Source organism: Martes martes (assembly GCF_963455335.1).
Source record: "Martes martes genome assembly, chromosome: 9".
NCBI classification, from domain to species: Eukaryota; Metazoa; Chordata; class Mammalia; order Carnivora; family Mustelidae; genus Martes; species Martes martes.
The window spans coordinates 41,757,265-41,828,899 of NC_137896.1; the positions used below are offsets into that span (position 1 = coordinate 41,757,265).

Sequence of the window (71,635 nt, forward strand, 5' to 3'; positions counted from 1 at the left end):
ACACACACACGGATATTATTCTGCCATGGAAAAGAAGGAAATCCATTTGCAACAACGTGGATGAACCTAAAGGGTATCACGCTAAGTGAAATAAGCCAGAGACAGAAAGACAAATACAGCATGATCTCACTTATACGTGGAACCTAAGAAAGTTGAAGTCAGGGGCGCCTGGGTGGCTCAGTGGGTGAAGCCTCTGCCTTCGGCTCAGGTCATGATCTCAGGGTCCTAGGATCAAGTCCCGCATCGGGCTCTCTGCTCCGCGGGGAGCCTGCTTCCTCCTCTCTCTCTCTCTCTGCCTGCCTCTCTGCCTACTAGTGATCTCTGTCAAACAAATAAATAAAATCTTTGGAAAAAAAAAAAGAAAGTCAAAGTCACAGAAGCAGAGAGTAGAATAGTGGGAGCTGGGGGTGGAGGACATGGAGAGAGGATAGTAAAGGGATAAAAAGCTTTGAAATGCATGCAGCTTGTTAACGTGCTAAGTGCTAATATTATGAAGTGATTTTTTTTTTAAAGATTTTATTTATTTATTTGTCAGAGAGAGTGAGCACAGGCAGACAGAGAGGCAGGCAGAGGCAGAGGGAGAAGCAGGCTCCCCGCCTAGCAAGGAACCCGATGCGGGACTCGATCCCAGGACGCTGGGATCATGACCTGAGCGGAAGGCAGCCGCCTAACCAACTGAGCCACCCAGGCGTCCCATGAAGTGATTTTTTTAACTCTCTCGTGGATGGGTGGGTCTCAGTTTTTTTTTTTTAAGTTTTTTTTTTAATTTTTAAAATTTTTAAATAAACATATAATGTATTTTTATCCCCAAGGGTACAGGTCTGTGAATCGCCAGGTTTACACATTTCACAGCGCTCATCATAGCACATACCCTCCCCAATGTCCATATCCCCACCACCCTCTCCCGTCCCCCCTCCCCCCAGCAACCCTCAGTCTGTTTTTTGAGATTGGGTCTTTTATGGTTTGTCTCCCTCCCAATCCCATCTTCTTTCATTTTTTCTTTTCCTATCCCCAACCCCCCCACATTGCATCTCCACTTCCTCATATCAGGGAGATCATATGATAGTTGTCTTTCTCCGATTGACTTATTTCGCTAAGCATAATACCCTCTAGTTCCATCCACGTCGTCGCAAATGGCAAGATTTCATTTCTTTTGATGGCTGCATAGTATTCCATTGTGTATATATACCACTTCTTCTTTATCCATTCATCTGTTGATGGACATCTAGGTTCTTTCCATAGTTTGGCTATTGTGGACATTGCTGCTATAAACATTAGGGTGCACGTGCCCCTTCGGAGCACCATGTTTGTATCTTTAGGATATATACCCAGTAGTGCAATCGCTGGGTCATAGGGTAGCTCTATTTTCAGTTTGTTTTTTTTTTTTTTAAATTTATTTATTTGACAGACACAAGTAGGCAGAGAGGGAGGGAGGAAGCAGGCTCCCTGCCGAGCAGAGAGCCCGATGCGGGGCTCGATCCCAGGACCCTGAGATCACGACCCGAGCCAAAGGCAGAGGCTTCAACCCACTGAGCCACGCAGGCGCCCCTATTTTCAGTTTTTTGAGGAACCTCCACACTGTTTTCCAGAGTGGTTGCACCAGCTTGCATTCGGGTGGGTCTCAGTTTTATGCCTTCTACTTTGTAGTAGGAGCTCTGCCTCTACTTACCTCTTGCGATTATTTCAGGAGCACCTCTAACTGAGATTCTGCAATGGTTAGGCAAGACTTTTCCATGGTTAGCTAGGACTTTTAGCTGGCATAAGTGATGATTTACCACTGAGAAAAAGAGAGTGAAGAATTCAAGACCAATCAGCGTCTGGCTCCTGGAGGAGAGTTGCTGGAAGGTTCTGAGAGAGAACTGGGTCTTGAATCTTTGCTATCAGGTGATACTGACTCTGGAGCAGGAATCCACACCCATGCTTAACTTTGGGGAACAGTTCATTGCTGTCTTAGCTTGGGCTGCTATAACAAAAATACCAAAGACTGCATGGCTTAAACAACAGAAATTTGTCAGTAATAGAGCCCGGGAACTCTGAGACAGGATGCCAGCCCTGGTTGGGTTCCAGTGAGGGTCCTTCCTGGTCTGGAGATGGCCGTCTTCTTGCTATGTCCTCACACGGTAGAGAGCAAGCTCTAGACTCTTGCTCCTCTTATAAGGACACTAATCCATCCTGGGGGCGGGGGGGGGGGGTCTACCCTCATGACCTTATCTAAACCTAACTACCTCCCAAAGGCCCCATCTCCTATACCACCCCACTAAGGGGTTAGGATTTCAACATAAGAGTTTCAGGAGGACACAAATATGCAGTCCATAACAACTGCCATTTGTCAATTGTCTTCCTGTCTCTTTTCTTGTGATCATTGGATATAGGAGTCTACAGTCATTCTCTCACATTTCAGTCATTTATGTGGCAGTAATTACACAAAATGCCCTGCCGAGGATCATAAATACTTAAACAGATAATCCACTTTTTCATCTGATACAGTTAACACATAAAGGATTTTTAAAAGTAGAATAAAATTACATTTAAAGAAGACAAATTGATGGGGCGCCTGGGTGGCTCAGTGGGTTAAAACCTCTGCCTTCGGCTCAGGTCATGATCCCAGGGTCCTGGGATTGAGCCCCAAATCAGGCTCTCTGCTCAGCAGGGAGCCTGCTTCCTCCTCTCTCTCTGCCTGCTTCTCTGCCTACTTGTGATCTCTGTCTGTCAAATAAATAAATAAAATCTTAAAAAAAAAACAAAAAATGAAGCTGATTTAAAAAAAATAAAGAAGACGAATTGAAAAAATAGTCACAATAGGATGGAAGGCGATCTGACTCTAACAAAATTCTAAGGTCATGTAACTCTGCTGAAGGCTCAATGACTCACAGAGAAAAATATCTAGAGTCCACAACAGGTAAAAAGCAGTCTAATACAGCTTTTTTTTAAATTAGAAAAGTATACAAATATACCTTGAATTAAAGTTCTTCTAACTTTACAGTCTATTAAGGCAGGAACCCAGTTTTCCAATTCAATAGTACATTCTCCTTTGGCTGAGAAAATTACTGTGGACAAAATGTGATTTGAAAAGAGTAATAAATTTTTTTAAAATTTTATTACATTTTTTAAAAAAGATTTTATTTATTCATTTGACAGAGATCACAAGTAGGCAGAGAGGCAGGCAGAGAGAGAGAGGAAGGGAAGCAGGCTCCCTGCTGAGCAGAGAGCCGATGCTGGGCTGGATCCTAGGACCCTGAGACCATGAGACCATGAGACCATGACCCGAGCCAAAGGCAGAGGCTTTAACCCACTGAGCTACCCAGGCGCCCCAAATTTTATTACGTTTCTTAAGAGCAATAATCACCTCATGCCATTTACTGTGAAATAACAGAAACCGGACTAGCAAAGCTCCACAGAAATGAATGCTGGAGAAGCCCTTGGGTGATGCTAACCAAGAACTGGCCCTAATCAACATTGTCCACAGCTGTTTCCACGGGAAGAACTTGCTCCCTGTGAACTCCAGCTGGAAAGAATGACTTAATGGGAATCCTCTTCATTGTGTGCTCTACCAGATACTTTACAGTTTCTGCAAGCCAATCTTCTTTCTACCATAAGGAAAGGTGAAAATGATGTCTTGCGCAATGCCTGACTCATTCTAGCATGCATGCATTCATTCAAGCATTCATTCATTCTTTCATTTTCCTAATAATGTGGGAATCAGGAATCCTATCTTCCTTGTGCGCGAACTGAAATTCCAAACGTATGAAGGTGATCTCTTAAAGATTACAGGGGAAACAAGTCGACCAGCGCTTTTCTTATCTGGAGGCAACGAGCCGTCGCTGCTCAGTTAGCATGTTCTTTAGCCAGAAGGCTTTCTGTTTTAAGAAAAATCAGAGCCTGACCCGCCAGCACACAGCACCAAGATGTCTACAACATTTAATTATGAATTTTCAAGCAAGAGCTCCATCTTTAATTATGAATCTTCAAGCAAGAACTCCATCTTCTGGAGGTATCTGCCCCGCCAAAGGGGCAATGAGGCTGAGTTTGGTGAAGCTGGTATGGAGCAAAGGACCCGGGTCACCATCGCGCTCAGAGGGGACAGGTGTGTGTGTGTGTGTGTGTGTGTGTGCGCGCGCGCGCGCGTGCCGGGGGGGGGGGGATGATTGGGAAGAGGCACTCCTGTCCCAGGTGTGTGTGTGTGTGTGTGTGTGTGTGTGTGTGTGTGTGTCGGGAGGATTGGGAAGAGGCACTCCTGTCCCAGGACCTCACCCGCAGACACGGGGGGGGGGGGGTGGGGTGGGTGGGTGGGTGGGTGTGTGTGTGTGTGTGTGTGTGTGTGTGTGTGTGTGTGTGTGTGTGTGTGTGTGTGTGTCGGGAGGATTGGGAAGAGGCACTCCTGTCCCAGGACCTCACCCGCAGACACGTTCTCCGCGGAGCAGAGAACGCCGCTCGACTCTCGATTGCTCGCGCCTAGCGCGGCGGGCGGCGCACCCGGCGGCCGGGGCTCTGCGCTCGAGCGGTCGAGCCTGACCCGCACCCGCAGAGAATCGTTCGGCGACTGCCCGGGCCTCGGGCGGGTAGGAGGAGGCCGCAGTGGCCGGCGCGGGGATGTCGAGGAGCTCGAAGGCGGTGCTAGGCCTCTCGGTGGTGCTGACGGCGGCCACCGTGGCCGGCGTGCATCTGAAGCAACGGCAGGACCGGCAGGTCGGTGTCACGTGACCGCCTCTTCCGGGGCCCGCGCGGTGGCCGCGGCGACGGCGACCTCTGGCCCCCTGATCTGTCTCCGCGTGGTTCTCCGCTGCTCCTAGTCTTTCCGTCTTTCGTGGGCTCAGCGGCGGCGCGACCCGGCTCCCCCGCGCTCTCGCGATTGCGCCCCGGCTGCCGCCCGCCGGGTCCTGGGCGCCGCAGTCCCCGAGGCCGCGTGCACCGGGAGGCATCGGGCGACCCCGGGCGTCCCCGACGCCTCGGCGCCGCAGCCGCCTGGCTCCCGCTAAGACTCGCCCGCGGCGTGGTCGGCGGTCCTGTTCCCAAGTCACCACCAGCCTGCGTGACACGGACTTTTTCAGCGTCTCACCTGGGCCGCTGCAAACTCGAGTCGGGGAAGGGGTTTACGTGGGGTGCACTCAGCAAGTTGTTGGCTTGTCCCCAAACCCAGGCCCAAGGTTGAGGCTCAATCCTCATGTGTTTCAGTGCTAGTGAGATTTTGATCCCAGGGTTAAGGAGGCTTCCCGGCATTCATTTTCCGTGCCTTTGGCTAAGGTAATTTGGTGGATGCTTTTTTTTTTTTTTTTTGGTCTTTTGTCTTTAACGGAGCAGTTTGTTATGGAAACCAGATTCCGGGAACTATTTTCTTTTTTTAAGGTACTTTTATTTCTGGAAGTAACTGTGACTTCCTGATGGGTAGATAAGCCGTCCATTCTGTGTCTCTCAGTTCCTATTTTCTTTACTCTAGTTGGCGCATTTTTAATGACCGATCTCACCATGTTTAAGGACCTAGTGTCAGGCTCCACACTAGGCACGTTGGGAATCAAAGATAAGGAGGGATAGGCGTTCCTGAGTCTGTAATGATTCACAGCAGTGCTGAACGTTGAATGTGACCACGGGCAACTAGGTCAGCACGTGTGTTAGGGTTGAGCCTAGTTTGCTAAGGATGGAAGTAATGAACTGGGTGAACTAGTAAGCAGTCTTTCCTGCATTGGGCTGAGCAGTGTGCTTGATATACAGAGATGAAGCAGATGAGGTCTTGGTCCTCGTTCACAGTCCGGAAATCAGAGAAAGGTGTGATGGTGTAAGAATTTGGAGGAGGGGGCATTGAGATGAGCCATGGCAGGGCGTGAAAGAGGTTAGAGATTGGGGAAAAGTATGGCTACTTAGGGAGGTAGCTTTTGGAACAGAGGCAGGAGAGTGTCTATTCTAAGAAGTGAAAGGAAATGAGATAAAAAAAAATTTGAGATGAAGTAGAGGGCAGTGTGTCCTAATTAGCTTGGAGGTCACTGAGGGCAGGGATTTTCAAAGAGTATGGAATACGGTGGGTAAGAACTTGGTTCTGAACTAGCTACACATCTCATGTTCCTTAGAAGTTTTTACAACATAACCTACTCCAGACCTCTTAAATCAGAATCTCTTGGAGATGAGGGATCTGGCTTAGGTATCTTTTAAAAGCTACCCAGGGAATTCTAACATGCAGGCCTGCTTGAGTATCACTGTGCTAGAGGGGAAGAACAGAAAGATATAGATATTTGGAAGTTAGGTGAAGCAAAGATTGGCCAGAATAACCTGTGTTTATTTTACATCCGGTCACCATGGACTTTCTTTCCAGCCTGGGAAGGAGCAAAACAAATGATTGGCAGGGTGGGTGTGTTGGAAGGTTCAAGGAAGCAAGAAATAACATAATGACTATAGTTTTCTCTCATTTTTTGACTGTCTACCCCATACCAGCCACTGACACTCATCCTTACAGGAAACCAGCAAAAAGAGTAATGCTACGTAAGTAATGGTGAAGCGGTGTTGGTGGTTAGGAAGGTAGTTAAGTGGAAGTCACAGGCAATCAGCAAATATTGAAACTTGGAGTTGGAGGAACATAGCAAATGGTGGCAGGAGAGCAAGCTCCTAAGCCATATTCTGAAGTCTGAGAAAGGAAGGGTGGGATCTCAGAGGTAGGTTTGGGAAGAATGTTTCCAGCCCGTGGTGTGTGCCTTGGGAGGCAGGGAGGGCGTGTGGGTGGATATGTCATGGTATAAGGAGCACAGGACGGGGCAACTGGAGAGGGAGGAGTCAAATGTCACTGAAGATCTGGCCAAGGAACAGTATTCCAAAAAGTTGGTTTTCAGTTGTGTTGTCTATTCCAAGACTCTTAAATTCCCCAACTCCACTGTAAGAGGGAATGAAACTCTAGGCCTGGAGGAGGTCCAGCAAGTAGGTACTTCATGAGTTTTTAAAATAGACTTGATAATTTAAAACAAAAAAAAAACAAAAAACCTCAGGCCTGGACCCCTCACAAGAGAGGCCTCTACCTCACAAGGCCCCTGTTAAAAAAAATTATTTTGTGACCTAAAAACTATAAAATGGTAATTATTAGTAATGACTGGATTTTTGCTTTAAAAAGTCTTACCTTGGGTGCTAGGTCTGTGTTCTGGAATTTTCTACCTATCTTTACTGCTTATCAAAATAATTACCACTGATGGGCCTTTATTTTTTCCTCTGGTGGTGGCATTGTATTTTTCCCATCTCTTTCAGTTGTGTAATTGGCTAGTAATTCTGTATAATTTTTACTTCTCTTTACACACAAGAAAAAATCAAGTTCTTGCATCCTGACTATTTAAATTTCAGTAACCTTTTTTTTTTTCTTTCTTTGATGTTTATTGAGCAAGGATAATTGCCAACAGGAAAGTAGTTCATAGAGTTACTATAGTAAATCTCACCAAGTCTTTTAAAGCATTGAATATAAAACTTAAAGTTCAACACAGGAGCAGTTTTTTCTTTTTAAATTAATGTTATTTCCCATTAAGTTTCTATACTAAATGTTGAGAAATTTCTTAAAATATGGTAAGATGTCATTTGAGTAATAACACTGGTAGAGTACACCACCAAATTAATCTGATGGTTTATTACATTTTACATTTATGGAGAAAGTTGAAATAGTAATTGCGTATTTGGAGTCTCAAAAGTTTTCAGTGTATTTTAGTAGCACTGTTACTCGGATTGAATGGCATGAGGATGGAAACCACCTGTTCAAGGAGTTACTGAAACCTGTTTCTTACATTTTTAGAGGCTTCATGATGGAGTGATCAAAGACATTGAGAGACAAAATCGGAAAAAAGAAAACATTCGTCTTTTGGGAGAACAGATTATTTTGACTGAGCAACTTGAAGCAGAAAGAGAGAAGATGTTATTGGCAAAAGGATCTCAAAAAACATGACCCAAAATCGTTGTCAAGTATTGATAGGACAGTGTCAAGTGTGAGTGTGCGAGTGTGGATGGAGGATAGCTTAGTGTGGACTTTAGCCTTTTTTTGGTCACTCTCCCTTCCAGCTTGACCAAAGAAAAGGACAGTGGATCATATGTTCTAAATTACTGCTTTAAAAGTCCCTTCTGAGTCAAGAAGCAGGCAGATACTCTTCTGAAGAATTTCTGTCTTTGTGGTCCTGGTAGAAGCCCCTGTAAGCTTGGTGTCCAGAGCTTAGGATTTTTAGTGAAAAAGACTTTGGAACCTGTGAGAGGAAGGGATGGATAGTAACATCCACCTGAGTAGTTTGATAAGCCGGCACGACGATGAAGCCACGAGAACATCTACCTCAGAAGGGCTGGAGGAGGGGGAGGTGGAGGGGGAGACTCTCCTGATCGTGGAATCGGAGGACCAGGCATCAGTGGACTTATCTCATGATCAGAGTGGGGATTCCCTCAACAGTGATGAAGGAGATGTGTCGTGGATGGAGGAGCAGCTGTCCTACTTCTGTGACAAGTGCCAAAAATGGATACCGGCCAGTAAGGAGCTTCTCAATTCCTTTCATTTGTCAATTCCTGTGTGAAGGTTTGTTTTTCTAATCTGTGAACAAAACATGAAATGTAAAGTGGACCTAAATAAAAAGATAATTATTCTATTTATTATTAGTTTAGTTGGTTAATGACAGATTTATATAAAACATAGACACATTTGTATTAATAAAAATTACTGTCAAACTCTCACATTGTTAAATTAACGTTCTTGATGGCAACCCAATAAAAATCAGAAAATTGGAAATTCTGCGTTATTTAAAGAATTAGCCACATTGTTCTAACAAGATCATGTCACAGATTTGGGGCCAAATAATAGGCCCAGTAAGTATAGAATTAAAGTTCAAGTTACTCTGGTAATATTTAACTCCTATGGAAAATTGCTGTTGTATGCTGAAGTAAGTGAGAATTAGCAGGTTAAGAGTATTTTATGCTCTTTTTCTGGGACCATTCTTGTTTTCCACTTGCTGGCCTTCTAGATCTGCTGGAAAGAGATACACACACACACATGCTCTCCTGATACCTCACGATTTTAACTTAATCTTTGCATCTGCCAGCTTCCTGGCTCTCAAGGAGCATGCTTTGCCAGCCATCATAAGTCTTACCAAAACAGGATTTTCGCATTAGGCAGAGACTAGTAAAGACATATGTACCGGAGGAATTCTTTGTGTTTATAACTAAGAGTTTATAACTAAGAGAAATTGGTGTGTGTGTGTGTGTGTGTGTGTGTGTGTGTATGCACGTGAAAGGGGTAATTTTCTGGTATGTGGGAATGTGTTTAAGATGGACTTACTATTCAGAATAATCGTTACTATTAATAAGTTAACATTTTCATTTCATTTCATAGGAAAAAATCTAGAACTTTCTATGCATTAGCTAATGTTGCTTCTGAGCAGTTTCTGCTTATTGATTCACACACCTGCCTGAAAATCTCAGTGGCATTCCCCTTGTCCTCTCAGGATGTATTTTAAACAGTCTTTCACGATAGCCCCTGCTAGCTTCAGCTTCTCTTGTCAGTGTCCTGTCCCCACACAACCAGAAATTTGCAGTTAGGGTGAGCTTTTAATTCTCCACAAACAATTCTTTCTTATCCTAAGGTCTTCGCACATTTTAATTTCCTCTCGAATGTGTGTCTCTTTAGCCCCCAGGCACCCCTCTTCACCTGGACAGTTCTATTCCTTCTTCAGGCCCCCTAGAGACCCCACTCTTCTGGCCCTCCCATCTTCCTAATGGAGGTTGGGCCTCCCTTTTCTGTGCCCTCACATTGCCCTATGGTACATACCACATTCCATTCCAGTGGTTGTCCTGTCTCCCAGAGCGTCAGCATCACCTGAGGAATGTTAAAAAAGGCAGAAACCCACACCCATTTTCAGAAATCGACTCATTCTGTGTGAGATAGGCCCAGGCATATTTTTAAGAAACCAAAACCACTCCCTGGGTGGTTCTGATGCACCGTGAGGATGGAGAACCACTGTGCTGTTGTGATGACATTTCCTCATCTGTGGCCCTCAAAATTCATCAAATGCTGAGAGCAGACTGTCTTGGGTACTGTATTCCAGTTCTTACTCCAGTACCTGGCATGCAGTGGGAACTCAGATGTTTCTTGGAAGAATATGTAAAGAGGGGCGCCTGGGTGGCTCAGTCCTTAAGCATCTGCCTTTGGCTCAGGTCATGATCCCAGGGTCCTGGGATCCAGTCCCACATCGGTCTCTGCTCCCCGGGAAGCCTGCTGCTCCCTCTCCTGCTCCCCCTGCTTGTGTTCCCTCTCTCGCTGTGTCTCTCTCTGTCAAATAATAAAATCTTAAAAAAAAAAAAAAAAGAAAATATGTAAAGAGACCCGTAGGAGTCAGGAATATCAACAGTTGGAAAATCCAATGACAGCAATAAAAACTTGCTTTTCCAGTATCTTTTAAAAGTTAGGGAACCACAGATCTCAACAGGCATATACTATGTTAGAAAAACAAAAATCTTTTCTACCTTCCCTATTCCCATCCTGCTGTCATGGGTTGGCTGAAAAAGGAAAAACATGGGAAGCATGGAAAATCTGGTTGATAAACTGATAAACGCTGCTGTAGATAAACCTGTGATGTGCCTTTTTGTTTTTCTCCTAGGTCAGCTGAGGGAACAGCTCAGTTACCTTAAGGGTGATAATTTTTTTAGGTTTACTTGTTCTGATTGCTCAGAAGATGGCAAGGAGCAGTATGAAAGGCTGAAGCTTACGTGGCAGCAAGTGAGTAAAAAGCTCTCCCCCTCGAATTCAGGAGGATGATCCCCCAAAGAATTTATTGGAATGAATATTCAGAGAATGAGGATCTTACTTCGAGACATTGAATTTTGAGCTATTTTGAGGGTCACTTTTTATTTCACAATGAAAATCATATTCCAGGTATATGGAGAAAGGAGTTCTTTGTAAAAGTACTCAACGCTAACTTAGTGAATTAAGTTTGAGATTCTTGAAAACCTCTGACACACGCAGAATTTCATTTATATATACTACCAAACTCTGATTTTAATGGAATTGAAAGTGAGGTTCACATTTTTCTGGCAGCCATGTTTAGAACAATAAAACCATTTTAAAAAATGTAAAGATGGCCATATTTTCATTTTTAAGAATGTGAAGATTCTGCCATGAATCGTTGGAAGGTATAATGTGGCTCATTGCAGAAACCAACATAAATCCAGTTTTTCTATATTTGAACACAGACATACTTGAATATTTTTTGTTTTTTGAATACCTATGACCACCTTTTAACCATCTCTAGTACCAGCACCGTAATCCAAGCCAACAGTAGCCTGAATAGTAGCTTTTCCCTGATCTCCAGCGTGCATTAATTTTTTTGGTTTTGTTATTAATATGTCTAGAACAGGGTACCAGTGTTAACAGTAAGGTCTAAAAATGAATGGAGTATACTTACTGAGTGGCTCGGACAAACCCAGTGCTGTTGCAGGCCTGGAGACTGCGGTGCTGAGTGAGACAGCTGGGTAGCTGGCTTTCTAGGTATTCATTTTAGACAGTAAGCAGACAAATAAATGAGTTAATTACCCATAGCATTTTTTTCTAGGAAGGAAATACACAGGGTAATGAGAAAGAGTGCAGAGGAAATGGTCTTAGCCACTAGGTATTCCTTATAAACTGCAGCTGCTTTAGAAGCTTCGACGGTTATTTTAATTGTCAGTGCTTCCCTAGGAGATGTGTTAATGAAATCTGTCAGTTGTGAACTTAGGGAGCCTTTGTTGACTTGGCTGAAAATACGCAAGTGGAAAATGAAGGGAAGTTTGTACTGAGGCCGTAGCCTCATGAATATTATAATTGTGTTTTTCTCAGCATGTGCATGGGATGTTACGTCTAGGCAAGGTCAGATTAATATTAGTAGATGATTCTGATGCATCCACGGCAGATTTCATTTGATCTGCAAGTAGCTTCTCAAAAAGCCGTAAAGAGCAAGAATAGCAAATATGTATAGTTTATTTGCAAGAATACGAGTGTTTTGTGGAAGTTCTTTTTTATTTATTTATTTATTTATTTATTTATTTATTTATTTGACAGAGAGAGATCACAAGTAGGCAGAGAGGCAGGCAGAGAGAGAGGGGAAGCGGGCTCCCTGCTGAGCAGAGAACCTGATGCGGGGCTCAGTCCCAGGACCCTGAGATTATGACCTGAGCCCAAGGCAGAGGCTTAACCCATTGAGCTACACAGGTGCCCCTGTGGAGGTTCTTTTGAAAAGAACAACCGGCTTTTGGGTATATTGCTTAGAAGATAGAATATTGGTTCAGTTTGCACATTTAATTAGACTAACATCACTTGGAAATTATGTTTGTGCTGCCAGAAGACAGATTGATGGAAGATAATACCCTGGTATGATGAAGTGGTAGGTCAGACACTTGGTAGATCTGGTCTTGGTAAACTACTGACCAGTATTTCCAGTTGTACATAAAAAACCCAGACTCTTAAGAAAGAGCTGAAAGGGAATCAGATGGTTTTGGATAGATTCTATTGATCGATATCACCAACCAGTATATTGGAATGTAGCTTTACTATTTTTTTAGATCTTAACTTTGTTGATTCATCCAATAAGTAGAAATGCTTGTTTGATCACAAAATGCCATTAGTGAAGGAGTCTGGTCTCCTGACCTTTTTTCCATGCCCTTTCTCGTGTCCTCCTCTCGGTGATTTGTGAACCACAGTTGGAAATGCAGGAGAAACCCGATCATGTGTTTGGGAAGGGTAGGGGACTTGTTACATTCTCATCCTGGACACTTACTCTTCTGTGGCAGGTAGAGAATGTACCATAATCTATTCTCCTTATTTTTCTGGGTGTTTCCCAGCACATGCTGGTGAAGTGCCTGCTGTGGCTCTGCCAGCCTGGAGCTCTGCCCTGGGGACACACTGTCACCGCTGGGCTTGGGCTGGTAGTGGGAGAGCCGAACACTGACCTGGGATTCCTTTTCTTAGGATTACAGATTCTAGGAGAGGAGGAAAACCATCTACATATATTGAGTTTGTAGTTTGTGCGATAAATACTAAGTGATTATAGAAAAAGTTATTTTCCAGTAAATATATGAATTTTAACTTTCTAAAGTCATGAAATATTTCACACATACCCCCCCCCCCAAAATACCAGAAATAAAGTAGCAGACAATGTCTCTACAGCTGAGATTAACAGTGAATCAGTGTCTGAGCTCTCTGGGAGTAGGCAGAAGCAGCTCATTTCAGTCTCTCCTTAAAGTATTTCTTGAACAATAAGTTTTTAAAATTGTGGTGAAATATATATAACATGAAAGTTTACCATTTTATCTGTTTTTTTAGCATATCATTCAGCGGCTTTAGGTACATTCACATTGTTTTGCAACCATCACTGCTGTCCATCTCCAGAACATTTTTATCTTGCCACGCTGAAATTCCATATCCATTAAATAGTAAGTCCCAGTGGACAGTAACTCTTTTAAAGAAGATATTTGTTGGCTGACGGGGACCTGTTTCAGAAATGTGTGGAAGAACGTGAAAACTCTATAGATGAGGTTAATTGTTTGGTGGGCTGTCTGTAAATTTCACGAGTCTAAGGAGGGGGGGAGCTCAATTAATGGGAAGCGTAAGCATTATTAGAAGTGTTCAGCATTACCAGGCCCTTGATGTCAGATTATCTTGTGGACCGTCGGGGGTCTCAAGCTATGAGCACAGGTGGTAGGGAGCCTGAATTACAGTTCAGTAGCCCCCTTACACTTTCAGGGTGTGCTTTCTGGAAAGAAGAATCAAATTAGTTTCTTTTCATGGATTCTCTGTCCCCTTTTCAGTTAGTTTCAATGGCCCCAAATCAATCATTGTTTCTATTAGGTTGAAAACATAGTTTTGTTTTATTTATTTATTTATTTATAAGATTTCATTTATTTATTTGACAGAGATCACAAGTAGGCAGAGAGGCAGGCAGAGAGGGGGAAGCAGGCTCCCCGCCAAGCAGGGAGCCCGATGTGGGGCACGAGCACAGGACCCTGAGATCATGACCTGAATTGAAGGCAGAGGCTTAACCCTCTGAGCCACCCAGGCACCCTGAAAACATAGTTTTGAATACCTGGTATCATTTTGTCAATTTATATGAAATTATATAATTCAAAATTGCATGTAAATGTAAGAAGAAATGCCTGAAGGCATGGTGATTGAATCTCAGAAGTGATTGTTTCTTGATGGTAGATTTAATTTAGAGTGTTTTCTACCTCCTTCTTTGCTCTTCTATTATTGAAATCTTTTACAGTGAACATGTGTTACTTATATTTCTGGAAAACACTTCCCAATTTGGGGCCATGAATTCATTACCTGTAAACAAGCAAGGCTGGACCAGATGACTTTTCACATGGAGCTCTGGGGGTGTCTTGGAGCCTCAGAGCAGGCTGAGCAGCCAGACCTCTTGGCTCGGGGCCCCCTGTCTAATGCTAATGTCATCTGAAGAAAGATTTCTATGTATGAAAATTGCTAAACACTGAGTAGATGGTGACTAACATTATTTTCAGCTTTGAAATTCTGAGAGTCTTCTGTTTCTGCTCTGTAAAGAGCTTAGAAAAATGTATAGGTAGGGGTGACTTTCAAAATATTTAATAAAGGTCAGCCCCAGCAGTCAGAAAATGTGGGCTGTAGCAGGTACCTGGAGGGGTCATGGCCAGAGGTTATCTAGTGCCACATTGTGTAAGATGGAGAGATGCAGGGATGGGGTGGGGAGGGGAGTAGTAACAGCGGGCAGGTTGCTTAGTTGCTTAGGACATTGTGTAAGATGGAGAGATGCAGGGATGGGGTGGGGGGGAGTAGTAACCACAGCCAGATTGCTTAGTTGCTTAGCATGTTGTGTAGGATGGAGAGATGCAGGGAACGGGGTTGCGGAGGGGAGTAGCAACGACAGGTTACTTAGTTGCTTAGGATGGCAGTTGCTTATCCTGATCAGTTCAGCCACACCTCAGCCCTGCATATGCAGTGTGTCAGGAACAACTGCACATACTGTAGTGGGTTAGTGCTATTCATCTAATGGAAGCAAAACAGGAAATAAAATTCTCTACTGAGACTATTTCAAGGTATTATCCTTTCTTTTCCACCCTCTGTTCCTCACCCATTCCTACGCAGGTATAAAACAATGACCATTTCCCTTGGAAGGTTAGCATCCCTAATGATGCTTTTCTCCCAGCCTTTGTTGCATTTGTGTTCCAGGTTGTCATGCTGGCAATGTACAACTTGTCTCTGGAAGGAAGTGGACGGCAAGGTTATTTCCGATGGAAAGAAGATATCTGCGCCTTTATTGAGAAACATTGGACCTTTTTACTGGGGAATAGGTAATGTGATTTTTAAAAAACTTACACTTGCATTAAGAAGTAAAGTACAAAGTACACAAGGTTTGAGACAACCTAACGAAGCCCTTTACGAATTCGTACTTGTGGCAGTTACAAAGAATGTTTTAATTCTAGAAAATGTTGTTACTTTTTGTTGTTGTTGTTGTTGTTACTTTTTTAAGTTAAAAAATTTGTTTACTGAAAACCAAAGTGGAAGCATATACTATTAGAAGTATAGGTTTCTAGGAGTGCCTGTTTGGCTCAATCAGTGAAGCGTCTGTCTTCGGGTTAGGTCATGATCCCAGGGTCCTGGGACTGAGCCCCATGGCAGGCTCCTTGCACAGTGGGGAGCCTGCTTCTCCCTCTGTCTCTGCCTCTTCCTTCCACTTGTGCTCTCTCTGTCTCTCTCTCTGTCTCATGAATAATATCTTTAAGAACAGGTATAGGTTTCCAGACTTTTCTCCTCCTACTTTAGAGGAAACTTTTAGTTTCTACTGAGCATGAAGAGATTTGAAGAGATTCTTAGAAAGTTAAAACATATAACATTGGATTGCATGAGGCTGTTTCATAGTTGGATGAGTAACTCTAATGTGGGGATATAGGGTCATCATGTCCTTTTGAAATCAGTATCTTAGGGAAGGTCAAAGGAAGAGAATGACAGTGATGGACTGTACCTCTTTAAATTGCTCTTCATGAATAGACTCCTAGCAGTTCGGTATTTGTTTTTATTAACTAGCAGATAGAACCTGTTGATAACGTTTTGGCGTTGCAGTGCTTAGCAAAGTCTAGGCGCATTAATACGCATACGGCTTGCTCATTCATTCTTCTCCATGATAGTGCACTGACTTTCCTGCTGAGCACGCCTCCTTGGTGGCTGCTTTGGTAATCCAGTGCACAGATACTGAGATCAATAAGATTTTTATTGCTATTAGGGATTAATGAGTTTGCAGCTGCACTGGCAAATCGTGTGAGATGCTGATTGTTAGTTGCCTTCTGATGTCCTGTGTGAGGTTCATAAATCTTGCCTAATTGGGTCGGTGTAGATGTGTCACAGGCTCTGATCACAATCAGAACAGGGAGTCTGTACCTGCCCTCACTCTGAAGGCACTGTGGCCTCTGTTTCGTTGGGCGCTGAGAGGTCACAGCTCTGCCAGCATCGCTGGGAGCTCAGGGAGGACAGCCGAGAGGAGCGGCGGCTTTCTGAAGGCTCGCTGTGCAGAGAAAATAGAAGAGATTCAGTTCGGTTTTACAAAAGGAGTTATTTTTGTTCTTGAGTTATTTAGTGCTACTAAGAAAAGAATTGACAGTATAACTGGTTCTTTTCTTAAAGGAAATCTGTTGTCTTAGTTTAATGATTTAGCACTATTTATGGAACTTAATACACCCCATTTATAAGGCGCAAGAAAGGGAGAAAACTGATAAAATTAGATCTTGGAATGTTTTCCTGATCTTAGTGCCATTCTGCTTAGTAGATTGTCTTCTGGAAGAAACTGGATTTAAATTGCCTGTTTTTAAGGATTTTACCACATTTTAACATAAGCTCTTCAGTTGTTTCATTTGTTCATTTGTAGAGCATGTTCTGAGAGGAATCAGCCAAGGCTTGCTTTCTTTTTAATACTTCACTGAAAGGCATTAATTACTCTCCAGTTTCTGTGCAGTTTAGCCATTAAACTAGTGGGTTTTGGCCGTGTTAGTGTATCACTTGAAATACCATTTACTTATTTAAATTCAGACACTTTTTTTTTTTTTAATGAAGACATTCATTCTAAAAAGAAACTTCAAACCACCATGGTAAGTAGAAAACCCGTATCATTTGCCATACATAGAATGACACTATAAAAATAGGTCTGCTAAAAATAAAACAGTGCTATTAAATTGTAGCTGGATCTCAAGGCCTGTAAAGACAATCGAGATTCTCTGTCTTGATTAAAAAGGGTAGCAGCGGTTGTTAGGGAGAATTTATTTATTTATTTATTTTTTCTTTTTCAAGATTTTATTTATTTATTTGACAGACAGAGATCACAAGTAGGCAGAGAGGCAGGCAGAGAGAGAGGGGGAAGCAGGCTCCCTGCTGAGCAGAGAGCCCCGTGAGGGGCTCAATCCCAGGACCCTGGGATCATGACCTGAGCCGAAGGCAGAGGCCCAACCCACTGAGCCACCCAGGTGCCCCTGTTAGGGAGAATTTAAACCAACGACCCTTCTCCTTGATCTCACCAGAAGGAATGAAGGATCATTAAAAATTACTCTGTGTGGGGCGCCTGGATGGCTCACTTGGTTAAGCTTCTGACTCTTGTGTTTGGCTCAAGTTGTGATCTCAGGGTCGTGAGACTGAGCCCGGCCTGCCCCAGCCTGGGTGTGGATTCTCTCTCTGCCCCTCCCCTGCCTGCTTGGGCCTGCAGCCTCACGTGCGCACGCTTCCTCTCTAAAAAAAAAAAAAATTGCTCTGTGATTCCTTGTCACTCAGTTTCCTGCCTCAGTGCTGTCCTTTGCTTTGGGGACTCTGCTGTCAGCATCAGTTATTGGAAAAGCCACCTGAAACTCCTTGCCAGAGTCAGTCAGCGCATATACACTCACACATCTCTGGGTATGAACATAGGCAGAATCATTATGCCCCAGGGAAGCGGCCTGCAGAGGACATGCACAGTTAGAGCTTTTTCATAGCTACTGAAGATTTTAATTCTGCTATCCATAGAACATTCTTTAAATTCTTTTTTTTAAAAAGATTTTATTTATTTATTCAACAGACAGAGATCACAGGTAGGCAGAGAGGCAGGCAGAGGGTGGGGGGGAAGCAGGCTCCCTGCGGAGCAGAGAGCCCGAAGCGGGGCTTGACACCAGGACCCTGGGATCATGACCTCAGCTGAAGGCAGAGGCTTTAACCCACTGAGCTACCCAGGCGCCCCAACATTCTTTAAATTCTTTTTTTTTTTTTTTTAAGATTTTATTTGTTTATTTGACAGAGAGAGATCACAAGTAGGCAGAGAGGCAGACAGAGAGAGAGAGAGGAGGAAGTAGGCTCCCCGCCAAGCAGAGAGCCCGATGTGGCACTCGATCCCAGGACCCTGAGATCATGACCTGAGCCGAAGGCAGAGGCTTAACCCATTGAGCCACCCAGGCACCCTCTTTAAATTCTTAATGATAAGTATTTCTCACTTGCCGTAGGATCTAAGAGTATAGTATACTGTGTAATGAAGTACAAGATTTGAATACATTTTCTTTCTGATATTTGCTTTTATGAATATATTTTCTTTCAGATGTTTGCTTTTATGCCTTTAATGTTTTACTGAAGTTGAAATATATAAAGGTTTATTCAAAAGACTTTATGTACCTATTCTGGAAACAAGTTTAAATGTGTACAAAAGCTTTAATTAATTACTGCAGTTTAATTGCCTTTGTATGTGTGATCATTTAATCTGCTTTTATATATTTTTATATATCATTTAATCTGCTTTTATATATTTTTATATATATACACATATATATATACACACACACATATATATACATATGTATATATGTATATATATATACACATATATACACACACACACACACACACACACACAGACAGCGAGAGAGGGTATGCAAGTAGGGTGGCATATATATATATACACATATATATACACACACACACACACACAGAGAGAGAGAGAGAGACAGCGAGAGAGGGAACGCAAGTAGGGTGGCTGGGAGAGGGAGAAGCAGACTCCCCACTGAACAGGGAGCCTGATGCGGAGCTCAATCCCAGGACCCTGAGCCAAAGGCAGATGCTTAACGACTGAGCCACCCAGGCATCCGTCCCCAACTTTTTTTTTTCCTTATTCCAGTGTAGTTCAACATACAGTGTTCTAGTAATTTCAGGTGTACAGTATATAGGAGATAGATCTTTGATTAGTGAAGAATACTTTGAATACTTTTCTCTATTACCATATTTCATTGATTTTTACGATGCACACATTCTTAGATTTTCACATCTCTGATAGCTGCATACAAGCTGGATACAATCTTACAAGGGATAGTGTGTCATAACTGATGGCTAGTTTTCTTGTTTTGTTGTGCATAAAATGGTGTATCTTAAAGTCAATGAATCTTACATTTGATGAAAAATGATAAAACACATTCATATTATTTAAAAATTTTTAAGTGATATAACAAGGATTCCAGGAGGATAGCAGAGTAGGAAGCACCAGAAGTCTTTCCCCACCTAGAAAACAGTTGAAATGGCAGAATCTGTCTGATGTAATTATTTTGGATCTTGGATCTATATTGAAGTCTTGAAACTTCCAGGGGGAGGCTTGGAAGGTAAATTACATTGATTGTGGTAGATTTCAGCTCTTAGCGCAGTGACATTTCCCCATTCTACACCCTTCAGCCCTGTGGCAGCAAGCAATGCACTTGTTCCCAAAGCAGCTCATACACAGCCTGTGGGAGTCAGGGTAGACAAAAAGGACCCTGTCCTCTAAATACCAGGAATCTGCTCGGATCACCGATTGCTGCTTCTGATCACAGAAATGAATATGAAGAGGTGGGTTGCACCTCCCCTGAATGGTTGTCACCCCTTTTCCCTCTGGCTGCAGTGACTTCAAGGGGACTTAAAACGCTGGCACTTTCCTCCGCACCTTCATTTTTCTCTTTGTCCCCTTTTTGGAGCCAGACATTGAAGACGGTCAAAAGTAACCACATACACAGAGGAAATTAGAAAGTCACTGTGCATGCCCAGGGGAATGACCCGAGAAGAACTTAAATTTATACCTCAGGCGGATCTTTGATATAGAGATACCCTACAACAATCAGGAAAACAAAAACCCTTAAACTGCAGGGAAGGAAAATGGTCTGATTTCCAGAGTTACTACATTTTTAAATTCAAATATCTAATTTTCAACAAAAATTTATAAAGAATGCAAAGAAACAGGTAAGTATGGCCCATTCAAAGGAAAAAAAACAAACCAACAGAAACTGTCCCTGAAAATGACTTATCGGTGGATCTACCAGACAAAGACTTTTTAAAAAAGATTTTATTGATATATTTGACAGAGAGAGCACAAGCAGGGGGAGGGGCAGGCAGAGGGAGAGGGAGAACCAGGCTGCCCGCTGAACAAGGAGCCTGATGTGGGGCTTGATCCCAGGACCCCCGGAGTCATGACCTGAGCCAAAGGCAGACGCTCAGCCAGCTGAGCCACCCAGGCATCCCCAGACAAAGACTTAAACAACTGTGTTAAAGATGCCCAAAGAAGTGATGTGGAGAGAGTCAAGCAAATGATGTCTAAACAAAACAGAAATATCAACAGAGATTAAAAACCTAAAGAGAAACCAAGAAGAAATTCTGGAGCTGCAAAGTTCAGTAGCCGAAATGTAAAATTCCCTTCAGGGATTCAGAAGCAGGTTTGAGCAAGCAGACACAAGAGTAAGCAAATCTTGAGGGTAGGAGAGTAGGAGTTACTGGGTCAGAGCAACAGAAAGAATAAAGCTGGAAGGAAAGTAAGCAGTGCCTCAGGGACTTGGGGGAAGGGTACCATCAGCTAGACCAGCATGCCTACTGTGTGAGGAAGCAAGTAGACACCCCCCCCCCCCCGCAACGTCCACACTATCCTTTGGGCAAGAGTGGGGCTTGGAAAGACTGGGAAAAGGTATGAATGTAGGAGAGGTGCTCTGGGACCAAAGCACTGGGGCAGAAGGTAAGATGTCATTGTCCCCATCTCAAGAGTGCTCATGCCTATTAAAGCTTATGTTTGTAGTCTTTGTTTTCTAGCACATCTTTGTCCCTAAGAATCCTTTTTTTCTTTTTGCCTCCTAAGAATATTTTCCACCTGTTAAGGCTGGTCTTCTAATGAGAGACCGTGTTTCAGGATTTCTGGTAATTAGGTTTTCAAGGTGGAAATAGAACAGTTGCCTTTAAAAGCATTTTCAACAGGAATCTGAATAGTTGATGTTTTACGTATCATTTCAAGTTTTTGTTACATATTTCTTTTTTTTTTTTTCCCAAAACTGGTTATTCCCCCAGTGTTCAGCTGTATTTGTGGAACATACTGTATAGTTTTATTCCACTCTACTATGTATAGGCAAACAAGCTACCTGAGAGTTGCATCTGACTCCTGGGGTAAAGTGAACTGTTCACCAGGGCTAATGATTCTCTTGCTTGCTTGCTTTTTTTTTTTCTTTTTCTTTCTTTTTTTTTTTTTTTAAGATTTTTATTTATATTTGACAGAGAGAGAGAGATCACAAGTAGGCTCCCCACTGAGCAGAGAGCCTGATGTGGGGCTTGACCCCACGACCCTGAGATCACAACCTGAGCCGAAGACAGAGGCTTAACCCACTGAACCACCCAGGCTCCCCTCTCTTGCTTGCTTTCTTGAGAGCTGTATTTAATTCACATATAAAGACAACTTTCGTTTCAATTAGCCTGTGGAACTCCATAATCATGATAATTGGGATAAGTGTTTTATTTTGAGCTTTGTTTGAATTATTTCATTTAATCCCCACAGCAACCATATGAGCTAAGTTCTGTTACTCTGATTTTAAAGAGGAGAAACTGAGGCAGCCAGAAGGTGGCAGAACCAGGACTTGAAGCCCCGCAAGCTTCAGAGCTTCTCCTTTTTTTTTTTTTTTAATATTTATTTATTTATTTTGAGAGAGAGAGAGAGCACGCATGAGCGGGGGGAGAGGCAGAGGAAGAGGGAGAGAGAGAATCTCAAGTAGATTCCCTGGTGAGCACAGAGCACATGTTGGGCACAGTCTCATGACCCTAAGATGATGACCTGAGCCGAAACCAGAGGCAACTGACTGAGCCACCTACGTGCCCCCCAGAGCTTCTCTCTTGACTGTTAGGCTCTTTTCGTTCAAAGATTGGAGGTTCCCTAGCGTATCACAGGCTTTGAGTCCTAGAGTATACGGTGTATTTTCTACATAATGAGAGCACTGAAAAGCCAGTAATTTTTAAATCCTTGGACTTTCCAGGAAAAAGACTTCGACTTGGTGGAGCACAGTAGCGGGTTGCCTCAGCGTGGGAAGCCCGATGTTCTTCCGTTCAGGTGCTCAGGAGTTCGGAGAACCAGGATGGTGGAAGCTTGTTCACAACAAGCCCCCAACAATGAAGCCTGAAGGAGAGAAGCTGTCTGCCTCGACTCTGAAAGTGAAAGGTACTCTTGGGAGAGCAGTCAGTGCAGGATGTTGACCTGGCCGAAGCCAAGTGTGAGCTTACGAGACATCCTGCTTGTACCAGGCAGAGCCCGTCTGCCTCTCTGGAGTGACTCTGTTTGGCAATTTCATTATGACACATTTTGTGTCTGCTAGAAATAAATACTGTATTAAAAATATTTTATCATTTCCTAATCAAGTGACCAGTTGTATTTGTGCTCCCGAGGTGAGCACTCAAGTTACGAGTTCTGTAAATTTCCTTTGGTATCTGAAAAGTTCTCTAGTTCCAATCTCGTTTTGTTTTACACCTTTTTAATATGGAAATTTTTAAACATCTACCAATGTGAGTAGAGTAATGTAATGAACCCCTGTGTACCTTTCACCTCACTTTAGCAGTTAATTGCTAGCAGTCTCATTTCATTTAGACCCCTTGGTACTTTCCCCCAACCCTCCACCCATCCCACCCCTTGGATTATTTACAAGGAAATCCCAGGCATCATTTAATTCTTAAACATGTCAGTATGTTGGGAGCCTGGGTGGCTCAGTTGATTAAGTGTCTGCCTCGACTCAGGTCAGGATCCAGGGTCCTGGGATCGAGTCCTGAAGCGGATTCCCTGCTTATTGGGGACCCTGCTTCTTCCTTTGCCCCTGCTTCTACTTGTGGTCTCTCTCTCTCTCTCTCTCTCTCATAAATAAAATCTTAAAAAAATCTCAGTATGTTATCTTTAGGAGATAAGGACTCTTTTGTAGTCTAACCATGAGGCCATTCTCACACTTAAAAAAAAAAAAATGAACACCTTAACAGCCACACATTGATCTGATTTTTGTAAATCTTAAAAGTTTTAGTGAGCTTTAAATTTTTAAAAATAAAATTGAGAAAAAAAATCAAATAGTATTGAAAAGTAGAAAGCCTGATAGTGTCCCTCTCCCCGACCCCTACACCTTTTTCACTCCCGAGAGTAACCACTGCTATCTCTTGTGAATGCTTTTAGAAGTTATTTCTGCATATTTAAGCATTTTTATTGAAAAATAAATTCTACCTATAATACCCATTCTCTGTTCCTTCTTTCCCTTACGAGGATACCTTGGACATCTTTCCATAGCAGTACATGTAGATCTACCTCCTTTTCTTTTCTTTTTTTTTTTCATTGTATCCCATTGAGCAGCCTTAATATGGTGATATATAATAGGCCATTCCCCTGTTGATGGACGTTTTGGTTACTCCTACCTCTTCGTTGTTGTTATTTTAAACAATGCTACAGTTGTACAGATTTGTGTGTAAATTATTTGTGATAAATTCCTGGACACAGGTTGCTGTATCGAAGGTCATTATTTATTCAGAATTTTAATTGGTGGTGTCAAATTACCCTCCAAAAAGTTGTAATAAAATATACGCCTTACTAGAAGGGCATGAAAATACCCATTCCCCATATTCTTGCTGAGCATTACCAAACTTAATGTTTATCAATTTCGATAAGGAAAAGATGACATTTAATTAATTAAGTTTGCATTATAATCCCTTTTTCTTAAGAAAGCTCTAAGTCTTAGTTTAGGTCATTCATTGAACATTTCTCTATTTTGAACATGGTAGTTAAGTTCACAATAATAAATTAGTAAAACAAATTAAAGTTGAGATACTTGTTCTGGAAAATTTAGGTATTTATTCTTTCCTGGCAGCCTCAAAACCAACTTTAGATCCCATCATTACTGTTGAGGGCCTTCGAAAACGGGCAAGTCGGAATCCCGTGGAATCTGCCATGGAATTAAAAGAGAAAAGGTCCCGTACTCAGGAAGCAAAGGACATTAGGAGAGCCCAGAAGGAAGCGGCCAGCTTTCTTGACAGGAGTACTTCTTCGACTCCGGTGAAGTTCATCAGCCGTGGCCGCAGGCCAGATGTGATTCTAGAAAAAGGAGAAGTGATTGACTTCTCATCCTTGAGCTCCTCTGACCGTACACCTTTGACCAGTCCATCTCCTTCTCCGTCTCTGGATTTCTCCGCCCCTGGGACCCCTGCCTCTCACTCGGCCACACCCAGCTTGCTTTCAGAAGCAGATCTGATTCCAGATGTGATGCCACCACAAGCCCTGTTTCATGGTAAGACTTGCCTTTCTTGCATCTTTGGTTTTATGTGTGGGCCCTGATATAATGCATGCGTGTTCACCTGGTGGGCCGTGTGCCCTGCACTGCTTCTTTCCTCAGTCTTGATCACACTGTCTTGCACTCTGCACAGATGATGATGAGATGGAAGGCGATGGGGTCATAGACCCAGGGATGGAGTACGTTCCACCTCCCGCTGGGGCAGCAGCGTCCGGGGCTGTAGTCGGGGGCAGAAAGAAGGTCCGTGCACCAGAACAGATAAAGCAGGAGGTAGAGAGTGAGGAGGAGAAGCCCGACAGGATGGACATTGACAGTGAAGACACGGATTCCAACACGTCTTTGCAAACCAGGACTCGAGAGAAGAGGAAGCCTCAGTTGGAGAAGGACAGGAAACCTAAAGGGCCCAAGTACACCCCTGTGAGCATCTATGAGGAGAAGTTGCTCCTGAAGCGGCTGGAAGCTTGTCCCAGTGCTGTAGCCATGACGCCGGAAGCTCGAAGACTGAAGCGGAAGCTGATTGTCAGGCAAGCGAAAAGGGATAGAGGATTACCACTTTTTGACTTGGATCAAGTTGTTAATGCTGCTCTTCTGTTAGTTGATGGCATTTATGGAGCCAAAGAAGGAGGAGTTTCTAGGCTTCCAGCTGGACAAGCCACATACAGAACGACCTGTCCGGACTTCCGAATCCTTGACCGATACCAGGTGAGCCTCTCGGGGCGGCCATGGAGGTGGGGCAGGCAGCACCACCGAGTGGGCACAGCTGTGCTGGGACTTAAACTCCCAAGTGATCTGGGAGGAGAGAGGAAACAGCAAGGGAGAAGGATACAAAAATTGCTGGGCTTTATGTTTTGAAACTATTCATTATGAATACCCATTAATACATCTAGGTTGGTTTGTTTCCTTTTGGGCATTCAAGACAGAGCCTTGAAATTTTGTCTCTCCTAGTCCCTGGCAGGGACTGAGTTTGCACATGGTGTGTGTCATCGCCCTGAGTGACACTTTTGTGGAGGACGTAGAATGTGCCAGACCGTGTGCTGAGCAGGCTCCGAGGACACGTAAACATCTCTGTAGGTAGGAGACACATGCAGGCATAGATCAATGCGTATCAGTGCTGCTCAAGAACCTCCAGAGGAGTCCAGGTGTGTGTGCGCTCCTGGGAGTGAGAACTTCAAGAATACACCCTTCCACAGCACGAATGAGAGGTCTTATTCTCCTGAATCTCTGCTAGCTCTTGCTCCTAAGCAGCCTTTAACTACTTTTGCTAGTCTGATGGCTGTGAAATGAAATCTTACTTTTTATTTACATGTCTTTGTTTACAGGTGAATTTAAACATTTTTCACGTTTCCTAGTTGTTTCTCCATCGGTGAATTGCCTGTTTGGATAATTTGCACATTTTTCTGTCTTCTTTGGAAACTAGTGGGCTGATGGTGCCAGTGTTCTGATCTTATTCTGTGATGTACCATGTGTGGGGCCTTTTCTCCCATTGTGTTGGCCATGTGGTGTGTGGGCCTTTGCAGTTTGAAACTCTCCTGGAATTCTGGAACATCTTCTTCATTTCCTGTCTTCTATTTTCTCTCTTCTGTCTCTTTAGAACACACCTATTATTTGGATCTTGGACCCTTTAGCCCAGGGGTTGGCAGGCTTTCTGTTAAGGGGCAGACAGTAGGTGGTTCTGGCTTTGCAGACCACACAGTCTGAGTTGCAGCTACTATACCGTGCTGTTTTTGAGACCAAGATAAAACGGTTGGGCGTGGCTGTGTCCCCGTGACAACGTTATTTACTGCAACAGGCCAGATCTGGCCTATGGGGTATAGTTTGCCAACAACCCCTACCCTAGATGGATCCCTTGCTTTTATTTTTTCCTATTTTCTTTTTTGCCTGCCTGTACCTAAGGGTGAATAGGGAGGACCGGGAGCCTACTTCCCTGAGGCTTCCTATTTTCAGTCCCACTGTTGACCATGCCACGAGCTCCCATGTCCAGAATCTGCCTGAGCATCTCCAGACAGTCTAGCCTTCTACCCATGGAGGGAAAAATCGTTTCTGGATGTGGGCAGTGGGGATGTAATTGGAGGCTTTAGCCTTTTAAGTAAAGAGACCCTCAGTCCATAGTCCTCTTGTCACTCTCAGAGTTAGCAGGACCCATCACCTTTCCTGAGGCTCTGCGTGTAAATCATGCCTCCCCTGGTCTGTCTGCACTGCTGCCTTAGGCTCTGGCTCTCTGTTCTTAGCCATTTGCCACTTATCAGATGATTTTGTTGTAGTCATCTACTCATCATGTCTCTGTTCTTGTGGGTTTGTCTTTTTAATCTCTATACTTAATTTTTTAAATTGTGAAATGTATCCTATAACTAAAGAATACATAAAACATATCAGTTTAGTTTATAGGCTAATAAAATAAATGCTTTTGCATCTATCCCTTGGGTTAAGAAACAGAACATTACAAGCACATTGGAAGTTCTGTGTACTGCCTACTCTCCATGCCCCCCCACCCCCACCAAGGGAGCCACTCTGAGTTTTTTTTTATGTCACCTTTAGTTTTTAAAAAAGGCTAAGTAAAAAAAATAAATAAATAAAATAAAAAAGGCTAAGTAGGAGGCACCCATCTAGCTTTGTAAGGACTTTGCCATTCGTAGAGGGAAGCTTCCAGGAGAGGTAAGCTAAGCAGTCTCTCTGGGTCAATGCTGTAAAGGGAATTGTGCTCCCCTACTCCCCCATACCCCCCTCCCACCCCCACAGGATATTGACATTTTTGCTCCTGGTACTGGTGAGTGTGACCTTGTTTGGAAATAGGGCATTTGCAGATTTCATTAGTTAAGATGAGGTCACGCTGGAGCAGGGTGGGCACTTAATCCAATATGACTGGTGTCCTTATGAGAAGGAGGGAAGAGACACAGAGACAGACCCAGGGAGACCTGCGATTTACCCCTGTGCTCTCATGGAGCACGTTTTTAGTGGCTTCAGGAGGAGAGCTGCCTGTGAAATAAAATTGGAGACTTTACATGATCAGAAGGCCCATGTGATGGCCAGGGCAGAGCAATGTTTCTATAAGCTAAGGGACACTGAGGATTGCTGGCATTACCAGGAGGTAAGAGGAAGCATGGAGTGGATTCTTCCTTGGAATATTCAGAGAGCACATAGCCCTGCTGACCCCATGCTTTCTGACTTCTGGTCTCTAGAACTGTGGAAGAGTAAGTTTGTTATTTAAGCCACCAGGTTTGTGGGCCATAGCTATGGCAGCCCCAGGAAACTCACATGGTCATGTTCTGGCTCCAGCACCTGTGACCCCTTTCTTAAGAAGTGTTCAAGGTCATTAGGCAGTCCTAGAAGTCTGGGCAGGGGCAGGGAGGCCCTCTGTTTCCTGCCTCCAGACTGATGTGCTTCCCTCCAGCTTGTAGGAGGTCAGAGTCTTCTGATCCAGGGAGTGGGCAGGGAAAGAGTGGAGGAGTCTGAGAGTACATGGTAAGCACTGATGAGATTCTGGGCTACAGCTCACTGAGTTTAGTAGACGGTCTAGCGTACCCTATGATCCCGTAATTGCACTGCTGGGTATTTATCCAAAAAATACAAATACATAAACTCAGAGGGATACATGCACCCCTATGTTTATTGCAACATTATTTACAATAGCCAAGCTATGGAACCAACCCAGGTGTCCACTGATAGATGAGTGAGTAAAGAAGATGGGTTTTTTATATATATACACATATATGTTTATAAAAACGTGTGTGCGCGCACACACACACACACACACACACAGGAATATTACTCAGCTGTAAAAAAAAAAAAAAACAAAGAATGACATCTTGCCATTTGCAACGATGTGGATGGAGCTAGAGAGCACAATGAGCTAAGCACAATGAGTCAGAGAAAGACAAATACGGTTTCATTCATACATGGAATTTAAGAACAAATGAAGGGGAAAAAAGATTAATCCAGAAACAGACTCTTAATTATAGAGAACAACTGCTGGTTGCTCCGGGGGAAGGGGGAAACGGGATGGGGATTAAGGAGGGCACTTACGATGAAAAAAATAAAATGACAAAACTAAATAAAAGATGATGCACTGTAGTGGGGACTTAAGACGATGGCCTCGGTGTGTCTGCCCCTCGAGTGACCCTCGTCACTCAGTAGTGGTCCCGGGACCTCCCTTCCTGGAGACTCACTGGCCCTTCCTCAGCGTTGAGCCTTCAGTTTCCTGTGCCTCAGCTTCACCTTTCTGTGGGTTTACCCCCGTGCTGTCATGGAGCACGTCCTTAGTGGCTTCAGGAGGAGAGCTGCCTGCGAAATTAAATTGGTGATCTTACATGATCAGAAGGCCTTGAACTTAAGCCAGAGTCCCCAGCCAGCGCTGGGTAAAGCCGAGAGACACCTGAGCAGTCCTGCTGGCAGTGCTCTCCCTTTCTGAGGGAGAACGAGGCTCAACCTGGATCTCTGTGTCCAGACCCATTTTCAGAGGAGGATCCTTTGACGTGGACCCCCCACCGTCTCTTCCTCCGGATCTTTCCCCCTGGGCCAGTCAGTCTTCCAGTCTTAGAACCCTGGTTACCACCTAGGGAAAGGGGGACTCTAGCCTTCAACCTGTGGGACCCCTACCTCCATGCCGTGGGAGCAGACCATCCAGAGTGCCGGTCACACCTTCTCTAGGGATGGGACGTCCAGATGTCCACGGGGAGGCAGCCACCTGGCAGCAGGGGCTGAGGGCTTGGGGCTCAGACTGCCCACAGCTTTTGCCTGCCTCTTTTTCTACTGCCTCATTTTTCCCCAGCTCCAGTGGAGTCTGGTGCTGCCCCCGGGTTTTAAGAGAATGCTGCAGTACAGATCGGCCTGCTTCTCACCTTCCCCAAAGCCAGCTTGGAATTTTGGCTCGAAAGCAGTTAGTATTTGTCCATCTGCTTCCCAGATGTTTCTTCCCCTGATCTTCCTATTTTTGTATCCTCTTTTTTCTTAAGTCTGATTCTATAGTTTTAGTGGGTTTGGGGAAGGGATAAAATTGTGTGATTAATCCCCTGTCCTAACCTGGAATTTTAGTATCATTTTAATGCAGTTACACAGGGGAGCAGCTATCAGTGCATTGGCTCAATCCATACTCTTTCTTGTTTCCTGATAAATACAGTCATAGCTAAAAATGTCCCTGTAATACTACGTTAGCTATGACTTAGGACTTTTGGAATGACGGGTTTATCAGTACTTAGCAGTTTGTATTTTTTTTCGTTATTTCCTCTGTAACCCGAGTTATTTAGTGCTTTTTGTTGTTTTTTGTTTTTTATTTTTAGATACGTAGGCATTTTTAAGGTCTCTTGTAGTAATTGATTTAATTTCCAATCAGATTATGTTGTGGTCAGAGAAAATAGTGTATATGATGATGATTCTTAGTTATAAAGAAAGTTACTTTTTGTAAGTCCTAACTTATGACATATGTTTATTTTTCTGTTAATTTTTTAATATTATCATGTAGTCTTTCTTCCAAACAGAATATTTTTGCATGCTCTTATCTTTTTTCTTTTGTATTATTTAGGTAACAGTAAACCTCCCTAAATTGTTTACTCTTATTTCCCATCATTTCTCCCTAGATTAATTTTTTGTTAGTCTACTTTTTAACAGTTTTTAAAAACATGGTCTTTGTGAGATTAATTTTGAATACCTGTATGTCTGAGATTATTTTCCTGTCACTCTTGCATTTAAATGATAGCATAGCTGGATATAAAATTGTTATTTTATTTTTTCCTTCAGCATTTTGAAATTATCACTCCATTATCTTGCATACAGTGTTGCTGCTGAGAGTCTCACTGTTGGCTTATTCGTGTTTCTTTGTAGGTGGTCTGTTTCTTCCTTCCGCACCCTGGAAGCTTTCAGAATTTTATCTTCCTTTCCATTCTTTAATTCTATTTGTGCATTTAGAAAGTGTTTTTTGGGGACGCCTGGGTGGCTCAGTGGGTTAAGCCTCTGCCTTCGGCTCAGGTCATGATCTCAGGGTCCTGGGATCAAGCCCCGCATCGGGCTCTCTGCTCAGCGGGGAGCCTGCTTCCTCCTCTCTCTCTCTCTGTCTGCCTCTCTGCCTGCTTGTGATCTCTGTCAAAAAAATAAATAAAATCTTTAAAAAAAAAAAAAAAAAAAAGAAAGTGTTTTTTGATCTCATTTATCTTGTTAGACAGAGCACCTCCTTCAGTCACAGGCATCATATGCTGATTTGTTGTCAAAAACCACTAACCTCTGTGCTTCAGAGCCAAGTACCACACAAAGAGTTGGGGCTACAGAGGAACAATAGCTTTATGGCTTTGCCCAGCACAGGAGGCTGCAGCAGGCTGAGGAAGGGGCTGGGGGATTTTACAGGGAAATACAGGATCTAGCTGGTTTCAACGGGAATTGTGTCTGTGCGGCCAGCCTCTGGACTTGTCTTCAGGATAGTACTGGCTTCCAGAAACAAAAGGCTGAGAAGGCGGGAGGAGCGGTTGTGCAAGAGAGAAGCAAGGGAACTTTAAAATTGAGCTTCCCTGAAGCCTCTGGGCAACCACTTTGACTTGTGTTCAGCTTGATGTTTTGCTTCGGTTTCATCTTGACATTCATCCTGTCTTGGTTCTCTGAGCTTCCCAGATTTGTGGTTTTGGTGGGTGTCTCATTAATTTGGCGAAGTTCTCTGTCATTATTGCTTTAAATATTTCTTCTGTTCCTTTCTCTCTTCTCGTTCTGGTATCCCTGTTATGTGTATTTTACACCTTTTGTGGTTGTAACATAGCTTTGGATATTCTGTTCTGTTCTGTTTTTTTTTTAGTCTTTTATTCCTCTTTGGTTTTCAGTTTTGGAAGTTCCTCTTGACATATTCTCAAGCTCGGAGGTCCTTTCTCCAGTCCTATCCAGTCTGCTAATGAGCCCACCAAAGATGGTTCTGTATTTCTGTTATGTTTTTGATCCCTAGCATTTCTTCTTGATTCTTTCTTAGCATTTCCATCTCCCTGGTTAAATTGCCCTTCTGTCCCTGGGTGTTGTCTACTTTGTCCAATAGAGCCCTTAACGTGTTAATCATAGTCGTCTTAAATTCCTAGTCTAATTCCGACATCTCTGCCTTGTCTGAGTCTAGTTCCGATGCTTGCTCTGTCTCTTCAGACAGTGTCTTTTGCTTTTTAACATGCTTTGTAATTTTTTGTTGAAAGCCAAATATGATATCGTAGATAAAAAGAACTGTGAAAAATAGGCCTTTAGTGGTATAGCAGTGAGATGTAGAGTGAGAAGCGTTCTATGGACCTATGATTAGTTCTCAGTGAACATGTGTTCCTGGGCTGTGACTATCACAGTGCTTCTCAGATTTGCCTCCCCAGTTAGGTGGCGTGGAGTGGCAGGAGGGAGCTGGCGATGGCTAATTCCCTTTCCACAGGTTGGTTAGGTTCTGATAAAACCCAGTGGGTCAGGACACCTGGTCCTGGTCTGCCTTCGGCCCAGGTCATGATCCCAGGGTTCTGGGATCAAGCCCCACATCGGGCTTCTTGCTCAGTGGGAAGCCTGCTTCTCCCTCTGCTTGCCACTCCGGCTTGTCGGGCGCTCTCTCTCTCTCTCTCTCTGACAAATAAATAAATACATAATTTAAAAAAACAAAACCCCACACACAACCAATGGGTTAGGTTCTGGTAAAATAGTTTCTCTTGAGAGCAGACCTTGTTAAGAACAAAGGACTCTGATGTATTTTCAAAACAGCTGCCTTTCCCTGCTGGAAGCCTGAGGGGATTTTTCTTTGATCCTTACCATGAGAACCTGGTAGAGCTCCTGGAAGTAAAAGTCACAAAAATGTGCCCCCCGCCCCCCCCCCCACCCCTGTAGTTTTTTCTCTCCCCTTCATCCACACTGTGCCTCCAGCAATTTGTCATTTTGTCTCTGGAGGTTTCTACTCTGCTCTTCTCTGTATCTGCCTGTTGGTCTTTTCAGTTTTCGGGGGAGTAGTTCACTCTGTGATTTCAGTTCTCTGAGGGATCTATGAAGAGTTGCTGATTCTCAGTTTGTTCAGCATTTTACTTTTTAGGATACAGTGACAATTTCCCTTCTCCTCATATGCTGGACCGGAAACCAGAAGTCCTCTCACTTGCTCTTTAATCTGGGAAATTCTTCATCATTGCTTCTTTAAATATATTCCTCTTTTATTTTTTCCCCTCTTTTATGGACTTCTAATACAGGTGCTAACACCATTAATTCTTTCCTTTATCTCTTCCTTTACCTTTTTGAAGAGATCCTCAATCTGTCCCTAACTTATTCACTGAGTGCTTTATTTCAGTGATCATGTATTTAATATCTGGAATGAATAAGAGATTCTTCATAACTACACTCACTTCCAGGTTCCTTTATTACCTTGGAACCTATTTATTGTGCTTTTTTTTTTAAACTGGCTTATTGAGATACAGTTCACCTACCGTACAGTTCCCCCATTTAAAGTGTACAGTTTGGTGGTTTCTACTGTAGTCACAGAATTGTATAACCATCATCATAATCAATTCTAGAACATTTTCATCACCCTGAATGGTTTAGCTGTTTCTGGCCAACCCCCAACACCCAGCTCCCATTAATCTACATTCTACCTCTGGATTTACCTATTTCGTTCGACATTTCACATACATGGAATCATATAACATGTGGTCTGTTCTGACTGCATTCCTTCACTTTGGCATGTTTTCAGGATTCATCCATGTCGTGGTACATACTAGCACTTCCTTCCTCTTTACGGCTACATGATACCCCACCGTAGAGATGCACTGCGTTTGGTTTATCTGCACGTCAGTTGGTGGACATTTGGGTTGCTTCCACTTTTTGACCCTTATGAATAGTGCTGCTTGAACATCAATTAGATGTCACTGTGTGGACAGAGGTTTTTATGTCTCTTGAGTATATACCTAGGAATGGGATTGCTCAGTTAAATGGTAACATGTTGAACGTTCTGAAGAGCTGCCGGACTTTGTCCCAGTAGTTCTAGCGTCTTAAATTTGCACCAACACAGTATGAAGACCCTGACTTGTCCTCACATCCTTACCAATACTTACCTTTTTTTAATTACAGCTGTCTTAGTGGGTGTCGAGTGGTATCTCATTGTCGTTTTGGTCTGCTTTTCTCTGATGACTGTTTATTTGCCTTTTGTCTTTTGCTGTGTAGCTTTTTTACTTTGTTTTCTTTTCTTTTGCACTCCTTGTTGATGACATATCTTGAGTGTTTTTTTCCTTGTGAATGAATATTGTCTTGGTCTAACCAGGTGCCTTTGCTGGTGTATACACCTGAGGGAGGGGCAAAAGTCTGGTTCCTAGCTCGTTATCCTCTTGGCAAGTTGGAAGTCTCCAGCACTCCAGGTGTCCTGCCGTGACCCCTCCAGCCAGCACTTGCAGGCAAAGTTGACTAGCTGAGATCTACTCAGAGCAGAGCTTGCAAGAGGAAGTGGCCTGATCAGGAAGCACCTCCAGCCCCATCTGTGGTGGAAAGCCTTTCTCTGCTCTAGGCTGCCCTTTGCTGCCTCACCTGTACCTGGCCACCTTTGGTTTCTCCTGAGGCTTCTCAAAGGCTTTGTGTTCCATCTTCCTTCACACTCTTGTGGCATCTTTCAGGATGGGTTTGGGGAAGGGACCCAGCAGCCCACCTGGTGCTCCATTTTGTTTAGAACTAGAAGTTTGAAGAAATTAATTTAATATTTCCCAAACTTACCTGAGTTTGGGATGCTGCCCAGCCCCCTACACACTGTTTTGTCATTCAGCAAACGCTGAGTACTTCATGTGTGCCAAGTACTCCTCTAGCTGGGGATGCGGCAGTGAATTAGGGCGGATGGTGCCCACCTGATGGAGCAGTGAAATAACAGGACTAACTAAATGGGATCATTTCCTGCAAGGTGGGTGCTGCAGTGGGTGGGAGAGCAGAAGGCCACAGTACCACTTGGGACAGGGTGCTTGAGGACCTCCTTTCCGTGGAGGTAGCACTCGATCCCATCTTCTCCACAAGGAGGACCTGGGTTGTAGAAGGTTTACGACAGAAGCCCCAGGTGCAGGCCCCAAGGCAGCAGATAGTTTGGTGTCTGGGGCTGGAGCCTAGTGATGGCGGAGGAAGTAGGTGGGAGATGAGACCACAGAGGTAACAGGTAGATCCTGCAGCCAAAGGCAAGGACTTTAAATTGTAAGGGAAGTCACACAGGAGTTTTGACAAGGGAAAGGAATGTATTTGATTTTTTTTCTTAAAGATTTTATTTATTTATTTGACAGACAGAGATTACAAGTAGGCAGACAGGCAGGCAGAGAGAGAGAGAGGAGGAAGCAGGGTCTCCGCGGAGCAGAGAGTCCAATGCGGGGCTCGATCCCAGGACCCTGGGATCATGACCTGAGCTGAAGGCAGAGGCTTTAACCCACTGAGCCACCCAGGCGACCCGAATGTATTTGATTTTAAAAGAAGCATCTGGCTCCATGTGGAGAATGGGCGATAAGGGGTGAGAGTGGCAGTGGGGAGACCTGTGGGAAGTGGTGGCAGTGATCCAGGCAGATGTCGTAGGTGGGCTAGGTGGAAAGAAGTCAGGGTACTGGATGACATCTGTGGAGTTCTGCACAACTCACCTCGACACATGAACCAGATCGTCCATCATGGGCCAGTGGTTCAGTGGCTGCTGTCTCTGTGGTCTCTTGCTGCATTGCAAACCACTCCAAAACTTAGAGGCTTAAAGCAGTATTCCGTCTTTCTTCTGATTCTGTGGGTTGACTAGGCTCAGCTGGGTGGTGATTCTACCCCATGCGCTGAAGCCTGAGGTCAGCCCTGTGGCTGCCTTCAGCAGGGACCTCGGTCAGGATTGGAATGACCGGGATGGCTTCCCTTCCTTCAGAGTCCATTTCCATGGGACCTCTAGACATTCCAGGGTCCAGCCTGGACACAGTGGCAGCTGGACTGGGAGAGAGAGTGGAGGCTGCAGGTCCTCTTAAGGCCTGGGCTCAAGATACCAAAGTGTTACTTCTGACACTTTGTCATTGGTCAAGGCCTGTCACAAGGCCCACTCAGGTTCAAGGGGAGGGAATGGACTCTGCCACTTGATAGGAGGAGCCACACGTCCCCATGGGTGCAAGAGGAAGTGTTGAGGCTGTCTTTAGAAACTATATGCCATAGCTCTGAATTTTGCTCTGAAACTTTTTTGAAAGTCCTGGAAGAATTTCAGTCATCCTTTGAAAGTTTTTTTTTTTTTTTTTTTTTTTTTTTTTTTTTTAAGATTTTTATTTATTTATTTGACAGACAGAGATCACAAGTAGGCAGAGAGGCAGGCAGAGAGAGAGGAGGAAGCAGGCTCCCTGCTGAGCAGAGAGCCCGATGTGGGACTCGATCCCAGGACCCTGGGATCATGACCTGAGCCGAAAGCAGAGGCTTTAACCCACTGAGCCACCCAGGTTCCCTGTTTTGTTTTTTAATTTTATTTATTTATTTGACAGAGATCACAAGTAGGCAGAGAGGCAGGCAGAGAGAGGGGGAAGCAGGCTCCCCCGCTGAGCAGAGAGCCTGATGCGGGGCTCGATCCCAGGACCCTGGGATCGTGACCTGAGCCGAAGGCAGAGGCTTAATCCCCTGAGCCACCCAGGCGCCCCTGAAAGTTTTGGTGTCCATTTGGGGAAAGTAATGAGAGCAAATTATAAAAGAAGGAATTCTTCTCTCCTTCCAACAAAGTTATTTCCTAGGAGAGCAAACGGACTCTCCAAAAGCAAGTCAAGTTTCTAAACTTCATCCAGCCCTTGGCAAACCACTTTATAAATGTGCCTTTGAATCTTCCATCTGGGCTCTTTGCTGTAAAACCCTAATTGCACATGTTCCGTTCCTACATGACTGGGGGCCCTGGAGCAGCGCTCTAGGATACAGACATCTTTGTTTGGACTCCCAGGGTGAATCCCACCTGTTCCGCTCGGACACCCACCTGAGGAGCACAGCGGGCCTCTCCGCTGTCGTGATTTGCCGTAAGGACGATGGTGTACGTCAGTCCTGCTCCTGTTAGGTGTACTCAGTGGAGCAGAGGCCTGTTTTACTAAACCCACACACAGGGCCAGCACTAGTTGGCCCCTGCTGCTCTGCAGATACCAGCCAATTCCTGCACCATGACCCACGTGAGTGGGTTACCATCTGACGACTGGACTGGAGGTGTCAAGAGGGCAGAATGCAGCCGACAGAAGCTGTATATCTGGAGCTCAGTCCTCCTTTCCACTCACTCCAGTGACTGAAAAAAAACTTTTTTTTTAAGATTTTATTTATTTATTTGACAGACAGAGATCACAAGTAGGCAGAGAGAGAGAGAAGGAAGCAGGCTCCCTGCCGAGCAGAGAGCCCGATGCGGGGCTCGATCCCAGGACCCTGAGATCATGACCTGGGCCGAAGGCAGAGGCTTTAACCCACTGAGCCACCCAGGCGCCCCTGAAAATTTTTAAGTAACTTTAAAATTGATTAAATTATTTCAAGTTTAAACTATTGCAACCAGGATCGGCTTTTCGTATCTGATCTTATGCAGAGGTACCTATGAGGTTTGTATTGCAAATCAAACATTCTGAATAAGCAATAAGAAAGACCTATTTTCCGACACATAAAAAAGTCCTATGTACTAATGATCTGTGAAATTAAACCCATCTTTTGAGTGACTTTATTTCTGCATAACCAGCATTTCTTTCTCATAGACTGCCTTGCCATCCAGGAAAGGGTTTCGGCACCAGACCACTAGGTTTCTGTATCGTTTGGTGGGATCTGAAGATATGGCCGTGGACCAGAGTATTGTCAGCCCTTACACCTCTCGGATCCTGAAGCCGTACATCAGGTACATGGGCAAGAGCTGTGATGTTGAGCATGTTATGAGGAATGGCCTTGGTGGCTTCTGTACCCTGGTCCTCCACAGCAGTGAGTCCACACCCTCCCCAGGGAACAGGCATCAACACAGACTGAGTCTGTGCTCCACGTCCAGTCTTATCCTTAGCTTATTTTGACTATAGTTTTTGGCAGAAAGGACAATCCTTTGAAAGAAATGTAAAAAGCAAGAATAAGTTAACTCCATTAGATTTCATTATGCGTATTATACTCATTGTGTTTCTTTTCAGTTTTAAAGTTGTATATATTTGGTAGTCTGTTAAATGAAAAAAATGGGAGAGTTGTCTCAGTTGGGCTTAGTCTGGGGGTGATGATGAGTCTCATTTTCGCAGTGCTGTGGAAGCTGAGCTCTGACTAGCGAGGTCCCCAGTTCTGTCTTGAGAAAGTGTGTTTGTGGTCCATACGCGAGGCAGAGTCACGTGATCCTCCTTGCCCAGCACTGCCGTCTGCGCCCGGCCTGTGGAGGCGGTGTGCGAGCCTGCGAGCCTGCCCCCATGGCCCCGGCAGTGCTGGGCCCTCCCTCGCTGGCCTCTGTCCTGGGCCAGAGCTCTGGCTTGTGTCAGCTGTTTGGTCCCTCACTCTGTTCATGAAGGCTCACCAGCACAAGGAGGGTTCCTGTCAGTTGCAGAGGGCGAATTTTAAATTTCATACCAGAAAGTATCAGGCTTTCAAGTTGTCAAGGTATCTACCACAGAAAGTAACACAAGTTAACTTAGAATTTCAGGCCGAGTAAGGAGTTTATGTGAATCACTTGGCTAGGAGTGACATTGTATATTTTTCTTGACTCGACTTTGTTTTTTTCTGCGGTCCTGGAGGCGTGATTATGAAACAAAGCCACCCAAACTGCAGCTCCTGTCACAGATTCGTTCCCACCTGCACAGGAGTGACCCTCACTGGACGCCGGAAGCCGAGGCACCTCTTGATTACTGCTATGTCCGGCCAAATCACATCCCAACGATAAACTCCATGTGTCAGGAGTTTTTCTGGCCTGGTATGACCCCCCCACCAAACTAGGCAGATCCGTTTTCTGTTTGGTTCACTTTAGTGATATTTTTAAATTAGTGTATGTCATGCAACTCTAAAACCTTTACTCATGATTTCATTTAGTTTGTCTCTGCTAAGATAGGAATAGTAAAATATGAACACCTCTTTCTTCCTAAGATCAAGGAGAAGCCAGCAATTAAAGTAATAAACAGTATTTTTATATGTTTCTCTTCCCTGTCTCTCTCCACTTCCAGAATAAAAGATTCATCCTGTTTTGCTTCTACATATGTCTAGATACCAGGTAATATCTACTTAGTATCAGTGATACACTGACTGGTACCTTGGACATGTTGGGACACTTTTGATTTTTTGCCTAATAATTCTGTAATTTTGTTTATTTAGCTATTCCTTGGGGAGAGTGTTAATAAAGCCAAAAGGCATTTTCAAAAAACCAAGTATCCCAATTGCAGACTTTATTTATTTTTTTTAAGATTTTATTTATTTATTTGTCAGAGAGAGTGGCAGGCAATGGCAAAGGGAGAAGCAGGCTTCCTGCCAAGCAAAGAGCCCAATGTGGGACTCGTTCCCAGGATGCTGGGATCATGACTGAGCCGAAGGCAGCGGCTTAACCAACTGAGCCACCCAGGTGTCCCCCAATTGCAGACTTTAAAAATAAGAGTAAACCCAATAGATTTGTTGTTTTATCAGCCTGAATATATTGTCTCTCTGCAGACCAGAGCCACCAAGTAGAGGAATGAACACATTGTTATCGCTAAATATAAACATGTTCTTTGTGGATCTGTCTTACCATGCTGCTTTGAAATGCAAAGGAAATATTACAGATGTTAGATAAGATTTCATCGGGATTAGAGCTGTGTCATCTTTGTTGTCTGATAATCATGTAACAGTGCGCGTGTGGTGGCAGAGTTGTGTTCATCTTTTAGGAGTGGTATGGGGGCCAAAAGGAACATTCCAGGAGCATCTCCTACTTCCTGACCTTACTCTGGGTGCCTCCATACCTTATGCATGCAATCATTATTTGTTTATCCCTTTCACTATAAAATGTAACCTTTGTACAAAAGAGCTTGTAAACTGTACACACAACAGTATTGGTACTCGGGTCTTTGGTCCCACCCTGTGAGGTCTGGGTGTGCAGACGCTAAGGCCCACATCTAACAGGTGTCGGCTGACACACACTGTAGAGGAGGCTAAGTTCAAAGTCAGGTATATCCAGTTCTAGCCTGTGCATTCTCTACTACCGACCCTATCTTTCTTCTCTTCTAGTCAAATGTGTACTTAGAAAAGACATAAATGGAATCATAGAGTATGTGGTCTTTTCTGACTGCATTCCTTCACTTAGCATGTTAGTTTCACTTTTATTTTTATGATCTGAATGTATGATGTCTATGCTAATATCTCTGTCTTCAGTTTTGTTTTCTGATTTTTGGGTTTTTTTAGTGTGCAGATGTAGTTGTAAGTACAGACTGAACAGCTTGGTCTTAATTCCAGAAGGTATACAGTTTGAATCTCCAATTATCTCTTTTCTTTAGGCATTGACCTGTCTGAGTGCCTGCAGTATCCAGACTTCAGTGTTGTTGTCCTTTATAAAAAAGTCATCATTGCTTTTGGCTTCATGGTTCCCGACGTGAAGTACAATGAAGCTTACATTTCATTTCTGTTTGTCCACCCTGAATGGAGAAGGGCAGGGATTGCAACGTTCATGATTTATCATCTGATTCAGGTAAGCTGTGCTACCAGCTGGCCTTTGGGCTCCCTCAGGAAGACGTGGAAGAGGGATGGAGGGACAATGCTGGACTGAGCCTTCCTAGCACGGCCGAACAGAATGGGTGGTCTCGGAAACCCAGTGAGAAAACATCCCTCCTGAGGCTCTTACCACACACAGATAAAAATCTTCCCCCTCTAGAATAAGATTGCTGTTCAGGCCCAGGCTTCAAAGAAACCAGTTGTAAACATGTATAGTAAATACAATGAGGTAATCCCAGAACTGAGAGCCCAAAGCCCTCGGAGGACCCATATTATATTGGTAACTTCTGCTGCTCTTAGGAACCCACCGCATGACTCTGAGGAGTGGAAGTGGAACTGTGGTCTTTGGGGTTTTTTTTCCTTACTGAGGTATAACTGACATACAAAGTGTCCTCGTCTCAGCTGTACAGTGTGATGATTTCATACTTGGATATGTTGTGAAACAACACTGGCACCACACGGAGTTGCGTAGCTACAAACATTTGTTTTCTTGGGATGAGAACCTTTAAGATCGCCTCTCTTAGCAACTTTCAGTTATGCAGTACAGTATTGTAAACGCTAGTCTCCGTGCATTACGGGACATCCCCAGGACTGCCTTGTTTTATAACCTACAAGTCTGTTCCTTTGGACACCCTGCAGCCGGTTCACCTGCCCCCAACCCCGCTGCTGGCAGCTACCAGTCTGTTGTCTGTATCTGTGAGTTCAGCTTTTATTATGTGTTTTTTAGATTCTGAGAGCTAAATGAGATCATCCGGTGCCTGTCTTTGTCTGACTTCTTTCACTGAGGATAATCCCACCTGTGCAATTGCAAAAGTTTTTAAGTATTTTTAAATGTTTTAGCAAAACTGTCTCAACCGAGACCATATATTCTCTTATTGCTGATTATTCTTCACTTTACTGTCACTGTACAAGCTGTATAAGTTTTTAAGACTTGATTCTAATATTGAATTATAATTCATCCTTTGATATCTCTGTACCACTGTTGAAGAAAATATACCATGTACTTATATATTAACATCAGAAAAACATGTAAGGAATTCCCCTCTCAGAATCTTTCTGGTAAACTTTTATTTCAGATCCATTTGGCTGGGGCGCCTGGGGGGCTCAGTCGGTTAAGTGTCTGCCTTCAGCTCAGGTCATGATCTCAAGGTTCTAGGATCGAGCCCCGCATTGGGCTCCCTGCTCAGCGGGGAGTCTGCTTCTCCCTCTCCTACTGTGTGCTTTCTCTCTCTCTTTCTGTCAAATAAATAAATAAATCTTTAAAAAAAAATAAAAAGAAACCATTTGGCGAGGAGGATTGTGTGTTACATCGGCAAGATTCCTTTTTTTAAAATTTTTTTTATTATTATTTTTATTAACATATAATGTATTATTAGCCCCAGGGGTACAGGTCTGTAAATCGTCAGGCTTACACATTTCTTAGCACTCATCATAGCACATACCCTCCCCAATGTCCATAAGCAAGATTCCTTTTAAATACAGGAAGGAGAGGGGCGCCTGGGTGGCTCAGTGGATTAAGCCTCTGTCTTTGGCTCAGGTCATGATCTCAGGGTCCTGGGATTGAGTCCCACATGGGGCTCTCTGCTCAGCGGGAAGCCTGCTTCCCTTTCTCTGTCTCTGCCTGCCTCTCTGCCTACTTGTGATCTCTGTCTATCAAATAAATAAATAAAATCTTAAAAAGAAAAAATAGAGGAAGGAGAAGATAAAATGTCATTTTTCTAGTTTTTATTATTTCATTTTTATTTTTTTATTATTATTTTTAAAGATTTTATTTGAGAGAGAGAGACCAGGAGCGAGAGAGAGCATGAGCAGGGGGGAGGGGTGGAGGGAGAGAGAGAGAAGCAGACTCTCCACTGAGCGGGGATTCCCAACATAGGACTCAATCCCAGCACCCCGGGATCATGACCTGAACCAAAGGCAGACACTTAACCGACTGAGCCACCCAAGAACCCCGTTTTTCCAATTTTTCATGAAATGTGCTTAACACTTCCCAGATGCCAGCTGGAACCTAGAAGCGTTTTCTACACGTTGGTTTCCTCTCTCCCCACTTAGCAGTTAGTATGTGTTCCCTTGTGTGGTGCTGTGATGAGACTCAGTTGTACCACACCCCATCCCCCAGGCCACTCAGAGCCCCGCCTTTCCCCTCACCAGCAGGGACCTGCGGGCAGCCCTTGGGTCTGCAGGCAGCGCAGGGGTGACACTTCCCTGTGTGTGCCTCTAGAAGGCGTGGTGCAGGTTCAGTCCTTACTGAGCGCTCAGCGGGTGGGGGCAGGAGTGTTCACCCTTGTGAGCAGAGCCCCGCCCTCAGCCAACCCATAAGCCCCAGGCCTAGACAGAGCCGCTCAGCTGGGCAGTAGTACCCGATGGTGCCGTGGTTGGATCAGGCGCAGGTACACAAGCGTCACGCTACAAAATTAACTTCCTACACTCGCAGTAGTGCTGTGGGCCCAGAATGTGAGTGAAGCAGAGGAAGGAGGAGAGCTGTCTACTTGAGAGGCCTCTTAAATCTAGGCCTGGGAGGAAACAGGGGTTACAAAATCTCAGGACCCTGCCAACCTCAGTATTTTGGTGCTTTCCTCATTAGAAAGCGGGGTCTTAGTTTATATGACTTTTGGTTCTGATTAAGAATCTTAAGAATTTGCCTCGTATTAATAGGATGAGGGTCACTCTTCCCCCCTATGATTAGGGCAGTGCTGAATACAGAAACTGCAAGCAGTTCTGTCAGTTTGGGAGGGATGGCAGGGGCCCTGCGGGATTCAGAAGGTCTGTACCTGGGTCCTTAGGTCTCATAACTAGACAAAAGTCCCAATACCTCGTATCCAGCCTCATAACTTAGCATCTTTTCTAGTGGGTGTAGGAAGGGCATTGTTACAAGTTTGAGTACAAGATAACATCTAGTTTTAAAAAGCAGAACTGCTCATCTTGTTCTCTACTTCTTCAAGATTGTCAGAGGGCCAGGTATTGATGTGTGTGATATTTGGAAGTGTAATTGAAGTATAAACAGAGTAATCCAGTTGACAATAAACTATCCCCGGGCCCTTTGCTTCGGAGAGCAAAAACACCCAGCGTGCCATCCATTTCCTCAGTCTCGAGTGTTTCCGTGAGCGTGGGCCTCGGCCGCAGAGAGTGACCGGGGCTCCAAGCTGTCGCCCGCCCTGCTGTCCCCGGTTGCCATAACTACCTACCTCCACTTCACAGATTTCCCTCACCTACTCACTTCCCTCAGGCTCTTTGATTCTCATCGGGTACTTTTCCACCCTTTTGGCAGACCTGCATGGGCAAGGATGTGACCCTTCACGTCTCAGCAAGCAACCCTGCTATGCTGCTCTACCAGAAGTTTGGCTTCAAGACTGAAGAATACGTCTTAGATTTCTATGATAAGTATTACCCCCTGGAGAGTACAGAGTGTAAACACGCTTTCTTCCTGAGGCTCCGGCGCTGAGGTGAATGCAGCGCTCCACAGAGATGCGTGTGCTGCTCAAGGTGGGTCCTCACCTGGGCCCACGGGCAGGTGCTTCTGTCCCCATGGGCCCTCATCCCAGATGTTCCACCGGAGGCTAGACAGGCAGTGGGCAGTGGAATTGAGGAGCCAGCAGCCCTTCAGCCAAAGTGCTGTCCTGTGCACCTGCTGAGGCCTCAGTCCCCATCTCGGGACTCCACCAGAACTGAACGATGGATGCCGCTGCTGTCCCTCCACGCGGCAGCTTGCGGGAATAAAGGAGTATCTAAACTGATGTTCTCCTACTGTAAAGGGTGAGGAAGTGTGGTAGCCGCGAACGATTGATTGAGGCCGTGCCTGGGGGGCAGTAGCCCATCGGGGATGGTGGGAGACCCAGCCCTCAGAGGGAGGCCAGCACCATCCTGGCCATCAGTGAGCCGTCATTGAACCCTTGAGCCCAGGAGAACTTCTAGGGCACTGAACTTCTGCCATCTCTCCCTGACTTTGGCCACGGTCGAAATAAACGGAGTGTTTGTGTCCATGCGTGTCACCTGCTCTGCTGTTAGCATCTCCCGATAGGGGACCCTTTCTCCCCGTGCCTGTGCGGCTGGTTTGGGGTGGCAGCGAGACTCTGCTGCTGGCTGGAGGTGTGGGTGGGGGAAGCAGAGCCAGCTGGGGACAGAGCCTGTGTTGTCTGCAGGGCCAGGCTGTTGGGTTGGGGGGGCGGTGTTGGAGATGGACTGTCAGGCAGGCTGTTTTGGATCCAGCAGGAGCTTTTCCAAAAGTATCAGATGTTCTCAGATAAAAAATCTTTCCTTGTGACAGTCTTTGGCCAGAGCTTCATTCTAACCAATTTGCTTTCAGACTCTCTTGAATGAAGAGCAGTGGTTCTTAACTTGTAGGGACACGGATCCCTGTGAGAATCCAAAGAAAGCTGAACACTTTCTAGAAAACTGTGCATGCACATTTAAAATCTCGCCTCAGAGATCTGTCAGGAGCCTGTTCTAGGGGCCACGCTTAGAGCCAGCCCGCATCCCTTCACTCAAGAGGACCGCCTGCGTGAGCACCACCTGGTTCTGTCCTTGGAGAGCAGTCCGGGCTCCATTCCACCCTGTGGGGGCCCGGAGCAGCATTACCTCCCCCCCTCCCTCCTCTTCTTTTCCTCTCTCCTGCCTGCCCTTCTTCCTGAGGATTCTCTACCTTTTAAAGATTTGGGCATTATGACCCCAACAAGTAACATGAAGAAAGTAATGTTTTCCAAACTCGGAAACCAGCTTGTGATTGTTATATGTGAACAGCAAGCATTTGCTGCAAAATGTGGTGGAAGCAACTATCTCCGTAACTTCAAGGAGCTGAGGAATTCTGTGATTGCCTTAACCGACTCTTTGTTTTGCATTTTTAGTTCTTATTTCTTGAAGGATTTTATTTTTAAGTGAACTCTATGCCCCATATGAGGCTCGAACTTCAACCTGGGATCAAGAGTCGCATGCTGTACTGACACAGCCAGCCGTGCACCCAACATTTTTTTTTTTTTAAGATTTTATTTATTTATTTATTTTGACAGAGAGATACAGCGAGAGAGAGAACATAAGCAGGAGCAGAGGGAGAGGGAGAAGCAGGCACCCACCGTGCAGGGAGACCAATGTGGGGCTCAATCCTAGGGCCTTGGGATCATGACCTGAGCTGAAGGCACATGCTCAATGAGTGAGCCACCTGGGTGCCCCACCCCACGTTTTTAAATTATGGTGCAGCAACCCCCCCCCCACCACTCAGATTCAGTGATAATCAAGATTTTTGCCACATTTGATTCATCTGTCCTTTGCTAAATATTTTAAGGGAATCCCAGATATCGTATAATTTCATACCTACTTTGGTAGATATTTCTAAAAAATAGGGATGTTTTCTTACATAATCTTAATGCCCATTACCACTCACAAGGTGAACCCATTTTCAGAATTAGCTAGTATTCAGTATGTAGTTACACTTATGGGTTATCTCAAAAGTGCCTTCACAGCGATTTGTTTGGGTCACTGTCCCAACTGGGGGTCACACGGGTGAGTCTGTTCGTGTAGATGTGCCCTGCCCTACTGCAGTACTGCTCCGGCGTCGGGGCTGGGCTACCTCCAGAGATGGGCCTGGTGACCCCAGTAGAGCAAGCAGCTGCTGGTTTTGATCTGCCTTTGGCCTTCCCCCAGGCTGACACCATGGAAACCTCCAACCACCCTCTGGAAGTGATCCCAGTGCCTAGGGCGGTGGCTGAGGTGTGGAAGAGTCTGCTCAAATCAAATCACAAAGTTATAATTTATTTTGAAACTTCAAAATTCCCAAGGAAGGAGGAGGGCTTGTTTTTTTGTTTTACAAAAGCGGGTGTGTGTTTTAAAAAGCTGAGGAGCCCCATCTTCAACGGTGTGTTCCTGAGGAGTTTGGATTGTCTTTGACCAGTAGCCAGACCTCCCTGCCCCTGGGAGGTGGCCTGTGGTAGCTGAATCGGCTTTCAGGGCCCCCATGCAGGTGGGAGTGAGACCAGAATTAACCATGTCCTTATTTACCCAGAGTCTTCTAGGGAGGTTGAGCTCTTTGCAGGAGGATGTCTGAGAACCAGAATCATAATTTTGAATTTTCTAAAATTTAGTTAACGTGCTTTATGTGAAATGCACATCACTTAAAAGCCATACTTCCTTGGGACCGTCTCTAAAACCATCTCCTGTGAGTGGGCTCAGTGTCCCCACTAAGCCCTAGGGGGAAGCATCCCGGGTCTGCTCCACAAGGGCTGGGTGGCATGGCACACTTTTTGGTTAAGAATGTGCTTCTGGTATCTACTAGCAGGAGATTGGGATAAAAAAATGTATCTTAGTACTGGGGAGGGCTGTGGAATGGTTTTAAGACTCTACATCGGTACCCACTTACCTCATACTTGTGCATTCATCAGCAGGAACTACACTCCGGGAAACAGGCTAAGTTCACTCCGACAATACCCTGCCATAGCTTGCTCCCTTGTGAGAGGGTTGATGGCAGGTTTGCCGCAATAGGGCACACCAAGGCCCAGAAAATCACTAACGGAGGACCCTGAACTCCAAACCAGGCAGCCTGGCGTCAGGCCACAGCTCTCCCCACTCCGACCCCACCCTGGGATGGGGAGTTTAGGTGGGAGTTCCGGGAGGGATCAGCGTGTGCTTGGCTCACCACTGTTATTCCCAGGGCCTAGAACTGCCTGGCGCAGGGATGGTACCCGCTGAGGCTTGGCTGAGTTAGGAGAAAATGAAGTGTCTTACTGTGTGTGTCTGGGCTTGGTGGGGGGAGAGAAGAGACATCAGTAGTGGCTCTCTCTTTTTCTTTTTTTCCATTTTCCAGATCTCACATGCACAGACTCTTTCTATTTATCACAAATTAAAATTTTCTCACTTCTTGGAGTCTGCATGAGCACAGGTCCCTTCTCTCTGCCTGGATGAGTAAAGGGAGCTACCTCTTCGAAGCTTACAATACTTAACACGGATAGGTTCCACTAGGCTAGGGGAATCCTACCAGAGTAACCACAGACTGTAACAGATTTGGGTTTGATGAGCTAAAGGAGAAGACTGAAGGTTGCTCAGGTAAGAGCTGGAAGGGGCCCATAGTTGTCATGCATGGTACGTTCAGCTTTGGGCAAGCCCACGGATGCAGAGGACAGCTCAGCCTCCCCCGCTAGCTTCACTAAATGGTTCCTTCCTGTGGGTGACGTTCTAGCATGCGTCAGTGTCGTGAAGGCCACTGGTCCAGGCATGGTTCCAATGGAATGCCCTCAGCCCTCGGGGCAGCTGGAGACTCTAGGTGTTTGTCTCCGGTGTCATGCAGCCAGACGTGTGCTGATAAATGTTTGACCACAGCTGGGGCGAGGGTCAGGGAGACTGGAACGGTATGTCAAGGGCCGATTTGCTGCATTTGCTGATTTCCATGGCGTTGACGCTCTCACCATGGTGGATGGGAAGCTACCAATGTGACGTCACTGAACCCACACCTGGGAAGTCCTGCACGTAGGAGACACTGTCACACAGTGTTGCCGTCATACAGATACAGTGGATGGAAACCACCTTGAGAGCAGAGCTAACTGTCACATTGTAAAATCAGCCTGTGGTGAGTTTTGAGAATTCATCGCCTTGATTTTGAATGTGATTCATGTAATTTTATGTAATTCAACATTTAATAATGGCTCACAAGATCCCTGGAAACCCAACCATCAGCTCCTGCATGCAGCTTGCCCTGGGCTCTTGGAGAGCAGGGGCCGGCACCTCCCCTATGTGTCCTCTGAGCTGCAGACCCATGGTGAGGACAGAGCTGCGGGCGCGGCTGGGCCGGGGAGCTCAGGGAGGCTGCTGGAGGCCCGAGGAGCCTTCCGTTCCAGCCTTACGTGTCGATCCATCTGTCTGTCCACGGTTGCTGTGGCCTCTGAGCTGGGTGCGGGGAGACCTCCCTGGAGCCTCAGCACTAACAGACTTTGCTTGAAAAAAATTCTTTTGGATTCAGATTCTGTTCACATTTTCACGATTATCAACGTTACATTTGTCCAGGAGAAAAACATCATGGGCTGCTAGGCTATCATTTCAATTGTTAGAAATTCTTGAATTAAGGGTCACCTGAGTGGCTCAGTCGGTTAAGTGTCTGCCTCGGGCTCAGGTCATGATCTCTGGGTCCTGGGATCGAGCCCCACATCGGGCTCTCTGCTCGGCGGGAAGTCTGCTTCTTCCTCTGCCCTTCACCCCACTGTACTCTCTCCCACTTTCCCTTTCTTTCAAATGAATAAAATCTTTTAAACATTTTTTTTGAATTCAAAAAAGAGAAGGTTAAATATCACCTGCTTGCTTTTCTTTCTTTTTAAAAGATTTTATTTACTTATTTGACAGAGGAGAGCGATCACAAGTAGGCAGAGTGAGAGGGGGAAGCAGGTTCCTCGCCGAGCAGAGAGCTCGATGTGGGGCTTGATCCCAGGACCCTGGGATCATGACCTGAGCTGAAGGCAAGGGCTTAACCCACTGTGCCATCCAGGCACCCCTATCACCTGCGTTCATCAACTGCTTCTCTCATGGGTGACTGTCAAGAACTAGAAGAGAATTAGTGAACACCAATGATCAGGAATTGCATATAAAAATTTAAAACCTAGTATCTGATACTTAAAAAAAAAAGAAATTATGGTTATGGAAGCCAGACCAACTTCCTCTGGGAAACATTTGAAGACTTTTTGGGGGGAAAATGGTATACAAATTCAATATTTAGTGCCTTATCACTGTCTTTCTCTTCCTCATATAAAAATCATTTTCTTCACTAAGCCCCGGGTAGATGTGCCTCATCCCTCCCCACGGTACCCTGTGTGCTGTGCAGATGTTCTTTGGTTCGTGCTCCATGACAGGAGGCAGCTGAGAAGGGCCACCCCTGCCTTCCCATCACAACAGAAGAAGACCCTCAGAACCTGTCAGGTCAGCAGGCCACGCACCATTATCATCTGACGGTCCTGGGGGCGTGGCAGCAGCCACAGAGGGAATAGCCTGTGTTGCCTATGGTTTATGGTCTTTAGGAGCTGTTTGTTTTTAACCAGTCTCTCTTTAAAAACGGAAACCACTTGGGGTGCCTGGGTGGCTCAGTCGTTGGGTGTCTACCTTCTACTCAGGTCATGCAGTGTTGTGGGATGAGCCCCAGGTGGGGCTCACTGCTCAGCAGGGAGCCTGCTTCTTCCTCTCCAGCTCCCCCTGCTTGTGTTCTCTCTATCACTGTCTCTTTCTGTCAAATAAATAAGTCTTAAAAAAAAAATAAAAATGGAAACAACTTGATCAAGATTATAAAATGGAATTTTGAAACTATTGAAATGTAGTGTTTAGGGAACAAAGTGAATGTAAAGAACTAGGGGAGAGGCCATTTCTGATGCCTCCCCACCCTGTATTTTCACTTGGGAAACATGAACAAGACTTCATAAAAGGTTAGTTTGTGTCAAAAGACCTAGAATAGCCAACACAATATTGAAGGAAAGGAACAAAGTTATGGATGCCTGGGTGGCTCAGTCCATGAAACATCTGCCTTTGGCTCAGGTCATGATCCCAGGGTCCTGGGATCGAGTGCGGCATTGGGCTCCTTGCTCAGCCAGGAGCCTATTTCTCCCTCTGCCTGCCATTCCTGTGCTTGTGCTCTCTCTCTCTGGCAAGTAAATAAATTAAAAAATAATAATAATAGCAAAGTTGGAGGACTAACACTACTCAATTTCAAGACCCACTGTAAAGCTATAGTAATCAAGGCAATGTGATAGTGGTGAAAGAACAGACAAATAGATAAATGGAACAGAATAGTGAGCCCAGAAATAGACAAGCTGATCTTTGACAAATAAGCAAAAACAATACAGTGTAGGGAACATAGTGTTTTCAACAAATGGTGATGAAACAGCTAGATATCCACATGCAAAAAAATTGAATCTAGACATAAATCCTACACTCAAAATGTATTCACTCAGTTCACTCAAAATGGATCATAGATCTAAATGTAAAACTATATTTGATCAAAATTATATAATGGAATTTGTATTCCATTACATAATTTATATTCCATTTATATAAACTATAATTTAATATAATACAAATGGAATTTATATTCCATTTATATAAACTATAAGACTCCTAGAAGATTACATAGGAGAAAACCTAGATGGCTTTGGGTATGTGATGACTTTTTAGATACAACACCAAAGGCACTATCCATGAAAGAAAGATTTGATAAGCTGGACTTTATTAAAATTAAAAACTTCCACCCTATGAAAGACACTGTCAAGAGATTGAAAAGAAAAGCAACAGACTGAGAGGAAATCTTAGCAAAGCACACATCTGATACAGGTCTGTTTTTCAAGATATATGGGGAACACTTAAAACACTTAAAACTCAACAATAAGAAATAAGAACTCAACAATAAGAAATGAACAACCTGATTTAAAATTGGTGGGGCACCTGGGTGGGTCTGCCTTTGGCTTAGGTCATGATCCCAGGGTCCTGGGTAGAGCCCCACCTCGTCAGGCTCCCTGCGGGAGCCTGCTTCTCCCTCTCCTTCTGCCCCTCCCCCAACTCTTGTGCATGTGCACTCTCTCTATCCCCCCTCTCTCTCTCAAATAAATAAAAATTGGTGAAAGATCAGGACACTGTACCAAATAAGATACACGAAGAACAAATAAACATGAAAAGATGCTCCACATCATGACATCAAGGAAATGCAAATTAAAGCAACAATGAAATACAAATGCACAACTATTTAAAAGACTCAAATCCAGAACACTAACAACACACAATTCAGGTGAGGATGTGGAGCAACAGGAGCTCTTCTCGCTACCGGTGAGAGTGCAAAATGGTTACAGCCACTTTGGAAGATAGTTTGGCAGCTTCTAGTTTACAAAACTAGACACAGTCTTTTTTTTAATTTTTAAGATTTTATTTGTTTGTCGGAGAGACAGAGAGTGCACAAGCAGCAGGAGTGGCAGAGGGAGATAGAGAAGCAGACTCCCCACTGAGCAGGATGCAGGCTCAATCCCAGGGCCTCAGAGATCATGACCTGAGCTGAAGGCAGATGCCTAACCAACTGAGCCACCCAGGCACCCCAAAACTAGACATAGTCTTAACCATATAATCCAGCAGTCATACTCCTTCGTATTTACCCAAGTGAGGTGAAAATTTATATCCACACCAACATTTATTCATAATTGCCAAACCTTGGAAGTAACCATGATGTCCTTCAGTAGGTAAACAGAGAAAAATACTGTGGTCCATCCAGACAATGGAATATTTTTCAGCACTAAAAAGACACGAGCCATCAGGCATGAAAAGACATGGAGGGAATAAAGACAAATTAATAAATGAAATAAGCCAATCTGAAAAGACAAGATACTGTATGATTCCAACTATATGACATTCTGGAAAAGATAAAACTGTGGAGACAGTAAATGGATCAGTGGTTTCTGGGGGCTAGTGAGGGAAGGAGGAATTAATAAGCAGAGCACAGAGGATTTTTAGGATAGAGAAAATACTCTTAATGGAAGTATAAAGATAGATAAAATTCATTATATATTTTGTCCAAACGCATGGAATGCACAACATGGAAACTGAACCCTAATGCAAACTATAGACTTTGGATGAAAATGATGTGTCAGTATACATCATCCTGTAATAGACAAAGCACTGTGATATGGGATGTTGATAATGGGGGGAGTCTGTGTGTAGATGGGGGCAGACTTATATGGGAAATCTCTGTACTTTCTGGTTAAATCTGTGCGAAACTAGAACTACTCTAAAAAATTCAAATCCAGGGGTGCCTGTGTGGCTCAGTGGGTTAAAGCCTCTGCCTTCGGCTCGGGTCATGGTTCCAGGGTCCTGGGATCAAGCCCCACATCGGGCTGTCTGCTCAGCAGGGAGCCTGCTTCCTCTTCTCTCTCTCTGCCTACCTCTCTGCCTACTTGTGATCTCTGTCAAATAAATAAAATCTTAAAAAAAAAATTCAAATCCATTTGAAAAAAGACAATCCAATTTAAAAATGGGCAAATGGGGGCGCCTCGGTGGCTCAGTTGGTAAAGTCTCTGCCTTCAGTTCAGGTCATGATCCTAGGGTCCTGGGATCAACGTTGGGCTCCCCACTCAGCAGGGAGTCTCCCTCTGGCCCTTACTCACCTCTGGAGCTCTCTCTCTCTCGTAAATAAACAAATTCTTTTTTTTTTTTTTAAGATTTTATTTATTTATTTGACAGAGATTACAAGTAGGCAGAGAGGCAGGCAGAGAGGGGGGAAGCAGGCTCCCCACTGAGCAGAGAGCCCGATGCGGGGCTCGATCCCAGGACCCTGAGATCATGATCTGAGCTGAAGGCAGAGGCTTAACCCACTGAGCCACCCAGGCGCCTCAGATAAACAAATTCTTAAAAAAAAAAAAAAATTAAAATGGGGGGGCACCTGGGTGGCTCAGTGAGTTAAAGCCTCTGCCTTTGGCTCAGCTCATGATCCCAGGGCCCTGAGATTGAGCCCCACATCCGTCTCTCTGCTTAGCGGGGAGCCTGCTTCCCCCGCCCCTCCCCCGAGCCATGCCTGCCTCTGCCTACTTGTAATCTCTGTCTGCCAAATAAATAAATAAAATCTTTAAAAAAAATAAAATGGGCAAATGATTTGAAGAGACAGTTCTCTGAAGACGATATACAAATGGCCAATAAGCACATGAAAAGATGCTCGGCACCATTACTTATTAGGGAAATTCAAATGATACTAGTGTATCTCTTTAATCAAAGAGACATAATCCGTGTTGGCAAGGCTGTGCAGAAATTAGAGCCCTCATACACTGCTGGTGAGAATATAAAATGGTGCAGTCACGTTGGAAGACAGTTTGGCAGTTTTTCAAAATGTTAAACGTGGAATTGCCATATGACTCAGCAATCTTCTCCAGAGAAATGAAAACATATGCTCACACAAAGACTTGTACATGAATATTAATTGCAGCATTATTCAGAATAACCCCCAAATGGAAACAACTCCAGTGTCCATTTGTCCAGAAATGGATAGACAAATACGGTGTACAAATACGGCATGCACATGCAATGGAAAATACCCAACAATAAAAAGGAGCAAAGCACTGACAAATGTTCCAACATGGATGAAACAGCCTGTGTGAAAGCGTTTCAAAACATCACATTCACTGAAAGAAGCCACACACAAAAGAATAATTATTGCATGATTCCTTTTACACGAAATATCCAGAAAAGGCAAATCTCTAGAGACAGAAAAGTTAGGGGCTATTCAGTGTGGAGGTAGGAATGGGAAGTAGCTGTAAATGAGTACAACATTTCTTTTTGAAAATGGCCTAGAATGGGATTCTGGTGGTGGTCACACAATTTAGTAAGTAGGCTACAAAATCACTGACTCCTACACTTATAATGGGTCAGTGTTACCGTATGTAGATTATAGCACAATAAAACTGTTACTTTTGTTTTAAAGGAGAGAAGAAAGAAGGGAGGAGCAGAAGTAAGAAGAAATAAGAAGAAACCCCAGGTCCCTTTGCTTGCAGTCTGCTACCCTTGTTGTATTTCCCCCCCAAGAGGGAAATGCACTGCTATTCAGTGCATTGTTCAAACTAAAACCTTGAGCCTCAGGTTACCCCATCCTACTTCATCCTGGCCCATCAGGGCAAAGTTCTGCCATTCAGCTTTCTAGATGTCTCTCCACTCTGACCTACCTTCCTCCCCTCTCCCCACTTTCTATCACCTTCTATCGGCATTGCTTGCCCAAGTTGCTGTGTGAGCCTTCTCCATGTCTCGCTACTCCCATCCACCTTCCATGCTGCCACCAGGTGGTTAGACTTCTTTTTTGTTTTTTGTTTTGTTTTGTTTTGTTTATTTGACAGAGAGAGAGATCACAAGTAGTCAGAGAGGCAGGCAGAGAGAGAGGGTGAAGCAGGCTCCCTGCTGAGCAGAGAGCCTGATGCGGGGCTCGATTCCAGGACCCTGAGATCATGACCTGAGTTGAAAGCAGAGGCTCAACCCACTGAGCCACCTAGGTACCCCAAGACTTCTTTTTTTTTTTTTTTTAAGATTTTATTTATTTATTTGACAGAGAGAGATCACAAGTAGGCAGAGAGGCAGGCAGAGAGAGAGAGAGGAGGAAGCAGGCTCCCTGCTGAGCAGATAGCCTGATGTGGGGCTCGATCCCAGGACCCTGAGATCATGACCTGAGCTGAAGGCAGAGGCTTTACCCACTGAGCCACCCAGGTGCCCCAACTTCTTTTTTTTTTTTTAACTGGATAGTTTTGTATGTAAATTATTATAACCACGGTAGAGAGCATTTTTTAAAGAAAGGAAAAAACAAGGGCATCTGTGTGGCTCAGTCAGTTAAGTGTCTTCTTTCAGCTCAGGTCATGATCCTGGGATCGAGCCCCACATCAGGCTCCCCGCTCAGTGGAGAGCCTGCTTCTCCCTCTGCCTGCTGCTCTGCCTACTTTTACTCTCTATCTCTCTGTCAAATAAATAAATGAATAAAGCTTTTTTAAAAAGAAAGAAAGAAAAAAACAATTTTGTGCTCTACAATTGCCTTCATTTTGGGGAGGTCTATTTCTTTTTTGACCACAATGTAATCATGATACAGATGAAGTTTCGTGCCCTGAGAGTGTTGCTTAATGTTTATATCCTCATCATTTTTTCCAATTGCTAAATGCTTTTCATGACCAATTTTCAGTGGCTCTATTTTCCTAGGTATACTGTTGATCCTCATTAAGATGTCTGCTTTTGCCAATAACACTGCAGGGACATATCTGTGCTTAAGGATTTTTGCCATGGATTGTATTTGTTTAACTTTCGGATAGATCCACAGAAGTGGAATTCTTAAGTCAAAGGATGTGAACATTTTATTGCCACTTTCTCCTCATCAATACCGTTCTTAATGTACTAAGGTGTTACTCTCGCCCCCAAAGTACCAGGTTTGGGTATTATCACTCAAAACATTTTTGGCTAATTTCAAATAGGCAATAATTTATCACTTAAATTATTAGTGTGCTTGAACATTTTCCATTGTTTGTTTCCTAGTAGCACTTCTTTTATAAACTCTTGGTGGCCTCTGTTAATTTTGAGGCAATAGAGGAATCTTGGTGCTTCTCATTTATTTATGTCCGTTCTTTCTGCAGTTGAAGTAGTGATTTTTCTGAGTCTACACGGGCTGGTCCCATCTGAGGAATTTGTGGGGAGGGTCCCTTGAAAATTTCTTTCATATTAAAGAGGGAGGTGCTGGGAGGAGGGAGGGCAGGAGCAGGGAGGGACCAAAACAACACATAGGCAGGCCTTGGGACATTTTTTCCAGACCCTCAGCTGGTCCTCATCCAACCGCACTACTTAGTTCTGAGTCCAGGGAGCAAAGACTGTCAGGAAAAACTGGGCTGCTTAGCCGGATTCCCCTGTCCCTCTGCTCCCATTAGGCTTTGAAATCCTGGCCATCCCTGGACCCCGGCTTCCTTCTCTGGGCTCCTCCCGGTCAGCCACAGTGGACTGCTCTTTCTGCCCACCCAGGCCAGGCCCTATTTTGAACCTTGTGGAAATTTCTGTCTTCTGTCCTAATTCTCAGGTCCTCTGAATCACAGAGGTATGTGGTGTGGCTGTAAAAAGCTTGGCCTCCGGGGCACCTGGCGGGCTCAGTCGGTGCAGCATGAGACTCTTGATCTCAGGGTCCTGAGTTCAAGCTTCACATTGGGTGTGGAGCCTACTTTTTAAAAAAATGAAAAATAAGCACACTTTTAAAAAAAGAGTTTGGCTTCCGGACTGTTTGGGGTTGACTCCTGCACCTGCCACTTGCCCACTGTGCCTCAGTTTCTCTACCTGTTTCTCTATTTGTTATCAGTATGTCTATTTCAACATGTCATTAGTTGTGGCGAACACCTGTGATACCATGTGGAGTATCTGGCATGCCGCCTAGTAGCTGGTGGGCACCCAGTAATGGTGGTTGCCCTCAGGGGAGCGGAGGAATCCCCAGTTAAAGTGGGCCTGGTACTACATATACCCCAGCCTTGCCCCACAAACCCCAGGGCCTGGGTCCCATTCACAGAGCCCTTGATGTAGCATATCTGGACATGGCCAGGGCATAGGGATTGGTAAAATCTTCCCAGGTCTGGTAAATTCTAATGGATGGCCAAGGTGGAGAACCCCAGGCTAGAGGGTCTAGCCAAGGATGGAAATCTGTGTACCTCCTCTCACATCCTCTGCACCCCCCGATACAACACCCCTGCTCTTCACCCTCTCTGCCCTTCTATAGACTGGAAACCAGACTCATTGGCTTTTGGGCTTCAAAAGTCTACATGTGGGAAGGTGTAAACTAATGTTTGGGGAAAGCAAAGTGCTCTCCCTAAGGTCGTCAGGGATTCCCTGAGGCGGTTGAAGATAATGTCAGGAGGGGAGTGGGGGCGGGATGGGGGGAAGACTCTACAGGTGAATCAGGCAGGATGCTTTCGGCTGCAAGGAAGAGAACCCCAACTCAAGGTGGCTCAAACAACCACCACCACCAATTATTGTCATTCTAGCGGAAGTCCAGAGACAATATATCCCACGGTCACACAACTTATTAGCTTATTACCTAGGTGACATTGTGCAAGTAACTTAAGCTTAGTTTCCTCGTCTGTGAAAAAGGACTGTTGCATGTTCAATGACTTAATATAAGTAAAGGTCTCACAACAATTTCTAAATTGTTTTATAACCACCAGCTACTGTATCCATTAGTCATTGCTGTATAACAAACAAATGCAAAAATCTCAGTGGTCTATGGCAATAAGTCTTTCTTTCTTTCTTTTTAAATATTTTATTTATTTATTTGACAGAGAAAGAGCACAAGGGGGGGAACGGCAGAGGGGGAGGGAGAAACAGACTCCCTGCTGAGCAGAGAGCCCAATGCAGGACTCAATCCCAGAACCCTGGGATCATGACCTGAGCTGAAGGCAGACACTTAATGACTGAGCCACCCAGGTGCCCCTGTAAGTGTTTATTTCTTATGTATCTATGGGTTGCTAGGGCTTGGCTGGGCCACTCCAGATCTGTGTGAGCAGCTGGGTTAGGCTTGGGTTTGCCCCACCTGTGTTCCTTCTGGTTCCCAAGGCAACACTGCATCAGGTGCCAGGGGCAAGCTCCTCTCATGGTAATGGAAGACACAGAAGGCACTGGAGAAACACAACGCCTTGGTCAAGAACCAGTACGTTCTCACTGTGGCCCTTTTCCTTTGGCTGAAACAGGGAAGGGAAGTAGCCTCTACCCATTCCAGTGGGTGGGTGTATAAAGCCACATGACAGGGGCACCTGGGTGGCTCATTGAGTTAAAGCATCCGATTCTTGGTTTCGGCTCAGGTCACGATCTCAGGGTCATGAGATGGAACCCCATGTCGGGCTCTGCACTGGGCATGGAACCTGCTTAAGGTCCTCTCTCTTCCCCTCCCTCTGTCCCTCCGCTTCTTCACACACACGCAATCTTTCTCTCTTTCTCTTGGAAAAAAAAAAAAAGAAAGTCACATGGTAAAGAACATGAATTATAAACAGTCTATAAAAGAAATGTGAATCTGTGGCTTAGATGGAAGTATTATTCTTTAATGTTGTTGTATTTAGAATATATTGTCATTTCTCCACGACTTCCTCTTTGACCATGGGTTATTTCGAAGTGAGTCATTTAATTTCCATATCTTGTGGAAAATTTCCATATATCTTTCTGTTATTGATTTCTTTACTTCTCTTGGGATCGGAGAACATACATTAGTATCAATGTTAAATTTCTGAAGCTGTTGACTGCACTGTGGTCCTATTCTTAGGAGCACAAATACACATTGCACTACTTATTTAGAGGTAAATTTCCATGACATATGTAACTTACTCTCTAATGGTTCAGGAAGAAACTGTGTGTGTGTCTGTGTGTGTGTGTGTGTGTGTGTGTGTGTGTGTGTGTTTATGTGTATGTCTGTGTGTATGTGTAGAGATCACAAGCAAGTGAGAGAAAGAGAGGGAGAAAGTGAGGGATGGAGGTGGGAACATATATGAATCATTTAGCAAATAAAAATAAAATGAGAAGAAAGGATAAGCTAATAAGCTTCTCCCACCCCCACTCCTCCAGGTGAGTATCCTTCCATATCTCCTCCATACCAAGCACAAACTTATACTAATATGTATTCATACATGGGATTTTGTTGTTTTATATAAATGAGATCATTCTCTGTGCATTAATTATCATGCAGCTGGATTTTCTCGCTTAACAATACATCATAGAGATTCCCTCCAGGTCAAAAGACCCAGGTTTAAACACAGCTGCATAATATTCTGCAGGTGTACAACTATCACAGTTTCTTCCCCCACCTCCCTAACGATGGCTACTCCAACAGTTTCCAGTTTTTTGCCACTACACACAAGGAAGCGGAAAAGCAGCCTTGTGCATATAACGCACCGCAGGGGTGCCGAGGCTGTGACTCACTTCTGAAACTGGAATTAGAGTCGGCACCACAAGTTCTTTGTGATGCACTAAGGCTCAAAGCCGTTCAGCAGTGGGAGGAAGGCTGGTCTCCAGGGGCCATCTGCTCTGGTCCCGCTGCATGCAATCCCAGCCTTTTCCAGAGGAGGGCCAGAATGTCCTCGAGGAAGCGGGGCACGAAGAGACTGCCGCAACCTGTCTGCTGGCTCGTGGCAGGTGCCCCGTATCTGCCTGGCAGTTGAGTCCCACAAACCTCACGCATCCTTTCCCAGCTAGTCCACAGGTGCTTGTTGGTTATATAACTGTAAAAAGTCTTGCCTAGGCATTGTAGGCAGAGCCCAGGCTTCTGTAGGTGGGGCCACATATGGTGACAAGTGGCCTTTTGGGTGCTCGGGTGGAGTCCACTTCCAGCACAGTGACTTTGGCAGAGATCATCGGTTTGCTCTCCACGTGGGACACAATGCCCCACTGTGACACTAACAGTTGACATTCACGGACTGTGGCCTTGGGCCAGCCACTGAACTCAAACCATATCATTTCATTCCCTCACAACTCTGTGAGGTCCGAGAGGTGTAGAATCCTGTTAAATTGCTTTCCTACTGCTGCAATAGTTCTGCATAAAACCACCCCAAAACATAGCTATTTAAAACAACCACCGATCATTGACTTGTGATGGTGTGAGTGAAGCTTTCCGGTTGGGCAGTTCTCGTGGTTTTGCCTGGGCTCCATCATGCGTCAGCCACAGGTCAGCTAGGAGGCTCCACTTCCAGGAGTTGGGGGGCAGTGGGTGGCTGCAGCGATGGGGGGTTTTGATGTGGGGGAGGGGCACCCCATCCTCCAACAGGCTATCCTGGGCTTGTTTACATGATGGGGGCAGGACTGAGGGGGAAGACAGGTGGGGATGAAGAGGGGGAGAAATAAGGGGGTGCCAAGGCTTGTTAGGTCTAGCTCAGAATGGGCACAACATCGATCTGCCACATTCTGTTGTCTGAAGCAAGTCACAGATTCACGGGGTGGGAAAACAGGCTCCATCTCTCGGTGGGAAGAGCTGCAAAGTCGCACTGCGAAGGGTGTGGATACGGTGGTGTGGAGGTTCATGGGAATTTTGGCAATTTACCTCACTGGCTTTTGCAGGTCAGAAGAGTGAGGAACTAAGAGGTGTCTTAAAATTGCCCAAGCTCGGGAAGCCAGAGAGTAGGGGATGTGAGCCTAGGCAGTCAGACACCAGAGACCATGTACTCAACCTCCTTCCCATCTTTCCAAGCCTCGGAGGGCTCCCTGACTGTGAAGACAGCCCTCAAGGATGTCATTCTCTCCGAAAACTCCCAACAGAGCAGTCAACCTCAAGAAGAAAATCATCTCCAAAGACCCTTAGTTCCTTGCAGGAGGGACAGAATTTGGAGGTGACGTACCAGTGGGCATGTGGATGGGTGACTCCGTAGATGGTCAGGGACCCCAATGCGCATGCGTTTGGATGATTGGCAAGTACACCAAGTGGCGGGCTCCAGATGGTGCAACCTCATCTCCGCTTGGGTTCCACTGAAGCTGAGAGCAGGAAATAAAGAGATCAGAGCCTCCAGGTGGCCTTTCGTGGAAGCTCCTGCTGAGTGACTGAGGTCTGAGGTCAGCCTTTGCAATCAAGGAAACAGGAGCAACTTTGGTCCTCTGAGCTGGAGAGACTGAATGCAAAGCCTGCCTGCCTTTGGTGGAGGGAGGGCCCAGCCAATTTTTGAAGGTATTTTTCAGTCCCTAGGCTTGGGATGATCATTTTCCAGGTCTTCTTCTTTTTTTTTAAAGGTTGATTGGGGGGCGCCTGGGTGGCTCAGTGGGTTAAAGCCTCTGCCTTCAGCTCAGGTCATGATCCCGGGGTTCTGGGATCGAGCCCCACATCAGGCTCTCTGCTCCGCAGGGAGCCTGCTTCCTCCTCTCTCTCTGCCTACCTCTATGCCTACTTGTGATCTCTGTCTGTCAAGTAAATAAATAAATAAATAAAAGGTTGATTGATTGAATTTTGAGAGAGAGAGAGTGTGTGTGAGCGAGCAGGGGGAGGGCAGAGAGGGAGAGAAAAAATCTCTAGCAGACTTCCTACAGAGCATGGAGCCCGACTCATGACCTATGCCAAAATCAAGAGCCAGCTGTTCAACCAACCGAGCCGCCCAGGGGTCCCTCCATGTCTCTTTTAAATTTTACTTTTAAATGTATATATTTTACTATGTCAGCTCATTTTTGTTTTTGTTTTTGTTTTTTAAAGATTTTATTTATTTATTTGACAGAGAGGGAGATCACAAGTAGGCAGAGAGGCGGACAGAGGGAGAGGAGGAAGCAGGCTCCCCACCAAGCAAAGAGCCCGATGTGGGGCTCAAACCCAGGACCCTGAGATCACGACCTGAGCTGAAGGCAGAGGCTTAAACCACTGAGCCACCCAGGTGCCCCTTTTGTTTTGTTTTGTTTTGTTTTGTTTTGTTTTGTTTTTTTAAACTAGGAATACCAGACACCTAGGTGAAGAGCACTGTGGAAGGTCACTTGTGCCTCTCTGACTCGGCATGCTCCAGGGTCACCTCTTTTCTCACCTTTGTCCCATAGGTGAGTTTTGCTGGTTCCCAACTGTAATAGAAATGGAGTCATCCTGAATCCCATGCTTTCTTATGTTCATACTTGTAAATTGGGAGGACTGGAGCTCCTTGAGGGTAGGACTAAGCCTTAATCACCACTGGCCTAGTCCCTTCCCCCCAGGCTAAGGCCGAGCAAGGTGCCCAGTGGATGTTCCTTCCATGAAGGCCAGCCTGCCTCTCCACAGCACATGGTAAAGGGGAAGAACACAGGCTGCCTGCATTCAAACCTGATAGTCACTTCCCACTGTGTGACCTTGGCCAGGTACCTACCCACTCTGTACCCAACCAGGGAGACCAACAGCACTTGCCTTATAGGGCTATGGTGATCGTTATGTGCATCAATATTTATAAAACTCTTCCAAATGTCTGGAACATAATGAGGCTATTGCAATGTTTGTTAAATGAAAACATGAAAATATGTCTAAAGGCAGGGCTCTGCCTCTTTTTTCACCACTGTGTCCTGAGTCACAGGTCGGCAAACTAGGCCTTTGCACGGCAAGGTTTTGTAAATAAAGTTTTATTAGCATACAGCCACACCCATTGGTTTGTGGTTTATGGCTCCTTTCAAATCTGCAATGACAGAGTTGAGGGGTTGCAGCAGAGAAAATATGGCCCACAAAGCCTAAAACATTTACTATATGGCCTTGTCCAGAAGTTTCCTGACCCTTGCTCTTGGTTTTCTAAACCCTCCACCAACAAGGCCATGTTGTACCTTTAATGCAAACAAACTGCTTTGTCCAGGGGGAAAATGGTTTCTGTGGATGTGGTGGCATGTTCAGATGCCCTCCGTATTCTCTCCGTGTGAAAGCCCCTTGACTTCCAAGAGTTGCCTTGGCCTTCATCCTGGTCCTCAAGAGCTGAGCCTCTGGGGGCCTTTCATTTGGGGAGGTGGGGTGGGTTTGAACTTGTAATCTCTCTGTGTGGGAACAGGGGAGGAGACAGCAGACACACCCTCTGGGAATGAAAGGCCCACACAGAGAGAGACAGCAGGCTCCCTCCCCACCACAAGGGGCACAGTCACAAAACAGTCCTGTTTGAAGTAGGTTCTTAAGTGTTGGCCTCAGGGCTGAGCTCTGGCAAGCCTGCCATTTCTTCTAGTGCTTTCCACCAAACTTGCATTGGAGATTACTCAGGAAGGCGCCAGAGAGGAGATAATGAGATGCAATTTATTATATAAATCTGGGGCTGGTGTTAGTAGGCCGGCAGGGTTTACTGGGGCATCGTCCAGAGCCTTGCTGTGATGTTATTCTTGGCAACACAGCCGCCCACAGTTCATAAGATCACTTAACAGTCCACTGCCTTCACACACTCATGAATGAATTTGCCCTGTTTCCTGGGTCCTATTGCCAACTGAAAAACAAAACAAAACAAAATGGTAAGAAGGCAAAACATACTTGATGGGAGCATGCAGGGGGAAAAGGATGGAAGACCTTAGTGTTTTTATAGGAAAAATCCAGTCAAACGGCACCGCGAGGGCAGGAGCATCTATAGAGACAATCTTTCTGGAAAGCAAATTGGCAAAATGCATCAAGAACTTTAAAATAGTCATGGTCTTTCACCAAGTCTGCCCAATTATACTAATGAACCGTCCCCTCTATTAGTCAGCTATCACCACAATTCTGCTGTGTAACAAAACACTCCCAAACTCAGGGATTTATACTGATAAACAGTTTTCTCAATGGCAAGAACCATGAATAATCAGAGGTTTTATATATCCCAAGTTAATAACTTAGCCTTGGACTGGCCCCATGGGCAGTGTTGAGGCAGGATGGAGGCAGTGTCCTCAGGAATTCATCCTCAGGAATCAGCGGTGTCACAGAAGGATTTTGATGAGCCCATCTTCATATTAAATCTAATACATCTTCACTTCAAATGCTGGTTGCAGAAGACTAAAGGAAGCAGTCTAGAACACAGGAGGCATAACTTTTAGTATGTTTATGCCATTGGGTCTCAGGGATGATGGTGGTGTGGTCACGGGACCACCATTCCCCTTTTTGCAAAATGGAAATAATACTTACTCTCTTCCTGGCTCCCTGGGAAGCCATGAGGATGACATGGATCAAGCAAGGACTCAGAGTTGCTCAGAAGAAGATGCCAGTCCAGGCTCTATGTCTCCCTCACTCCAGGGCAAATGCCCTGGAACAAGGCACTTTAATCAGTATACTCCCAGGAGGGGTGGAAAGAACCAGGAAGTAATGGAATAATGGAATCTACAAGAATGTCACCTACAAGGGGAACTTGGTTTTTTTGGTTTGTATTATCCACACCTCCTAGAACTGTGCCTCGTGTATAGTGTGCTCAAAGACAATTATTGAATCAGTGAATAATTTCCAATACTTATCCCCAAAATGCAAAGGAGAAAATGAAGACACAGAACTTACCTTCCTCTCTCTCTCCTGAGCCCACTCCCTCAGTCTATCCCTGATTCCCCAGCCCAGTCTCTTTTCCAAGCAGCCCAACAGAAGACAGCATTTACCCCATTGATAGTTTTCAAGGAGCTTTCATGTGCATTTCTCCATCTGATATGCCCAACCTCCCTGTGAAGGTCCATTGATCTATTCTCATCTTAAACACTCACAGCACCTTGCTAGGAACATAGTCAGGATTCGGTAAATGTTAATTGCCCTCCTTCTTCTTTCCCGTGCTTACCCAATCAGCAAGTTGCATTAATTAATCTTTGCATATTCTGACTTTTTGTTCAGTGAAACTACAACTAGAAATATCAAACAATTAGTGATTGCTAGACACTTATGGGCTTTTTGTCAATGCCTCAGCTACCAGGTAAGAGGGAAAATCAAGGGAGATAAAGCCACAAAGTTTTATTTATTTTATATAAGTCAAGTAGGTCAAAGAAATATCAGCAAGTGTTTTTGCTAGTCATTTCCAAAACCAGATGTATCACAGACATGCCATCTGATTTTGGAGAGCACAACCCCCCCCCCAAATATAGTGCCAACAGGCTAGATTATAACTGCTGTTCTTCTTCTTCTTCTTCTTTTTTTTTTTTTTAAGATTTCATTTATTTATTTGACACAGAGAGAGAGAGATCACAAGCAGGCAGAGAGGCAGGCATGGAGAGGGGGGAAGCAGGCTCCCTGCTGAGCAGAGAGCCCGATGTGGGGCTCGATCCCAGGACCCTGAGATCATGACCTGAGCCAAAGGCAGAGGCTTAACCCACTGAGCCACCCAGGTGTTCCGATAATTGCTGATCTTGCTGAGTTTTTCTTGTCTGCAATCTTCTCTAAGCTGGTTCTCTAAACTCAATTTTTTATCATAAGCTATGTAACTTCTCCTTTATATGGGTCATATGGAAATATTTCTATACAGTAACAACTCACAAATTACTGTCAACTCCCAAATGAATAACTTCTAAAGACTTCACTTCCCTGTTTGAGACTTGAATATAATCCAGACTGATACTGACTTCATAAACATTGTCATGGATAGTAAAGAAAACATGCTACTACAAAAATCAGAGTTCACAACCCTAAGTTTGAGGCTCACTGGCTTGAGCAATTGCCTAGAAAATCTGAGATTCTAAATTGCGATTTGAATAAAATATATTGTTAAAACAAAAAAGTGTAAGAAAAGAGAAACCAGGAAGCAAAAACTAAACAAGACAAATAAAGAACAAGTAGCAAAATGGTAGATCAAAATCCAGCTATATTAATAATTACATTAAATATAAATGAACCAAATACTTCAATCAAAAGGCAGAGATTGTCAAACTAAATATAAAAGCAAGACCCAGCTATATCCAATCTGTGTGTTCAAATTTCCCCTTTTGGGAACTCTCCCACACTGTTGGTGGGAATGCAAGCTGGTGCAGCCACTCTGGAAAACAGTACGGAGGTTCCTTAAAAAGTTGAAAATAGAGATACCCTGTGACCCAGCTATCGCACTACTGGTAATTTACCCTAAAGATACAAATGTAGTGATCTGAAGGGGCATGTGCACCCAAATGTTTTTAGCAGCAATATCCACAATAGCCAAACTATGGAAAGAACCTAGATGTCCATCAACAAGTGAATGGATAAAGATGTGATACACACACGCACACATGAACACACACACACAATGGAATACTATGCAGCCATCAAACGAAACAAAATCTTGCCATTTGCAACAACATGGATGGAACCAGAGGGTATTATGCTGAGTGAAATAAGTCAATCAGAGAAAGACAATTATCATATGCTGTCTCTGATACGAGGAATTTGAGAGCCAGGGCAGGGGACCGTGGGGAGTAGGGAGAGAAAAAATGAAACAAGATGGGATTGGGAAGGAGACAAACCATAAGAGACTCTTAATCTCATAAAACAAACAGGGTTGCTGGGGGGTTGGGAGGTAGTGATAGGGTGTCTGAGTTATGGACGTTGGGGAGGGTATGTGCTATGGTGAGTGCTGTGAAATGTGTAAGCCTGATGATTCACAGACCTGTACCCCTGGGACAAATAATACATTATATGTTAATTTAAAAAGGTTCCCCTTTTAATGAAAACATCCGTGACCTTATCTTGATTAAATCTCCAAAGATTTATTTCCAAACAAGGTCACTGAGGTACCAGAAGTGAGGACTGCAATATATCTCTTTTACAGAAGGGATAGAATACAATCCATAACAGCTGTTTAATGCTTTCAGTACATTTTTAAATTAAGATTTTATTTATTTATTTAGAGAAGGGGAGAGCGTGAACAGGGAGAGGGACACACAGAGAGAGAGAATCTCAAGCAGGCTCCATGCTGAGTGAGGAGCCCAATATGAGGCTCAATCCCATGACCTTGAGATCATGACCTGAGCTGAAATCAAGAGTCAGATGCTTAACCAACTAAGCCACCCAGGTGTTCTGATTTCAGTACATTTTTCTCATCTAGCTTCCAGTGTCCCAGAAATGAAAGCATAAAAGACTGTAGAGATACAAAGAAATACAGAAGTTCTCTTAGACTCCTTTTATACTTTTAAAAAAATTAAAACAATACGTCCTTTGTAGCAAGGTCTCTCATTGACTGGGAAAATAAGATCTATCCCCAAAGCTCCAGGTTCAAGTCCATAGTACACTTGAAATGATCCTAGGATCCTAATCTAGTAATGCAGCTTCCTATCAGCTAACAGAACAAAAAACAGACAAACAAACAAGCAAACAAACAAAAAATTAGTTTCAAGGACCCAGAAAGTGAGTAGTATTCTCACGTCATCTGGGAGAGGGTTCTCAAACCTCAGTCTTCATGTTTTTTCATTGTTTTGTTTTGTTTTTTTTGAGCACTCTCTAGCTTTTCTGCTGGCTCCCATGGGAAGTATGCCTGGCAGTGCCCTTGTCTTATGCTTCTGACAAGTTTACTGTGCATGGAGGCAGAACTGCAGACTGAGGAGCCTAAGGACTGGGACTATACAGTTTCTATCTTCTTCACCTCTTTTTGCAAAATAAGAAAACCTCTATGTTGACAGGTCCTGGCTGAGGATGATGCTTCTTGGATCATATGTTTTTCTTGACTGGATGCCAGAGCCAAAATATCCAAGAAACACTTGCAGAGAAAAATTCCAAAGTTTGCTTTCATTACTTTGTTATTCTCTCTAGATGGGATTTGAACAGTGTCAGGGTTGAGAACAAGCAAATCCAACAACAACAACAACAACAACAACCAAGAGAAAGAGTTGATGAAGCCTATTGGCTGGGCTGGCAAGCTGGGAGGCCCTCCAGAGGTGGTGACTTTCTGATTCTCGTGTGCATCCTTCCTGTGTCTTGCTTTCTTTTTATTTACCTTTCCCAGCCTGGCTTCCACAATGAAGGCCCAGAATTGAGGGCTGTTCTGAGCTTAAGACCCGAGATTAGTGGAGATGTAATTCAGCTGTTTTCTCCATATTCTAAAGAAAGAGAAACAAAAATTCAGACTCATGGATAATTATTCTGAGGCAAAAGAGAAATGCTGGTGTAGACCATGCATTCTCAGAGCTGTTACGTTATGATCCATGGTGTGTTATGCACTGCTCTAGATGTTCCTTAAATGGCCAAACAATAAAATAAAACCACAGTATCTAAACTAATTATGGAGTTTCTAAATGGTGGTGATACTGCGGTCTGGGTATTATTTTAGTTCTATCACGCAGATGTAAATAATTATATTTTGTTTTATTCATGATTAATTAGACAGCAGTATTTTTTTAAGACTTTATTTATTTATTTTGACACAGAGAGAGAGAGATCACAAGTAGGCAGAGAGACAGGCAGAGAGAGAGGGAGCAGAGAGCCCAATGTGGGGCTCGATCCCAGGACCCTGAGATTATGACCTGAGCCGAAGGCAGAGGCTTTAACCCACTGAGCCACCCAGGTGCCCTTAGACAGCAGTATTATTTGTGTTTCTATCCCAGGACTGGGGCAGGAAAAGTCCAAGATGAGCCTGAAGCATCATGGGGGCCATTAAATAAGGAAAAATTTGAAGAGAATGGGGACATCTCAAAAGGCACAGGGACCAACAGGAAAGAGCTTCTAATGGCCAAAGCTGAAGTGAGAACAAAATAAATAACAGTAATGTTGGATTATAACCCATAGACTAAAATAAATACCCACAGGTAGGGGCGCCTGGGTGGTTCAGTGGGTTAAGCCTCTGCCTTCAGCTCGGGTCATGGTCTTGGGGTCCCGGGATCGAGCCCTGCGTCGGGCACTCTGCTCAATGGGGAGCCTGCTTCGCCCTCTCTCTCTGCCTGCTGCTCTGTCTACTTGTGATCTCTCTCCCTCTGTCAAATAAATAAATTAAAAATCTTTAAAAATAAAATAAAATAAAATAAATATCCACAGGTACATAATGTTATAAGTAACCACGTTTTAAAAATCAGTAAATAATTGGGACACCTGGGTGGCTCAGTTGGTTAAGCAGCTGTCTTCAGCTCAGGTCATGATCCCAGGGTTCTGGGATTGAGCCCCACATTGGGCTCCCTGCTCAGCGGGGAGCCTGCTTCTCCCTCTCCCTCTGCGTGCTCCTCCCCCTGCTTGTGTGCTCTCTCTCTCTGACAAATAATAAATAAAATCTTTTTAAAAAATCAGTAAATAAGGGAGAAAGAACAGCTCTTCCTTACAGAAGAATCCTAATTAATAAATGTAAAATGCATGAGGAAAACAGAAAACCACCATGAGGTCACCACCGTGACAACTGTCTGATGGACCAATGAATGCTAACAGCAGTCAGCGAGCTCTGAGGAAAAACAGGGTTTTTGCAGTCCTGAGTATCTCTGCAAAGATGTTTATTAACTGCAAAGAGAAAAACAGTAATTTTATAGTGGACAAATCTGCAGATGCCACCTTAACCAAGAGATCAAAAGGAACATTACCAGTAAGAGGATACATCAGCATGGCGTCCCCCGGGTAAAGGCACGGGGCCGGGCATGATGTCACCAGGAGTGTATCTGCCAAAAATGCATCACCTCTACCTGATCCTGAGACAAACCCAAATTGAGGAATAAGGTACTAAATAAGTGAACAGTACTTCTCAGTAATGTCAAGGTCATGAAGACAAGGACAAACTAAAGAACTGTCACAGGTTAAAGGAGCTGAGGACATGTAAATGCAAAGGTAGGGAAACAGCTCAAGTTCAAATAAAGTCTGCCAATTGGCTAGTGGTATTATACCTGTATCAACTTCTTAAATTTGATACAGTTATGCAAGGTCTTAATATTAGGGGAAGCTGGGAGAATGTAAATGGGAACTCTTATTTTTGCACCTTTTCTCTAAATCCAAAAATTCTTTATAAAAGGACAGAATAAGGGGCACCTGTGTGGCTCAGTTGATCGAGTGTCCAACTCTTGGTTTTGGCTCAGATCATGATCTCAAGGTCGTGAGATCAAGCCCCCAGCCAGGATCTGCACTCAGCAGGGAGTCTGCTTGAGATTCTCTCTCCCTCTCCCTCTGCCTCTTCCCCTGCTCATGTGAGTGCACACTCTCTCTCTAAAATAAATCAATAACCTTAAAAAAAAAACTTCTATAAAGAAGGACAGAATACATCTGAAAGCAGGTCTCTTTTAGGTTCCATAGAAAAAGCTTACCTTTAAAGTCCAGAATGGTCTGGTTTCCCAAAGCACCTATAGACTTAGGGTATGTAGAGAGAAACAGACTTGTGGGTCTATGGAGAAAGAACCAAAAAGCAAGTGTCAAGGTAACTGAGACTTTCCTTCTTGCTTTGTTCCTTGCTGACTCAGTATTAACAGGTTTTTTTTTAGTTTTCCAGGTTGGTACAAATGAACCCCTAGCTCGTATTACAAATGTTTGCGATTCTTTGCATGGGGTAATGTAACTCATAGAATACTTTGTTTTAAAAAATAAAGCAATGCAAAAGCCAGTTGGTGTGAATTTTGTTGACCTGAAATCAGATGTTGTGTTTACCCTATGACTTCCCTTGTCTCATATTAAGCATGGATGTTCTCAGACCAGATCCAGAAAGACGATATCCCTTAATACAAGGTTTTGGTAATAGGGATCAAACTGATGGGATGGAAAACAGAGAACAAGGGATTTCCCCCTTCTAACTAAATCCTTAGGACTTTCTGAGACAAAAAATAAAATTTCAAGTAACCAGAAATGTTTGCAGGTCATCCTGGTTATGAAAATCACAGCAACCAATAGTTGCCAAGAAATTTGGATGGTTCCTCTCATATTGCATCAATGAAACAACTGAAAAGAGCAAAATAGTCTCTATTTCTATCTTTTTTTTTAAAGCAACCTGTACACCTAACATGGGGCTTGAACCCACCACCCTGAGATCAAGAGTTGCATGCTCTACCCACTGGGCCAGCCAGCACCCCTACTTCTATTTTTTGTGTGCTTTAAAGAAACATGTATTGGGGCACCTGTGTGGCTCAGTCGGTTAAGCATCCAGCTCTTGATTTTGGCTCAGGTCATGATCTCAGGGTCATAAGATTAAGCCCTGTGTTGATCTCCATGCTGAGTGTGGAGCCTGCTTGGGATTCCCTCTCTTCCTCACCCCCTGTTCCTTCATCTACACTTGCATGCTCTCTCTCTCTCTTTCAAAAATAAATAAGTAAATAAATAAATAGGTAAATAAGCAGTCTGTTTAAAGAAAAGAACAGAACCATGTATTTTTAAGAAAATTGTTGTGTGGTTTTTGTTTTTTTTTTTTTGGAAAATTGTATTTTTAACAACAGTTGCTGGGGTGCCTGGGTGGCTCAGTCTAGTTTAGTGTCTGTCTGCCTTTGGCTCGGGTCATGATCTGGGGTCCTGGGATCAAGCTCCGTGTTGGGCTCCCTACTTGGCAGGAAGCCAGCTTCTTCCTCTCCCACTCCCCCTGCTTGTGTTCTCTCTTTCACTGTTTCTCTGTCAAATAAATAAAAAAAGTCTTTAAAAAAAAAAAAAACAACAGCTGCTAGATGTTCTTTCTTAATCTGTGAAGAATAACACTGGTCAAGTAAGGAAAAAATTATGCCAGCCAGGGCCATCATGAATAGTTGTGCATGCTGTGCACTGCAAAAAAGGCACCCAGTTGAAGGGCTAGTAGGGCTGAAATCCATCTCTTCTGTGTCCCTCAAGCTGCATGTCTAGGGGCCATATCCACACAAAGGAATGGAGGCCTTTTTCTAATTATACAAAGATGCTCATTGGGCAAGTGTAAGCTCTAATACTAGTTGTGATGTGTATGTGTGACTGTTGGGGGAAGCAGATTGAGAACCACAAGTTTATTATGGCAAAATGGATTTTGATGATCTATAACTATTGAAAATTATTTACTGTTTTATGGTAAATATTCCTTTCTAAATTCCTTCTTTTTATTGGAAAAGTAAGGCTCTCTGTCATCTCACTATCACTTCTCATGTATTCTTCAGAAATTTCCTATACACATACAAAAATATACATGTATGTATACACACAATAAACATACATGTATATTAATTTACACAAATGGCAGCTTACTATTATCCTTTGCTTTTTGAAAACTTTTAAAACTTTTAAAAATATCCTTTTGGGTGCCTGGGTGGCTAAGTCAGTTGAGCATCTGCCTTTTGCTCAGGTCCTGAGATTAAGCCCCGAATTATAGGGCTCCCTGATCAGCAGGGAGTCTGTTTCTCCTTCTGCCCCTCCCCGCCTTGTGCCTCTCTCTCTCAAATAAATAAATAAAACCTTTTAAAAAGTTAAAAATTAAAAAATCAAAAACATCCTTTTTATTATTCTGATAAAATATACATATTACATAATCTACCATTTTAACCATTAAGTACACAGTTCAATGGCATTAAATACATTCATATTGTTGTCCAACCACAACCACTATCCATGTTCACAGCTCTTTCATCATCCCAAACTAAAACTCTGTCCCCATTAAACAATTATCCCCTACACCCTCCTCTGCCCAGTCCCTGGCAACCAGCATGCTACTTTCTGTCTCTACGAATTTAACTATTCCAGGTACATCATATAACTATTCCAGGTACTAATTGTCCCTTTGTGTCTGTCTTACTTCACTTCGCATAATGTCCTCAGGGTTCATCTATGTTGTAGTGGGCATCAGAATATCCAGAACAGGGGTGCCTGGGTGGCTCAGTGGGTTAAGCC

At 44.3% G+C, this 71,635-nt stretch overlaps 2 protein-coding genes across 2 annotated transcripts; both read left to right on the forward strand.

The window, feature by feature from the left end:
- Positions 1-4,517: 4,517 nt before the first annotated feature.
- On the forward strand, positions 4,518-7,900 carry PET117 (PET117 cytochrome c oxidase chaperone; the record flags this gene model as incomplete). The annotated part of the gene is made up of 2 exons (XM_080813486.1): positions 4,518-4,686; positions 7,751-7,900. Exons 1-2 carry the CDS (start codon positions 4,591-4,593, stop codon positions 7,898-7,900), a joined length of 246 nt encoding a protein of 81 aa, XP_080669612.1. The 5' UTR covers positions 4,518-4,590.
- A 19-nt stretch (positions 7,901-7,919) lies between these two features.
- Positions 7,920-44,346, forward strand: KAT14 (lysine acetyltransferase 14). Its single transcript, XM_080813485.1, has 10 exons — positions 7,920-8,466; positions 10,587-10,705; positions 15,164-15,285; positions 22,237-22,418; positions 24,094-24,510; positions 24,647-25,215; positions 37,155-37,291; positions 38,154-38,329; positions 39,873-40,063; positions 43,355-44,346. The coding sequence occupies exons 1-10, from the start codon at positions 8,208-8,210 to the stop codon at positions 43,526-43,528; spliced, it is 2,346 nt and encodes a 781-aa protein (XP_080669611.1). The 5' UTR covers positions 7,920-8,207; the 3' UTR covers positions 43,529-44,346.
- The last annotated feature ends 27,289 nt before the right edge of the window (positions 44,347-71,635 follow it).

Bases quoted from the DNA above. Each gene is read 5' to 3' on its own strand.
- KAT14 (XM_080813485.1), top strand. From the start codon at position 8,208: ATGGATAGTAACATCCACCTGAGTAGTTTGATAAGCCGGCACGACGAT. The intron at 8,467-10,586 runs GTAAGGAGCTTC...TTTTTCTCCTAG, and splicing joins CCAAAAATGGATACCGGCCA to GTCAGCTGAGGGAACAGCTC. The intron at 40,064-43,354 runs GTAAGCTGTGCT...CCCTTTTGGCAG, and splicing joins TGATTTATCATCTGATTCAG to ACCTGCATGGGCAAGGATGT.